This window comes from Equus quagga, chromosome 12 (assembly GCF_021613505.1).
Source record: "Equus quagga isolate Etosha38 chromosome 12, UCLA_HA_Equagga_1.0, whole genome shotgun sequence".
NCBI lineage: Eukaryota > Metazoa > Chordata > Mammalia > Perissodactyla > Equidae > Equus > Equus quagga.
This window is the reverse complement of record NC_060278.1, coordinates 21,377,465-21,449,304: the sequence shown is the minus strand read 5'-3', so window position 1 is coordinate 21,449,304 and position 71,840 is coordinate 21,377,465. Positions and strand designations below refer to the sequence as shown.

Sequence of the window (71,840 nt, the reverse complement as noted above, 5' to 3'; positions counted from 1 at the left end):
ATTGGCCCTGAGCTAACATCTGTTGCCAATCTTCCTCTTTTTTTTCCTCTCCCTAAAATCCTAGTACATAGTTGTATATCCCAGTTGTGAGTCATTGTAGTTCTTCCGTGTGTGATGCCATCACAGCATGGCTTGATGAGCGGTGTGTAGGTCCGTGACCAGGATCTGAACCAGCAAACCCAGGCTGCTGAAGTGGAGTGTGTGAACTTAACCACTGTGCTACCAGGCCAGCCCCGTGAATCTGTTTACAACAGCTCTTTTGAAGCCTTCATCTGCTGACTTCAACATCTGGACCCATTCAGAGTCAATTTCTATTTACTGCTTTTTTTTTCTGAGTATGGGTCACACTTTGCTATCTGTTTGCACGTCTTGTAATTTTTTTTTTTTAGTGACAACTGGATGTTTCAGATAATATTAATTTTAGGTCATATTTTAGTAACTTTGGATTCTGATTTCTTTTCCCGAGGGCTTTATTTTAAACTTGCCCGCACTTGAACTGCAGAATCTCTTCTCCCCACAGTGTGTAGCTACTGATGTCTCTGCTTGGGTTTTTTATTCCTATTGTTATTTTTCAGCCTGATTTCCTAGGGTTTGCCCCATGCCTGTGCAGCTTAATGGCCAGCCAATGAATTTGGGCAAAAGTTTTCTCAAATACCACAAGCCTGTAAAGCTTCCACTTCTGCACGTAGACATGTGTGAGGTTGGGGGAGGGCATCTGAAGTTCAGCCATTGTGAAGTTGGCCTGGGTTCTCACTTTCTAGTGGGCTCTCTTGGGTCTCCGCTGCACAGGTTCATAGTTTCCCAGTCAGTGGGGATGTGCGGAGAGCCCATCTCAGCCCTTCTATGGCTCTCCCATTCCAAGGTTTTCTCTTAAATTTATGGCTGGTTCGACCAGGAGCACAGTCTACAGAGTTGTGAGTTTTCCCCACGCGTTTCCTGCCAAGTTCTCTGTTGTTGTCAACGCTGTGGGTTTTTGCCCTCCGCCCAAAACTGACCTGCCCACTTTGGAAGCAAACTTGACATTTTTTCTGGGCAGGCCCTTGCTGATAAAACTGTGGACAGAACCGGGGAAGAGGGTGAGGACAGAAGCAGACGGGACGAAAAAGCCACAGACCCAACTCTTCTTGCCTGAAACTCTAACTGTTTTCCATGAGTTAACGCTTCTCAATTTGTTGTCTGCCTTTGGCCAATTTCCAGAGCCCAGAAATGGCTGCTTTTGACAATTTTGTCCAGTTTTATACTTGTCTTAGGGGAGAGAATTTACTGGACCTTTTCATGCTGCCATAGCTGCAAGTTTGGCCTCTGAAGTGCATTTTTTAAAACTGTAAATGTGATGGGGGCACGAATTGCCCAGTTGTCTACTGTCTCTACCACCCCTGTGGTCCCACACTTGTTTTGCTTCATTAACTTAAATTACCCACCTGACCCTGAAGCATTTGAGCTTATGAATTATGGTCCACAGGGGTGACACCTCGATAATGTCCTAAAAGTGTAACGGAATGTGCCAAATAGTGCTAATCCTTCCACAAACATCTGCCTTATTAAAAGGCCCGTGTGGGGCCAGCCCTGTGGGGTAGCAGTTAAGTTTGCACATTCTGCTTCGGGGGCCCAGGGTTCGCCAGTTTGGATCCCGAATGTAGACCTAGCATTGCTCATCAAGCCTCATTGTGGCAGGCGTCCCACATATAAAGTAGAGGAAGATAGGCATGGATGTTAGCTCAGGGCCAGTCTTCCTCAAAAAAAAAAAAAAAAATTTACAAGGTCTGTATGTCAGATCCTCTCAGATAGGAAAGCCTTCAAGAGAAGGTCTTTGCCTTCAAGGCCCCTAAAATCCCGGGGCAGACAAGGAGCATGGCTACAAATAACCCACAATGCAATGCCTGGAGTCTATGATACCACAAGAACATTCTCTGTAGACTGGGAAGGACAAGAAAAGATTTCTTAAGCTGATGACAAGCAGACCCTTTCCATGGTTTGGCAAGTTTCTCTTCAATGACTAAATATTACTTAGGTACTTTTACTTGGGTACTTGGAATGGAATTGCTTGAGCTGGAGAGAATAAACTGGTGCACCCTAACACAGAGAGAAGAATCTGAGGTGCTGAATATGATGGGGTGCTAGGTGCCATCTTGCTGCTGGTGGAATGTGGATAACGAGCAGAATACTGAATCAGGAACCAAAGACTCAGGTTCTAGCCCCAGCTCTGCAACTACCCAGCTGTGAGATTTGGGGCTGATCATCTACTATTTTGAGAAAACCGTTTCTGCCTCTGTAGAACGAGGAAGAGGTGGGGAAGGGGAAATCATTTTTAGTTCAAATGCTCTGTGGTTCTGAGGGAGAAGGAGGTAGCCTTTTTCCTACAGTCTCTAGAAGATACGATTATTTTTGTTCCCATGTATGATAAGGACTGGTCACCAGATTTGCCCAAAGCAATAATCCCCAGAGTGGTTAAGCAGGGTTCCTGAATATTTTTGAGTTTATTTTAGTAAAATGTTTTGAAAACCTGATGCAAGTGATGACATCTTTATCCGGGGAGTAAAAAGCACATACTCCTACACACAAAATGTTACATGTAATCTCAGGGAATTGACACAGCCCTGGAAGCCCAGGTTAAGGACTCCCAAGAGAAAACAATGAAAAAGAGACCGAGATGAGCTGCACATTCTTGAACTCAGCCCTGGCTGTTGTAGACCTCCCATTCTTTTTAAAAGTCAGAGGAAAACAAAAGTGAAGGTGTGAATTAAAAACTAACCTAGAAAAATCTATTATAGAAAACGGAAACTGTTCATTGCTGAGAAAGGCGGACACGAGAATAAGAAAACCTCACTCTTCACAGAATCCCATGCCCGAAGGAGGAATGGAAAATGAAAGGCATTAATATTTATCATAGCCAAAGAAGGCAAAACTGCAGGAAATGATTAGCAAGGCTGCAACAGCAATTAGAACCAAAGACAGGAAGCTGCAACGGGAGGCACATCTCATTAGTTAATTTGAATGCAAGACCGCGGGGGGCTATTTCCGCTGGATGGCTCAGGGGAACCTTTGATCCTTCCATAGAAAGAGCACTCGGAGATCATCTGGAGTTATTCTTCTCTCTCCTGCCCCTTCTTTTCGCCCTCTCCCTTTGGGAAAATGGAGAAGGAATTCAGCTAGGCTAAAGGAGCATTTTTTATCTGAACTCCTAGAACACTTCTGTTTGGTGTTCATTTTGAAATCAAGATTAGATCATTTTACGGAGAACCAGCCCAAAGACGAAGGTGTCAATGTGGCGGACAGACACCTACGCTGAGAAGAGGAACAGCAGAGCCCAGGGGCCAACATGGCCTTTGATTTCATGCTTAATGCTGCTCATCCTGCTCAGAGCTGGAGGACTGCCAGGTCAGAGGTTACCGAGCACCCTCGGCAGGGACTCCCGAATCCCACAGAATCACAAGCAACTCTGCCATTATCTGCTGCCAGTACTACTGCGGTGTTACGAGCTCCCAGGTCACTTAGGGAGAAGGGTATCAGGCACAGAAGGACGAGATCCACGGCGCAGGACTTGGGTTCGAAAGACAAAATGCAGCGCTCTGTTCCTTCTCCTCTGCACTTTTTCCTGTCTGGAAGTCAGCATCCACGTGCAGTTTGAATTGCCTTGTGGTGAGGACCATGCCACACAGGGAGAGCTCCTCAGGGGGTTTCCATGTCATTCGTGTTTTATTCTCCAAAGGCATGATTTTCTGACCAAACACAAAGGAATCAGTCAACTTTAGGCAGCTCCCTCTGAAGCGTTAGAACCACTGCGTTTTGGACATGGCAGCAAAGACCACTCATGTTCATCATTTCCTTCCACTTTCTTTGTCTGTGTTTTCTTTTCCACCAGTCACTCACAGGGTGATCAACGGTAAGGTGAAATAAAGATTCTCTCAACATTGCCCTGTGTTCCCCGAACTCCACATTTACCCATCCAGCTGCCCGAAGCTCCATGTGCATGTCTAACCAGGCATCATCAATTTGACTCGTCCAAAGCAGAACTCTCGATTCTCGCCCCCAAACCTGCTCCTGCACCAAGTGTTCCTAAGGGAAGAGCTTGGGAGTATCCTAATTCCTCTTATTGTCCCCCATGCCACATCCAATCCATGTCCCCCGACAAATTCTGGGCTCTAACTTCAGGATCTGACCACATTTCACTGTTCCTACTGCAACACTGGGGGCCAGGCCACCTGGAAAGATGAAAGGGCTTCCTTACTGTCCCCCTTACTCTCTACATGGCAACAGTGGTCCTTTGAATGCTGAGTCAGATCCTAATATCTCAGGTTCAAAATCCTCCGAATGCATTCCATCTGTCTCTGAATTTAATCAGTCCTTGCTGTAGCATGTGAGGCTGTGTTCCTGGCTGCCTTTCTGACGCCCTCTCCCTCACTCCCTGCTCTCCAGCCCTCCAGCCTCCATGCTGTTTCCAGAGCACTCCAAGCTCACTCCTACCTCAGGACATTTGCACACACTGTTCCCCCTGCCTGGAGAGCTCTCTCTGTATCCCTGATATCTGCAAGGCTCACCTCCTCACTTGCTTCTCTGCTCAGTTGTCAACTCATCAGAGAGGGCTTCCTGGCCACGCTGTCTAAAACAACAGCACATCTTTCTCTCTCCCTTAACCTTCTTTACTTTTCTTCATAGCACATATCATTACCTGACATCACTATATATCCTTTGTGTTTAAAAAAATTTATCTTTCTGAGTAGGAATTTTTGTCTTGTTCTCCCCTATTTCCCTAGGACCTAAATGTATCTGGCATATAAAAGACAGTAAATAAATATTTTTGAATGAATGTTATTGGTCATCCTGCCTAGATGGGTGTATAATGGTATTAACTATTTTCTTTTTTATAGTGAAATGTCACACACACAAAAGAGCATATGATGTATATGTACAACTTAAAGAATAAGAATAAGTAGATACCCACGTATTACCAGGAAGTGTGCTGACAAGATCTTCTGAGGTACCAAAATAGATTTTTATACCAAGTCCACGTACTAAATTCTTTCACATTATGTGTCACTTAGAACTCTCTTTGATGGAAGTACCAAAAAGCAAACTCAAACTGGCTTAAACAACAAGGAAATGTATTGTATAAAGTCGCGCACACACACAAAAAGCCAGAGGTAGGGGGAGCTTTAGGCAAACGTTGATCCAGTGGTTAGAGGATGTCACCAAAGTATCATTTCGATCCTTCTCTCCATCCTGCCTTCCTTGGTAGCAGCCTCACGCTCAGGCTGACTCATTAATGGTGGCAAGATGGCTTCTGATAGATCCAGGCTATATGCTACTTCTTCCATGACAAAGAGCTTCTAGACAAAGAGTGTGCACCTTTACCATAGCATCATGAGCTAGGGATGCTGGGAGAACTCTGACTGGACTTGCTTGGGTCCTCTACTCACCTCTGGACCCATCACATGCCCAGGGGAATGCAGCATGCTGATTGCCTTAGCTGAGCTCAATGGAGAGAGAAACACACAGATCCCCAAATAGAAAATAGGCACTGTGGCAAAGGCGGTAATACAAGCTGGGGTGGCATTCACAAACGTCCACTGTGCCCCTACTCGCCAAGGAGCTCCTGATACCTGTAGTTCAGAGCCGATTTTATCTAGTTGTAGATACAGTCTGACAAGTTTGGTGTCTGCTCTCCCAGCCCACAGCAAGTGGGAGAGCACTTGGAACAGACAGATTGACAAAAACAGGCAAAGGCACCAAGTAGACACAAGATTCCAAAGACAACCATTTAGCCACAAGGTCAAAAAGACCAACGCCGTGGCTCATTGATGATATCACTGAATTACACCTCAGTCTAACAGTAATATTACAATGACCCTAAGGAATAAAACAGTTAAGCTGTATCCACTGGAGAACATTTAGGAAGAAAAAAGGATACTTTGTGGATTTTGAAGAGATTCCACCAAACGTGAACCATTACAATGGTGACATTCAAAGAGATAAGTTTCAGTTCTCCCAAACGATACCAACCAAATGAGCCGCTGTTAGCTATAATTATAAAAATTATAGTGAGATGAAAAACCATCCTTTCCATGGTTTCAGGGAATTCCTACCTATTACAGACCTATTATTAAAAGAAAATTATAACAATTTAAGGCTTTTTCATAAAGAGCAATAAGTAGTCCCTTTCAACCTCAAAAGTTAAAAAGGGGAACTTAAGTCTGAGGTCGCTGGATTTCCTGCTTCTCGGAAGAAGTATGTTGGAGCTAGCTACATATTCAATACTTACTGAGAACGTGAACTTTTTTTCTTTTTTCTTTTTTTTTTTTAGCTTGAACGGTCCTGAGAACATTTTGAGCAAGAGGCAGAGGGTAGCACGACTCATGGTCTTGCACATGGAACAATCACGATACAAACTAGTGAAGTAACTCACTTCTGGGGAGCGCTGAGTCCACGCTGCAGTAGAACTTCTGATATTGGTCCATCTCTAAATTGTGTGGGGCTGTTGATTGTTTTAAGGGACTAAAGACAAAAAAGAGAGGAACCAAGGTCAGAGACTGAGTAAGAGATGAGATTCCATCTGGGGACTCCACATGGGGGATTTTGTTCAATTTTTAAAATCAGTTTTGCACCCCAGAGTCCATAATTTCTTTTTCAATCTTGTAAAGTAGAAACAGCAGACAGTCCACAAAGTGATATAATCTGAGGGCCACTTAGGAAAGGCCTATGCTCTAAATTCTTTCTCTACCACCATTGCGAAATTCCACCCACAGAGATTACTGGGGGAAGAACAGGTATTTCTCCATCTTCAGGGACCCCCTAAAAAATAGCATATATTCCTGAGAGACATAAGGCCCTGGGCGATGAGCAACAAGCTGGGCAGCTCTGAAAAGGAGAAGGTGTGTGGGATCGGGGAACTGAAATCGAGAGCCGAGTGTTACACTGGCTTATTTCTCTTACCTTAATCCAACCTCACTTGCAGTCGTCCTTCATGCTCGACCCTTCTGAGTCTTTTTCCCTGATCTGGAATAGCCCACTTAAGCTCTTGTCATCTCAGAGAAGCCCTTCGGTCTCCAATCCTGGCCTCCCCCTCCTGGGCCTTGTTCCAGCTCCCCTGACAGGTGCGCCTCAACACACCTGTGAGTCTGCTCGGGCTGCCATCCCACAGCACCACAGGCCGAGGGGCTTGAGCAACAGAAATGCATTTTCCTACCATTCTGGAGGCTGGAGGTCTGAGATCATGTGTGGGCAGGGCTGGTTTCTGGTGAGGCCTCGCTCCTTGGCTTGTAGACGGCGGTCTTCACGTGGTCTTCCACGTGTCTGTGTCCTAATATCCTCTTTGTATAATAACACCAGTCAGATTAGATCAGGGCCACCCTAATAACCTCATTTTAATTTATTTGCCTCTTTAAAGACCCTACCTCCAAATACAGTGGCATTCTCAAGTCCTGGGGGTTAGGGCGTCAATATATGAATTTGTGTGGGGACACCATTCAGCCATAACCATACCTGACTTTAAAGAGTCCCCTCTAGGCCCTTGGTTCCTTTCCTGAAACACTGCCCCTCGATCCATTTCAAATGCATCATAGCAGGTTCTCTGCGGCAGGATTTTCTAGTCTGAAGCCATCCTGGAAAACATTCGGCAGGACACGGTGCATTTAAATGTGGAGGTCAACCCCTCAGGCAACTCGTTGGGGGGCTGGTTGGTTTTGTCAGAATTACAATTGGGGTCCGTATGGGGTACCTCGAATTGCCCATGGGACCACTCAGTCTGGATTGGGCCTCTTTGGTGATGGGCACACTCTGATTTTCTGAGAAGCCTAGATCCAGGCGGAGAGTGGCCTCCCGCCAGCCACTGCCAGCCAGGGCTGCCAACTGGAAACTACAGCATTCCAGACCTAAAGGAAAAAATGGCACCGCCACCGAAATAAAACCCAAAGGCCTCATTTCCTCTCCTGGTTGAATCCCAGGGATTATGGAAATCCAGAAGCTGGCAGCATCGGCCCAGATCTGTGATCAAGGCAATCCCTCCGGCTCCGTTTCAGGTTTCATCACGCAAGCTGCATACCTGGCCGAAAGGAGGCCCCTTGGTCAGGGTTTGCCCTGAGTCATTTCGGGCTCCAGTCTCCACAGACTGTAGGTATTCTTGGAATGGGTCACTCTGAGGCCACTGTGAGGAGCCCCTCGGGGCTTCAGCCCTCCCTTTTTCACCCCGATCCTCCTCCCCTGACACCCCACCCCATCCCCCACCCCACCACCCTCACCACCGGGCTGGTTTCAGGGTCCAGAAAGAACAAGGTAAATTCTATGCATTATTCCCTTCACTCAGTGGCTACAGCCACTGTCCAACGCCCGGAGAATTCAGGACTGGACGGCGCTCCTACGCAGCGTCCTCGGACCAGGGCCTCATGGAACATTCTCCAGGCAGCCTCAAGTAGTTCACAGACATACCCTTAACTAGCCCAAGAAAGAAGTCTTCCCGTGCTCTTTCCCCTCCCCAAGAAAGAAAGGAACCAAACCCCTCTTCTGGAAATCCTTAAAAACAGGCAAAGGCTCATGTTTGTGCTGGAGGACGTGTGACCCCACAGTGCACCGTCTCCTGGGGCCCGGTGCTACCCTCTGATCTGGAATCCCGCCCAGTGGTTTGAACAGCACTGGCCGGCTCCACAGGGATCCCCAGGAACACAGGATGAACCGGATCCCCCAGTCACGATTACTGTGGACCTCATGACCTGTCCCCGCTTCAGCACCAGCGCTGTTCTGATTCAGCTGCTCCAGGAACACGGACCCCGTGTTGTCTGCAGTCACCTGTTTGTGATACTGCATTCTCTGAGGATGTTCTGCTCTGAGATGCTAACGCTCTGGCCATTCTCCGAGTCCCTATGGGCCCTTTTCATTTTTTTTTTTTTTTTTTTTGAGGAAGATTAGCCCTGAGCTAACATCTGCTGCCAATCCTCCTCTTTTTGCTGAGGAAGACTGGCCCTGAGCTAACATCCATGCCCATCTTCCTCTACTTTATATGTGGGATGCCTACCACAGCACGGCTTGCCAAACGGTGTCATGTCTGCACCTGGGATCCGAACCGGTGAACCCCAGGCTGCTGAAGTGGAATGTGCGCACTTAACTACTGTGCCACCAGGCTGGCCCCCCATGGTCCCTTTTAAAGAGCAACACGCATCAGTGACATGCATGTCTCTCTAGAATCTCCCATTGTGCCCTTTCCTTCTGGTTCCATCAAACTTGCTGGAAAACTGCCTGCATTCAACCCTCCTGTGCCTTTGAGCCATTCTCGGACTGCTCCCTTGCCTTCCTCCCCAACCTTCTGCCTCCCCCTCTCAACCCTCTAGTCCCTTCCTTACCCCCTTCAATTTGATTTCCATCTGCTCCAAATAAGCTTCATTTTTAAAACAGTGACTGCCTTCCATCTGCCAGGTGCTGAGGGAAACGACCACGGGACCCTGGCTGCAAAGAGATCAAAGATCTTCTGCTCCACCAGGGGTGCTCAGTAAGACAGGCGTGCCAGCAGACAGAACGTTTCAGCACCATACAAAGAGAAAGAGAGAGAAAGGAGGAGGTAGGGATGTGTCGGAGACACTCAGGGACTCTCCATGAAGGAGACAGTGTATAAGGTGAGCTTCAAGGACTAGTGAGGTGTTATTTTTTGTCGTTTTTTTTGGTGAGGAAGATTGGCCCTGAGCTAACATCTGTTACCAACCTTTTTTTGCTTGAGAAAGATTGTCGCTGAGCTAACATCTGTGCCAATCTTCCTCTATTTCTATGTAGGATGCCACCTCAGCATGGCTTAATGAGTATGCTAGGTTCCCACAGGGGATCCGAACCTGTGAACCTGGGCGGCGGAAGTGGAGGCCCTGAACTTAAGCACTACACCACCCACCAGGCCGGTCAACCTGCAAGAACTTTAACAGGGCAGGATGTGAGCAGGGACAGCACAGGAAGGCGGGGCGGGGGCATCTGAGTGAAGAGGTAATCTGGGGGCCAGACAGAGGAAGGTAGAGCTGAAGAGGCGAGGCTGGATTTGGTGAGCCCCTGAGTGCGGACTTGGCTGTGAGGAGCGTGTATCAGGTGACAGTAACACCTCACAAAGTGGGGCTTGATTCCAGCGTGTCTGCTTATTAGTAACGAGGGAATTGAGTCACGATTACGAATGCAATAGATCCCTAAATTCTTGTAGCCACGCCTCTTGGTCCTGTTCCACGCGTGAAACAGAGCAAGGAGAGAACTGTACGGCCTCATAATGAGTAAATGACTTCAGACTCTTAACACGAGCAGGGCCAAAAGTCTTCAGTCTTGAGTCTCCCCTGGAAAAAGTACAAGCGTGTGCCAAGTAAATCAACCTTGGGAAGAGGAAGGGGTCCTTGCCTGCCCCCTCCCACCTCTCTGAAACTTGTGTGTGGGTGGGAGGGGGGGTTCCAGCAGTGTGTGAGGAGCAGCGGGCCCTCCCACCTCACCCCTCCTCATTGGTTCCCTCCCAATTTGACTTCTGCGAGAACTGGGTCATCACTTCACAATCTTGAAACAGCTGCCAAGAAAGCTCTCTCCCCCGGGCTGCATTCGCTGCTCCTGGAAGGCAAGCCATGCGTGGTGAAAGGGGAGGCCTGGAGATAGCGAACAGCGCCGGCGGGGATAGTGATCGGGCGGGGAGGGTGGTCAGCCGCGGGCTGGTGCTGAAATGTCACGCTGCTTGGCATACGCGGATCCTCCTGTTTCGGTTACTAGATACTTTTTCACTTATTTAAAGATATCCGGTTAATGTCATCCTCCAGGGATGTGTTTGCTGGGCAAGACGATGAAGACTATGTGTGTGTGTATATATATATATATATATATATATATATTTTTTTTTTTTTTTTTTTAAAGATTGGCACCTGAGCTAACAACTGTTGCCAATCTTCGTTTTGTTGTTTTTTTTTAAGGATTGGCACCTGAGCTAACAACTGTTGCCAATCTTTTTTTTTTTTCTGCTTTTTTTCCCAACCCCCCCCCCCCCCCCATAGTTGTGTATCCCAGTTGCAGGTCCTTCTAGTTGTGGGATGTGGGACGCCGCCTCAACATGGCCTGACGAGCGGTGCCATGTCCGCGCCCAGGATCCGAACCCTGGGCCGCCGCAGCAGAGCGCACGAACTTAACCACTCGGCTACGGAGCCGGCCCCTATTTCTAAGATATATTTAAATATCCTTTTTCCCCCCAATCCAATATTTATGTTTTTTTCCAATTGTCTGAAAACTATTTTGCCCAAAATCCTAATGTGCTATTCTATCACTGCCTAGCTTTAATAATACACCACGGGGGAGTCGGGGTGGGTGAAATGGGTGAAGGGGGCCAAAGGTGCAAACTTCCAGTTATAGAACGAATAAGGCCTGGGGTTGTAAGGTACAGCGTACAGACTGTAGTTAATATACTGTCTTGCATATCTGAAAGGTGCTAAGAGAGTGGATCTTAAAAGTTCTCATCACAAGAAAAACAATTGGTGACTATGTGTGGTGATGGATGTTAACGAGACTTACTGTGGTGATCATTTCTCAATATATACCAATATTGAATCATTACGTTGTACCCCTGAAAGTAACATAATGTTATATGTCAATTATATCTAAAAAAAAAAAAAACCCAACAACCCAAAACACTGCGTTTATAGCAACTCTACCTGTCAGGCAGTGTTCCTGAATTTGTGAAGGTGTGATTGAAGAGAGCTAGCCTGTGGATCAGGAACTATGTCCTTCTGATTCCCTTGGAGCCTCTGTTTCTCCTTCTCAAAGTGGGATATTTGATGTTATTCAGTCGATGAATTAATGTCTGAAGAATATTTTGAGATCAAGGCTTGAATACTACTATTTGAGCTACAGATGTAGCTCATCTTAAGGAACAGAAGCGTTTTTGTGTCAGATCTACAGATGGCCACCAGGCACATGAAAAGACGTTCAACATCACTAATCACCAGGGAAATGCAAATCAAAACCACAACGAGATATCACCTCACGCCCATCAGAATGGCTATAGTTAAGAAGACAAGAAATAACAAGTGTTAGAGATGACGTGGAGAAAAGGGAACCCTCATACACTGCTGGTGGGAATGTAAACTGATGCAGCCACTACGGAAAACAGTATGGAGATTTCTCAAAAAATTAAGGATAGAACTTCCATATGATCCAGCTATTCCACTTCTGGGTATTTATCCAAAGAATGTGAAAACACTAATTTGAAAGGATATTTGCACCCCTATGTTCATAGCAGCATTATTCACAATAGCCAAGACTTGCAAACAACTTAAGTGCCTGTCAACAGATGAATGGATAAAGAAGATGTGAGATACACACACACACACACACACACACACATACACACATGCAATGGAATACTATGTAGCCATGAAAAAGATGAAATTTCGCCATCTGGAACAACATGGATGGACACTGAAGGCATTATGCCAACCGAAATGTCAGATGGAGAAAGACAAATACCATATGATTTCACCAATAAGTGGAAGATAGCAACAACAATAACAAAGAAACACACAGAGAATGGGTCGGTGGTTACCAGAGGGGAAGTGGGGAGGGGGGAGGACAAAAGGGGTACAAGGGTACATGTGTACAGTGACGGATAGTAATTAGTCTTTGGGTGGTGAACACGATGTAGTCCACACAGAAGTTGAAATATAATGATGTACACCTGAAATTTGTATAACGTTATAAACCAATGTTACCTCAATAAAAAAAATTTTAAAAAGAAGTATTCTTGTGTGTAACCTGAATATTCTTAATGCACCAAAGGAGGTCACTATTCAAATGTAACTTTTAGTGATTGCATTTATGAAATGAAAAATTATTTGGCCTTCTTAGAAATGTTTCGGAGGTTTGGAATTTCTTAACACAATTTTTTAACACAATGGAAATTAGAATGGCTTGTTCTTTATCATGTCATCCCACTTATTAAATTAGATGACTGCTTCTTACTGGTATATCGTATTTAGCTCTAAAGTCAGATGTTAATTGCTTCAACTATTCAATTTATGAATCTAACCAGGCCTGTTCCTCTTCAGAGCTCATAAGCACTTCTTCCCAGCAGAGGAAGGGGAAGGGAGAGTCAATGAAAATTACATGAGTTAATTTTGCTATTTTTAGGAAACTTGGGAAATGAGCTGATGAGAGACAAAGCTCAAACCTATTATGGAGTTGTTTGTGTATCAGTTACGCCTGCTATTTTCAAATAGTTGCTTGAAAATGGGCATATTTTAAAATCCCATTGAGAATACTTATTCTCCCACCATAAAACAGGTTTTACAAGGATGGTCCATCTGTGCTTCCTGGAAGATGCAGAGAGTGAAGCAAACTCTGTTCCCTGGCCCACGCCGCCCCTCACCTGTGTGGCACTGACTCTATTTCTGTCACTCCTGTCAGTCTGGATAAGGGCTTCCAAATAAACCTGAAGGAAGACGGGAAGATGCGCAAACCGATGAAGCCGTGTAGCACGAATTCTGCAGCATGATGTCTTTGTAGCTTCTGTGGTTTTGCTGGAATGCAAGGCTTCAGTCTGTCTTGGGGGAGAGGAGATTTTATGCATGTTAGCTTTTCTCCTGGAATGAGTCTGTTTTAGATTTATTTGCTGTATGGAAGCACAGAATCTTTTCCTAAGTAGATAACAGTACTTTGTATTTGGCGTTTAGTAATTCTTTGAGGACCACTTCAGGAAAATGTTTTGATGCTTTCCATCAAAATCTTAATGGATTTTCATGTAGTTCTCAACCGTTAGCTGGGAAAAGCAGCTCCTATTTTTTGCCATCCCGGAAGCCCTTCCTCTTAGTGTCCCTTTGGCGGACTCTACAGATGAATGTTTAATACAATGAGATTTCCACATTTCTAATGTTTATTATTACTCCTTAGGCTCTCATAAAGGTTGTACTTTTCCTCAGTACTAATTTAATAACCTTGAAAATAGTCAACAATATGAGCACAAATCCCTTAATTGGCTTTATAGAGAGAAAATGCACGAAAAGAATTGCTCTACCTGATAAACACAGACTCACGAAAGACAGCTGTGGTGAAAAGCAGAGAACAGGAGACAGAATTTTCCCCCTGCCACTTACTCCCTGAGTGAGTTTGAGCAAGTCACTGAGCCCTGTATCTGTCAAAGGAGAATGATGCCTTCCAAGACTCTTGTGAGAATTAGACATGTGTGAATGAGTTTTGTGAACGGTGAAACAGCATAAAGACATAAGGTGCTATTATTATTTATACCCCTGAAATGTGAGAAAGAGTGTCTCCAAGCCTTTTAAAGGGCTTAAGAAAGAAGGTCAGGGGTCTGAGAGAGATTAGGAGCCCAAAAGGAAGCCAAAAAGTGAAGGCCAAACACTTAGGGTGGTCCCACGAGGAGACTAACATGTAGGAAGGAGAGGCGCCTCATGCCATAGGTCGAAGTTTTGTGTGTAAATATTCCATAATCCAAGCATCTCCATGGCCTCCACCTTCTTGGGGTCACTGTCTTACCTAATATCAAAATGCAATGACTTAAGTAGCCATAATAGCAGAATCTAGAACACTCTCCCCTATTTCTCTAACATATTCAGGAGCACAGGGTGGCCTTCTTAGCCTCGCTGTACCCAATTTCTCCACTGCCCTCTGACTCCCAGCTCTACTGTAGCTCTCTTTCTTTCCTGGAAATCGTGGGATATGACCCTTTTCATTTCCCCAGAGAGCTGCTGGTATTCCACGGTTTGGGAGTAGCAGAGGGAATTACCATGCTATTTGCAAACACCAAATTTACTGTCATCATTGCTCCCTTAAATTCCCGGCATTTCCACATAGAGAACACTTTACATCCATGTAGTGTACATCCATCCATTTACGTCCATGCTGCCCCCCTGCTCCCCTAGATCCTTCCATTTCCTTCCTCAGGATCCCATTCTCCTCCTTGAGATGCCAGTGAACTCCTCCTGCTTCTGTACCACGTAGTGATTTAACTATTTTTTTGGTCTATATTTCTCCCATCTCGAACATTCTAAGGAGAGAGCCTCGTCTTTCAAAACCAAATAGGGGTGATGGATGGATGAGTGAATTTAACGAGTGAGATGCCCAGCGGACAGTTTAAAACAGGGTTCCCAACCAGAACCAGAGGAGGCATCAGCTTGTTAAAGGCAATGAATAATACCCAGAGGTGAAGAGTTTTCCGGTTTTCATCACAGAAGCAATGTTTGAGGCCAGGGTGATGAATGCTTTTGCCCAAGGAGAGCCGCGTGAGCTCTGTGCTGAGCACTCAACTTGGGAAGAATACTTACGGTTAACGGATGGTCCAAACTGCCCGATGTCTGAAAGCTAGGATGAGAACTAAGAGAAGACAGCTTCAGAATAGCTATGGGCCGAGAACCGAGACAGTAAGGGTTTAGGAAATGAGTGGGAGGTGAAAGAGGCAAGGCAATAAATATATTTAGCCTGCTACATTCTTATGTGAATCTTTTTCCAAGTTAGTAAGCATTTTAAGAAAAAGAACTTTAGTCCTGTAACTGGATTATTCTGGATTCTCGACGTTTTGGGGGCATAAGCATGAAATGGTTTTATTGCTGTCAGCGTCTGCCCACGGCTGTTTCTTTGAATTCCCATTTCCCACAGAGAAGCTGTGCGTTCGTGATCAGATGGCCTGACTTAATAATTTCCCTAGCACTTTTCATTATTAGACCAGTCTCATTTTTGTATTTAAGCTTCAATTCTAATTATTAAAAACCAATAAAAATAACAAAAAAGCAAATTACAAGTGGTGGTGAGGAGGTAGAGAAAGTGGACTCCTCATACATGCGTTGCTGGTGGGCACGTCCAATGGTGCAGCCACTGTGGAAAATAGTATGGTGGTTCCTCAAAAAATTAGACAAGGAATCTCCATATGATCCAGCAATTCTTCTTCTGGAGGTAAATACTCAAAATCATTGAAAGCAGGGACTTGAACAGCCATTTGTGTACCCGTGTTCACTGCAACACTATTCACAATAGCCTAAGTGTCCATTGATGGATGAATGGATAAACAAAATGTATTTATACATACAATGGAATACTATTCAGCCTTAAAAGGAAATTCTAATATGTGTTACAACATGGACGAACTTAAAAACATTATGCTAATTGAAAGAAGCCGGACACAAATGACAAATACCGTATGATTCCATTTATATGAGGTACCTAGAGGGACTTGGAGATCTGGGGTGGGTGGTGCTGTCCCAACTTCTTTTCTCCCTTGCTGTGCTGCCAGCCCTTCATACCCGGATGGGGTGGACCACTTCCGCGAAATCTGCAGCCTGGGAGGAGACACAAGTCTTTCAAGTCTGTCCCTAAACCTCGGTGGGAAGGAGATAGTGTGCCATGCTCCTGGGCTCCAAGAATGCTTGCTAGGACCCTCTTACCCTGCTCAGCTCCTTGTGGCCCGAGGGTAACTGTGGGGTCTGCACCTTAGCAAGAGCCCCATGTCCCCATCTTGCTGAACCCCGGTCTTCATGAGTGATTGTCTTAGGACTCTCCCCCGGACTTGGCTGCGGGGACAAAGGAACCCGTCTCCCTTGCAGTAGACAGAATTCTAAGATGGCCCCAAGGTTCCAGCTCCCTGGTGTCACAGCCTGTTATAATCCTCTCCCCTGGGGTATGAGTGGAACCTGTGAATATGATGGGATGTCACTTCTGTGACTATGTTACATTATACAGCAAAAGGGATTTTGGAAGATGTCCAGTCCCTAATCAGATGACTTGCAGGGAATTGGAAGGGAAATTATCCTGGGTGGGTACAAAAGAAATGCACCCCCTCCTTCACAGCGGGGGGGTGGGGGGAGTGGGAATAGCCCCCAACATGAATTCTAAGTGCGCCTCCACAAAGCTTAGGACCCTCAAGCCTCTTTTAGTTTGGAAATGGGGATGGAGGTGGCGGGAGGGCCAGTTCAGGCTTGTCGACTGTCAGTAAGTCCTGAGGAGAGAGTTCGTGGCGACTTTTCGAAGCTGGAATGTAAGAAATGGTAACTACCCTTGGTCCTTAGTTACCATTTTAGGACAAGAGGAAGCACATCCCACACCATTTTATTAGTCACGGTGAACGGCAGCATTTGGCGTGATTTCCCTTTTCCTTTGCTGTTGTCGTTCTCTGAAGGGAGAGTTTTAAAAGCCTATTAAACAGTTTAGAAACTGACATAAAATATTTTAAGCTTATCAAAGAAGTGCCCGTGAGGTTTCCCCCATCGTCCTCTCCACCAATACTGCAACTTGGAAATACACTGAGACTCAGTGCCTGCGAACCTGGGGACATCCAGGTGGCCCCAACAGGAATCCACTGATTGGGTGTGTAAAGCTGGGGGGTAGACCTGGACTTCCTGCCCTCCTCAGTGGTCAACTGTCCTGCTTGGTGATTCCTCTAGCCTCACTCTCTGATGTCAGCACTAGGTAAAGAGCTCACTCAAAATCCAGGAAATTACCATCCTCGAGTTCAGGGCCACATCGAAGAGGAAATGATGTCTTGGGTCACAACGGAATTGTATAGGAAAACATCAGCCCTCAAATTTAGAAATGTGGTATAAGGAAATCAGAAATGAAACTAAAATGGGTTCACAAGAATTCAGCTGAGCAGAGAGGTAACAAACGACAAATGTTCATCACTCCACTCGCTCTACTCATCTGCCTTCCAAATGTACCACCTGCTATGTCTGTCACACAGACGGGACTGGGTCTCATTGGGTTCCGGCTCTTCCCTAACACTCACCTGAGGCCACTTTCAGCCCAGATTCAAATCTCCCGAAAATAAAGTTCACTCCAAAAGCTCTTAGGAAGGATGGAGGTGAGAACAAAGGTTTGGTGGGAAGATGAGAAGGTTAAAGATGCTTGCGCAGGACGCTACCCAAGGCTCTCCTTGGAGTCTCTCTCCCCTCAGCAGCTGCCTGACCCCCTGTCTCCCCAAACACTGCAGTCCCCAAGCCATTCCCAGCACCCTGTGGGCTTTGCATACTCCATCGGTAAACCGAAAACTAGCCAAGATCAGCCGAAGCAACACCAGTTGTCCTCAGCCAAAGTTTAACCACCAATTACTCCTCAGGCTCATCTCTGGGGCAATGTGGTTCATCACACTGTTGTTTTTATTTGCAGAAGCACTTATATTCTCTCTGGGGATTAATGGTTGTTAGAGATTAACTAGGTTACCCTCTGAGTCTTGTCTGTATCCCCCACAAACCCCACTGGACTGTAAATTCCATGTGGACAGGGCCTTGTCTATGCTGTCCACTGTGGCATCGCCCAGAGCTTACCCACAGGAACACTGGGCAGGCACATGGGAGACCACAGATAACTCCAGGATGAAGAAGGGATGGGGCCATGCATTCTCTCTCCTGTGTGGGCCTCAGTCACTTGGCAGTCCCAAAGCTTGCAGGAGGAGCACCTGTCACCAGGGACCAGCTTCTCTTTCAGAACTCTTCTCATTAAATTTAGATATAACTTCTTTACCGCTTTCTTCCGTATTCATTTCTCCTTCAAAACACTGACCTGGAATATGGACACTTCATCTACTTGCTTTTGGGAAATACGGAACCATTTCATAACATCTTTTTAGAGTTTTTCTTTAAACTTGTCACCCCAAAATCTCCAGGTCTTAATTTCCTCATCTCTAGAAGTAGAATAATTATTTCTTTTTTTTAATCAAGAAATTTCACTAGCAAATCATCCTTGAAGAGCGTCAATCTCCTCTTCCTTCCTTCCATCATCCATCAGTTGTTTATTGAATGTTTGATATGTCAGACTCTATACTGTGCACACTGGCACTTATTGTCTCATATAAAAAGAATATTTAGAGGCCGGCCCCATGGCCGAGTGGTTAAGTTCGCGCGCTCCGCTTCAGCAGCCCAGGGTTTCATTGGTTCGGATCCTGGGTCATCAGGCCATGTTGAGGCGGCGTCCCACATGCTACAACTAGAAGGACTCACAACTAAAAATATACAACTATGTACTGGGGGGCTTTGGGGGAAAAATAAAATCTTTAAAAAAACGAATATTTATTAGTTTGCATTGATTTATAAAATAATGTAGAGTCATATCAGACAATTTGGAACATATACAATACTATAAATAAGAATCACATAATCAGAACCAGAAACATTAATTGCCATCCTTTTGATATATTTCCTTCTAGTTTTTCCCTATATACATGCAATTTCCATAGCTGAAATAATAATCTATAAACAATTTTGTAATGTTCTTTTCCTCCCTCTTATCCATATATTTGGGTATTTTCTTGTATTCATGAAAAATTCTTCATTTTTAATAGCTGCATAATACTTTATTTAAACTTGCCCCTAATTTTGGATCTTTTGGTGGTTTCTAACTTTCTGACATTATAAAAAAGGAGACAGTGTATATTTTTATGTACAAATCTTTGTGCTCATTTCTGAGTATTTCTGCAGAATCCCTAAATATGAAATTATAGGATAAAGGTGTATAAATATTTTAAGGCCCTTGAAATATTTCATAAAATTGCTTTCCAATAAAGTTATAGAAACTTATGTGCCACTAATAGTATATAAAATTGCCCATTTCATTGCACGCCTGCCAGTATTGAATATTAGAATTTAAGAAAATATTTTCTAAGTTAACAGGTGCAAAATTGTATATTATTTTAAATTTTTATCTTTCAAATTCCTAGGTAGTCGAAACACTTTAACATAAAATTACACACACACTGAGCTAATTACTATTTTTATTTTCTTTTTGAGGAAAACTTTCCCACTGAGTTATTAGAGTTTTCTTATCAATTTGAGTGTACTTTTGTACTGAGGATAAAATTAACTGTCAGATTTGTTATGCATAGTTCTGTAGAGTATTTTTTCTTTTCACATTTTGTTCACAATATTTTTAGTTGTGAGAATCTGAAAATATTTATGTAATCTAGTCTAATGCTCATCTTCTTTATGATTTTTTCATTTCTTTTCTTCCCCCATCTTGAAATCCCAGGAATATTTACTTAAATTTTCTCCCACTTTTAAACTTCTTTAGTGTAGCTGAACTTTCTTTTAGCATATAATGAAAGGTAAGGGCTTAACTTGATTATTTTTTCAAATCACTAGTTTTCTCAAGCCCCCTTCCTGAGAATCCATCTCCTTTTCATTTATTTTAGATGACTCTTTTATCACATATTAAAGTCTACGCTATATCAATACTATCTTTTTCTGGGTTCTCTATTCCATTCTATTAGCTGTATCATTCAATATCTATTATTGTTCTATGATACTTTTAATTATTATGACTCTATTCTATGTTCCAATAATAAATGGGCAATTTGCCATATTTTTCTTCATTTTCATAATTTTCTTAATGCTTCTCATCTGCTCGTTATTCACAGAAACGTTAAAATAATTTGGTTTTATCCTCTAAGGCTAAGTGTTAGTAGCCTCATTGTACAGATAAGGAAATGAGTCTCAAAAAGAATAAATTGCTCAAGGTTACACATCTCCTAAGCAGAAGAAGCATAAAGCAAAATCATTTCTTTTGACATCTCCCCTTTCAGCTCTAAAAAGCTATAATTTTTAGCTCTGAAAAGCTCTAAGTGAACATGGATTTACTTACTAACCATTCTTTCTCTCTCCTGTCTGCTCCCTCTAGGGGCCACCACAGATATTGCAGTTTCTCAAGTCGATTTCATACCCTAATCCTTTCTATAAAATAAAAACATACATTTAGCTTAATTTTTTTAGTTTACTTTAAAATTTTTAATTGACATAAAGTTCACAAGAATAATTGTCTCAATAATATTTGGGGGTCAAGTATTATCAGCATTTTCTTAGCAAAGACCAGCCTCGGAAGACATTTATTAAAAAGTCCAGGGAATATAAAGTAAAATTGTGTAAATTTCATGGATTTTTCAAGTAGCGACAATAGCACAGACAAAGACCCTTCAGATGCTTCTTCTCACTTTTTTGTCCCTTCGCATAAGTTCAGTTGGCACAAAGGTGCCCAGACAGGGGTGCCGTGAGGACTGGAGCTAGCCTATGCTGAGGGAGTCATACTGGGACCCTGGCTAGGTCTGCACCAGACCAGAGCAAGGGCCACCTTTGTAGTTCCCACAAAGATCTGGCGTGTGCCAGCAGGGGCTCATCTCGTCTCCCTGGCTACTTCTTGGTTGAAACCTCAAGTCTCATTTTCTCCCCTGTTCATTTCCTGCTCCTTTTCTTTTTTTTTTTTTTTTGCCTTTTCTTTCCACCTCCTTCCTTCCTAATCCCACCATCCTTCAATTTCTTCCTTCTCTCCTCTTCATCTGTAAGAAAAGATACTGTGTAAAATTAATTTTTCTTTTTTTTTTTGCTAAGGAAGATTCACCCTGAGCTAACATTTATGCCAATCTTCCTCTATTTTATACGTGGGTCGCCACCACAGCATGGCTGACGGTGGAGTAGGTCCGCACTGGGGATCCGAACCCTGGCTGCCAAAGCAGAGCAGATGAACTTAACCACTAGGCCACGGGGCCAGCCCCTAAAATTAAATTTTTACACAAAAGATAATGTGTATATTAAAATTTTTTAAGTAAACTAAAAAAAAACTAAGCTAAACACATGTTTATACATCATAAAGCTTACCCAAGCAAAAAGAACAATAACAAAAAGAAAAAAATTCTGGGAAGCATTTATTAAAATGTCTTTTTTTTTTCTTGATCTGAGTTCCTTAGCGGCAGGGTTTGCCTATATGACCTCTCACCCGTAGGTGCTTGATATTATTTAACTTTTATAAGCCATTCATGACAAACACATTTGTATTTAACACAATATGGAACAAAATTTAAGAGGAAAAAGAAAGAACCTGAGGCCCATTATTCATCAAGGATTAAGGACTGACAGAATTGATTCTCTCCCGGATTTGGTTCAGAAAGGGGATAATAATACTCGCCTAATTAACTAGCATGTTGGGTAGATTAAAGTGCTTTGTAAACATTAATTAAAGATGCAGGGAATTAGATGAGGCCAGTGTGTTATTAGGGGAAAAGTTTTCTCCCCTTTAATCAGAAATGATCTAAGGACCAAGGAATTGGGCCCAGCCCTTAGTGCTGCCAGTGACTCAGCCATTCTGTGCAACCAGCCACTTCCTTCCTCAGTTTTCTGTAAAATGGGGATAAACACACAGCGTTTTGGAACAGAGGTTGTCATAACGTCTGCCATTTGCGTATATAACAAGCCCTACAATTAATAAAACACCCTAACTTGCTTTCTCCCTCCTTAGAGTTGTTCCACCCCTTGGAAACACTGATAATATTAATTTCCACCAACTTACAAAAGCCCTCCACAGCCAGCTATTAACTTCAGTGGGTATTTCCACAGGGAGAAAGACGTCAATAGCACCAAGCGATGGGGTCCAAAACTCTTGGACCAGCTGCTTCTCCTCTCTGAGCCTCACTGTTCCTCCTCTGTGAAATGGGGATAAGAAATCAGAAGACTGTTGTAAGGATTAGATGAAATAATGTGCTCATGTGTGACGCCGTGTCCGAAGGTAACGCGTATCCGACACACAGTGGTTATTATTATCGTCATTAAACATAAAATAACCTCTCAAAGCAGACGAGAGGAGGGGGGGAAGTCCCATCTCATTCAGAGCTCCTAAGGCAAATCCCTGTTTTTTCTCCGCGTGTGTCCCTCGGAGGGGGCTGGGGTTTCACTCAGATGGTCCCCAATTCAAACCGCGCACTGAGACCGAGGACCCCGGGGAGCGGCGGCCGCGGGGCAGCTCCGGCGCGCGGGCCTGTCCCTTTAAGTGTCCCTGGCGCGCGCTGTGTGTGTCTGGGGGACCAAGACCCGGCGGGGGAGCGCGCCAAGGGGGGGGGCGGGGGGGGGGGGGATGTGGGGAGCGCGCGCCAAGGGGGTGGGGAGGAGAGGAGCGCGCGCCGCAGGGGCAGGGAGCGCGCGGCGGGAGCGCGCGGCCTGGGACAGTCTGCGAGGCGCGAGGCGCTGACGGGCTGGCAGGCGGCGCGAGGGCTCCAGGTCGCGGTCCGGGTGGGCGCCTGCGGTGCCCCGGGAGGGAACTCCTGCGGGGTGAGTGGGGACTTTGGGGCAGGCTTAGGGCGGCGGGAGGCGCCGTGGCACGGCGGGGAGCGCGGTGGCGTGTGGAGTCGGTGGGGAGGCTCGGGCTCGGGTGGGGCGAGCCCAAGGTGGAGCAGGGTCCCCCTCCCCTGGTGCCCGCTGTCCGCACGTCCCACGCCCCCTGCCCGCCGGTGGCCCCTGTGCGTGGATGTCTTCTTGGCGCGCTCCTTCTCCGACACATCGCTCGCCCCGGCTCCTGGAAGTTAGGAAAGATTCTGGGGCAATCCGACGGACCGTCGTCGACCCGGTGCCGCCTTTGATATTTCAGGGGGTCGCGTGCTCCCCGGGGCGGGGGCGGTGGGAGAAGGCGGCGTTTTCCGGTTCCGAGGTGGTCCTGTCCGGGTGCGCACGGTGGTCCGGGGAGCCTGTTGATCTTTGGGCGCGGAGCGGCCCGGGTTGTCCCTAACACCCCTTGCCCTGTCCCCGCCGCCCTTCCCCGATCCGTGCCAGGGACTCGTCGCCCCACTTGCCACCGCGGCCCCCGAATTCCCGGAGCTCTATCCCTCCCGCCGTGGAGAGGAGGGTGGGAGCCGAATATTGGCAAGAGGTGACCAAAGCCACCTGTTACCCTTGGGTCTTGCGAAAAGTGACCAGTAGATTTTTGTCCCCACCCCCGCTCCCCAACCCCAAACCCCAGCAGGTAACTGAACCACGAGGGAACGTGTGGATCTCCGGGGTGGCCGGGGCGGGAGGGATTAAAGAAAGAGCAGAAAATGTGGCCGATGTGATGCAATTTAACAAAAGGCAATAAAATAAACTTCAGTATTTCTCCAAGGCTTTGAAAGTTTCCCAGTATTGTTTTACCGAGTCTAAATTTAAGCATCTAGCTTTTTTTTTTTTTTTTTTTTTTTTTGTAAACCGCAGGAACTAACCTCAGAAAACTTTTAACTCTTTGCCAGGACCTAGTTGGTGCAGAGCAGAAAACTTCAAGCGAGTAAAGGAAAATGATTTTTTTGTGTGTCTTTTCCCTCCTAAACAGAGTAAAACGTTCAGGTCTGTTGCTGGAGACCGTAGAAGGAAGGTTCCTTCTGGCTCCAATTTTAATGGAGAACCATTTTTTTTAATCTGTATTTCTGAAAGTTAGAGAAACACCAAAGCAGGTATAAGTGTAAACTTGAGGAAAGTGTTCCCAGGAGAAGTGTTTATTAAAGATACTTTTCTCCTTAATTTTTTTTTAAGCACTCCCTTCTTAGTGTTCTCGGGTGCACTAAAAAGTTTGCCCTCCAAGTTCTGTGTCTGAATGTAGCAGATTGTTTTTCTAGGTGGAGGAGGTATTTTCGTTCCTGAGGCCAATGTGGAAATACAAACAAATGCCCTATTTACTTGGGATTGGGTGGGAAGGATGGACGTTGTCTGGAATCTCTCTTGCCAGCTTTGACAGTGTATGTATGGAATCTTGTGTATTTTCTTGCCCAGACCAGTACTAGCCATTTGAAAGTGAGTGGATAGATTCCTTGCACTTCGAATGAGCTTTTCTTTGAAAACTGTGGATGCTGAGACTGTAAAAGTAACCCATTTTCTCCATCACTAGAAATCAGAAGGGCACAATAAGAGGGATCGTTTAGAGAAGGTTGGAAAGAGGAGAAATGCTTTTAAGAAAATTTGAGTGTGTTTGACTCGGTGATGTCCCGAGTGAGTGAGTCCCCCTTTGTGGCAGGGGGATTTGCCTGTTTGGGTGCAGGTCCTGCGTGTTTATTAATTCATTCAGCAATATTTGCAGACTGACCACCTCCAGGGGGCTGAGCACGGAGCCAGTCATTGGGCACACAAACATATCTAGATAAGCGCCATGCTGCCCGAACTGATTAAAACCAGATCAAGTAAGCCTTCATAAGGAGACGAACGTACTCCTGGCCCTGGTTCCAAAGTTCTCAGACACCTGAGGAGCGCGTAGATGGCACCCTGTGTTGATTCTGAAGATCATCTCAGATAACAGCAAGAACTAGAGACCTGAAGGGAGAGCCGTGAAAGGCTTGGGTGGAGAAGAGCTCACAACAGGGGATCCTCTGGAACACAGAGTTCAGGCGCATCTTATCTGCATGGTTGTGGGACAGCCGCCAGTGGCATGGAGGCCATTCAGGGAGAGGTGCTGGGGAATCCTAGGAGCATCCTAGAACTTGAGCTTGTCGCTTGGCTGGTGAAGGGCAGCATCTCGTTTCCGTTTCCATTGGCCTGTCTGGTGGTGGTGGCGGCTGCCTAGCTGCCTGCCCGTGTGCTCTAAGGAGATGGGCTAGGCACCTGGACCTCTGAGAAACTGCAGCGTTCCCCTCGGGGATCTCTGAGCCAGTCTGCTGGTCATGGTTGAACGGTGTTCGAATTGACACGGTGGGGTCAAGATGGTGGAATCACAGGGACAGGCGCACCTGCCAGTGATGCCGTGGTTCCCCTTCTGGACTCACAGCATCAGTCGTGAAACCTGTTTTGAGAAAGTAGGTGCTGGGTTTATAATCCGTGCAGTCCGGATTGTGGTGAAGGAATGTGTGGGGCAGAACATCCCGCCTTATTGCAGAGGGCTGTGACAGCTCTTTGTGAATACACGTCTTCAAATTGGACATTTCCAAAGGCCCCAGCTCTGGGGACACGTAATTCTCTTTATTTTTTTATTGTAGTGAAATACATAGAACATTAAATTTATCATTTTAAAGTGTACAAATCAATGGCATTAAGTCCATTCACAATATATGTGATTGAGAAGAATGGTTCAGTTTTTTTTTCTGTAGAGGTCTACAGGTGTCCGTTAAATGAACCTTATTCATTGCATTATTCCTCACTGACTTTGTGTCTACTTAACATGTCAGTAATTGAGAGAGGTATATTGACAAATCCCACTATAATGAGGGATTTGTCAATATCTCCTTGTATTTTTGAGCTAAAAAATATTCTGCGACTATTTGTGCATACAACTTTCTATTTTTACATCTAACGGTATGCATTCGTAAGTTTATATTGTTAGAAATACAGCGTCTAATAGGAATTGAACTTTATCATTACATAGTTACCTTTATCACTAATGAGGATCTTTGTGTTAAAGTCTATTTTGCCTGATATAAGGTAGCCAGAAGTGATCTTTTCGGTGTTGCTGTTGTGAATATTTGCTTGATGTATCTTTTTCCATCCTTTTTATTTTCTTTTAAATATCTTTCTTGAGGTATAATTGACATTCAATAAACTGCACATATTTAAAGTGTAAGAAAAAGTACATTCACAGTGTGGTGTAGCCATCACCACTGTCTAGTTCCAGAACTTTTTCAACACCCGAAAAGGAAACTCTATCCTCATTAGCAGTCACTGCCCATTTCCTCCCACCCCAGCCCCTGGCAAGCACTAAGCTGTCTGCTTTCTTTCTTATGGATTTACCTGTTCTGGATAATTCATATAAATGGAATCATACAATATGTGGCCTTTTGTGTCTGGCTTCTTTCACTTAACAATGCTTTCAGGATTCTGCCATGTTCTCTAGCATGTATCAGTGCCTCATTCCTTTTTATGGCCGAATAATAGTCCATTGTAAGGATGTGCCACAGTGTATTTATCCATTCTTCAGTTCTTGCACATTTGGGTTGTTTCAACCTTTTGGCTCTTGTGAGTAGTGCTGCTATGAACATTTGTGTAAGGTTGTTGTCTGAATACTTGTTTTCAGTTCTTTTGGGTCTATACCTATGAGTGGAATTCCTGAGTAATTTACAATTCTGTTGAGTATTCACCAAACTGTCTTCCATGGTAGCTGTATCATTTTACATTCCAACCAGCAATGTATAGTTTCAGCGAGGTCCAGTTTCTCCACATCCTCACCAGTACTTGTTTTCCATGGTTTTTTTAAAAATTGCCATCCTTGTGGGCATGAAGTGGTATCTCATTGTGGTCTTGATTTGCCTTTCTTTAATGACTAACCTTGTTGAGCATCTTTTAATGTGCATATTGGCCACTTGTCGATCTTCTTTGGAGAAGTATCTGTTTGGGGACTTGATTCTCTTTCGTAGTAGCTTTTCTATCACCAAAATCTAGCATGCGACTAAGTGTAGTTATTATTATAGGGCTTGGTTTGTATATTATTTTCCTTCTCAAACCTTCATTGTGTTGTTTTGGGTTTGTTTTTTTTTCCCCTGGTTTCTCTTTCAGGTTTCTGCTGCCCCTCCCAGGAGACTAGTTGTCTGGCTAGTGCTTTGGAATATTTACTCTTCTGCCTGTTTTAGTTATTGATCCTGAGGCCCTGGATGTTCATCTGTTCGTTCCGTGGTGTCTGTGGACTGTCTGGCTCCCGCGGTGCCCTCAGCGCTGAGCTAGCACTGTGTTTGCAAACGTGTCAGTCCTCAGATCCTTCTCTCTTCGATGTTTGCACACTACATTTTGTTTCCTAAAATTAAAAGGTTAATAGAGCCTGGCAGAGGCAAAAAGCACAGCTCTCAACTCAGGTTTCATCACCCGAGAGCAGTGTAACCACAGAGTTCACCACTTGACCTTTCTGCAACCTGGTTTCCTGGTCCGTAATATGTGGGGCAGGATAAATGACTTCTCAGGCCCTCTCAGACCTTGAACCTGGAGATTATAAATTAATGACTCGCCATAGCTTTATTAACAAACCTAATTCTGAGTATATTTAAAATAGTTTATTTTGTACAACTTACTTAAAGGAAGTGTGTGTGAAAAAAAGATGTCTATGCTCTTGTCTACTGGACTAAACAGGTTGAGTTTGGTCGATTCCTGCCTTCCAAAATGGTTCATTGGGTGTTTTCTGTAAAGATTCAGAGGATTTGAAGAGCTTTAGTGAACATTTAAGTTCCTACTGTGCTAGGCACAGCTGGGAATATAGAGATGAACAAGGTGTTGTCCCTGCCCTGAGAAATTTCGGATCCAGCAAAGGAGACAGGATCAATGTGGAATATGAGTCAATCACAGAGGCCCACAAGCCTTTTGGGAGCAGAGGACAGACCTGTTCTTTCTTTCAGGCGTGTCGGAACATCTCTTGGAGAATGTGACATTAGAGCTGGGCCAAGAAGGAGAGGACAGGGAAAAATTAGGATGGTAGAATTGTGGCTTTGATGATCAGGCTGAGGGGGTTAGCCCTGAATCCGGGGGCATTAACCATTGAAGGTTCATGGGTTAGGGTTATGATAGCAGATCTTGTTTTCTGGCTTTTCTGCAGAGTAGACATTTGTACACGGGGGGAATAACTCAAAGTTGAATGGGATGTTCAGGGTTGGGGAAGGGAGGCTAGAAATAGGAAGATAGAGATAAGATGGTACAAACAAGGGGATGGTACCGAAAATGTTGACCGTCAAATAGAAATTTTTGGTGCAAAAAAAGTTTCAAAAAGCGTTCTTCTAGAGGGGAGAGCTAAGGGCCTAGATCAAGCTCTTTCTGACTTGCCAAATCGTTGGAGAGCCTTTGGACCTCAGTTTCTTCCTATGCCGAATTGTCCTTCCTCTGCTGTGTGTCCTCCACACACTAGATAAGCAGTGAACGTGTTGTCTGAGCTCCTACTCACGCAGGCAACTTCATTTTTTTGAATCAGTTATCTTTAAAGTGTATGTGAGGTGAATATGTTGTGTGTTAGACTTTTTTCCTGTTGATTCCTATTGTGATTTGATTTGATTTATTATTTTGTGTGTGTGTGAGGAAGATTAGCCCTCAGCTAACTCTGTTGCCCATCTTCCTCTATTTTATGTGGGATGCTGCCACAGTGTGGCGTGTGGCTTGACAAGCGGTGCTATGTCCACGCCTGGGATCCGAACCTGCAAACCCCGGGCCACCGAAGCAGAGCATGCAAACTTAACCATTCTGCCACTGGGCCAGCCCCTCTATTGTGATTTTAGAAGTATCATCTAAGGAAAATCATTTTAGCATCAACATGTAATAATACCATACTTAAACCAAAATTTCATTTCATGGAACCCTTCACGTTTTTACATTGTTAACTATCAATTCAATTCCAAAAACATTAGGTTAACTATATATAATTACTGATATTCAACTATTTTTTGACCTACACAAATGACATAGTATGATTCTATCTAATCCTTGGGCCAGCTGTGGGCCAGCTGTCAGACTCTTCCCTTTTCAACCATTGTAAGAATGTAGTCGGTGAACTTGAAAATTCATATAAAAATACTGTGTGTTTAACTATTGTATTTCTTAGCTGATTCCCGTGTCATCGGGATGGTAGTTGTTACAGAAGGTGTTCCCAGGAGGTATCTAGTAAGAGTCTGGGAGACAGGAGCCTCTGTATATATGTCCACTGGATAAACGGTCTTGTTCTTTTCCCCAAACAAGGCTGGCTAAGAGATTTGGAGAGATGGGGTTAAAAGTCGGATACAGTTCATTGACCCAGCAGGAGGCCTGGTGTGAGCTTTGCTGGTTTGGATGTAAATCTGTTCAACTTGAGATAAGATATGTAAACCAGAGCTGGCTCCCCGTCTAACCAGGTGTTAGAAATACCAGCGCTAAGGGGACAGGCTCAAAGGCAGCTTTGGTTTTGTTATGAGGATGAATGAAAAATTCAGCTAAGAATTTTGAGCTTCTCAGAAAAAAAAAAAAAGCATTGTAAAACAATAAGGTATAATTCTTACTTCCAGGCAAGGACTGCATTTTATCTCACCAGTGTAGCCATACTGGGTACTCTGGTACTAGCTGCTGAATAAATAAAGAGAAAGCACACAAACTTGTTTAACCAGAGAAGAACAACTTAAAATGGGATTTTCTTCTATTTTTTTAATTTGCTAAAGAATCCAGAAACATAATACAGAAATACAGAAACAGGCATATAGGATGTCAGTTTCTTAAAAATAAGCATAAAAATTTGAAGTGGCTGCCTTTGCAAACATTTCATCAGATAGAAGTTGATTTTACTCTTTTTGATGCTTTTCTGTTTCCTTTGTCCTGGGTCATTACTTTTTTTTTTTTTTCTGGGTCATTACTTTTTGTTACTGGGAACTGAACTGAAATCCCAGCCAAGCTGTTTGCAGGTGAGGTTTTAGTTGGGAAGATCTGATTTGCATATCTTCTGTGCAGGATCCATGGTAAAGGACCGAAGGACTGAAGGAGGTTCTTCCCTCAGGGCCTGCTCCCCAGCCTGGCTAGGGTGAGGCCTCACCAGTGAACTTGTTTGCTTGAGGGTGGGCGAATCAATTACTTTCATGTGGTGCATGGCCCTAAGTAAATTACCGCCTCCTGTTAATAGTTGAAACTATTCACAATTGAAACCGTCTGAAGTCAACCTTTTCTGCATTGTTCAGAAAGAGCTTTTCAAAAAAAAAATTTTAATTAAAGCACGGTAATTCTTCTGGAGAAGTAAAATTACTACCCTTTTTAATGTTTAATTGTATTTAATACCCTTGAGGGGCACAGTGTAAGGCCCTAAATTCTTACAGAAGGCATCTCAGAAGTAAGGAAAAATCCCAATTCAGAGAAAAAGCAAAATCATATGAAGAGGATGCTAAACCATTGACCCACAGCAGCCTTCTAAAACTCCGGAACGAAACGAACTCTCCCCTCCCAGCAGCAACCAGCTTCTTCTCCCTGGAGAAGAATGTTCCTTTGATCTTCAGTGCTGGGATCCAGGCCTAGTTTACTAAATGGCTTAGTGAATATTTTTGGAAGCTTTCTTTTCTTTCCAAGGTTTTTGTTTACTTTTCTTTTGGTTTTTGTTGTTGTTGTTGTTGTTGTTGTTGCTTTTCATTATTGTTTTATTTGTATTTTATAACAGTTGGAAAATTTATTTTCAAATATACATTGGAGAGTATTTTTTTTATTAAGGTTATGAAAGGTAACATCCTTGTGAAATTACAGTTGTACATCATTATTAGTCATGTTGTAGGTACACCACTTCACCTCTAGTGCCCTCCCCCCACGCACTTTTCCCCTGGCAACCACCGATCGGTTCTCTTTGTCCATATGTTAACTACCACCTATGAGTGGAGTCATACAGAGTTCGTCTTTCTCTCTCTGGCTTATTTCACTCAACATAATACCCTCAAGGTCTGTCCATGTTGTTGTGAATGGGACGACTTTGTCCTTTTTTATGGCTGAGAAGTATTCCATTGTCTATATATACCACATCTTCTTTATCCAATCATCAGTTGCTGGGCACTTAGGTTGGTTCCATGACTTGGCTATTGTGATGAATAATGCTGCGATGAACATAGGGGTGCATGGAACTTTTGGAATTGCTGATTTCAGGTTCTTAGGATAGATACCCAGTAGTGGGATGGCTGGGTCATAAGGTATTTCTATTCTTAACTTTTTGAGGAATCTCCATACTGTTTTCCATAGTGGCTGCACCAGTTTGCATTCCCACCAACAGTGTATGAGGGTTCCCTTTTCTCCACAGCCTCTCCAACATTTGTCACTCTTGGTTTTGGATATTTTTGCCATTCTAACAGGTGTAAGGTGATATCTTAGTGTAGTTTTGATTTGCATTTCCCTGATGATTAGTGATGATGAGCATCTTTTCATGTGTCTATTGGCCATCCGTATATCTTCTTTGGAGAAATGTCTGTTCATGTCCCCTGCCCATTTTGTAATTGGGTTGTTTGATTTTTTATTGTTGAGTTGTGTGAGTTCTTTGTATATTATGGAGATTAACCCTTTGTTGGATAAATAACTTGTGAATATTTTTTCCCAATTAGTGGGCTGTTTTTTTGTTTCAATCCTGTTTTCCCTTGCCTTGAAGAAGCTCTTTAGTCTGATGAAGTCCCATTTGTTTATTCTTTCTGTTGTTTCCCTCTTGTGAAGGGTTATGGTGTCCGAAAAGATTCTTTTGAAGCTGATGTCAAAGAGTGTACTGCTGATATTCTCTTCTAGAAGACTTATTGTTTCAGGCCTCATCTTTAGGTCTTTGATCCATTTTGAGTTTAGTTTAGTAAATGGTGAAAAAGAATGGTTGATTTTCATTCTTTTACATGTGGCTGTCCAGTTTTCCCAGCACCATTTGTTGAAGAGACTTTCTTTCCTCCATTGTAGGCCCTCAGCTCCTTTGTCAAAGATTAGCTGTCCATAGATGTGTGGTTTTATTTCTGGGCTTTCAATTCTGTTCCATTGACCTGTGCATCTGTTTTTGTACCAGGACCATGCTGTTTTGATTACTGTAGCTCTGTAGTATGTTTTAAAGTCAGGGATTGTGATGCCTCCACCTTTGTTCTTCTTTCTCAGGATTGCTTTAGCAATTCGGGGTCTTTTGTTGCCCCATATGAATTTTAGGATTCTTTGTTCAATTTCTGTAAAGAATGTCATTGGAATTCTGATTGGGATAGCGTTGAATCTGTAGATTGCTTTAGGTAGTATGGACATTTTAACTATGTTTATTCTTCCAATCCATGTGCATGGAATGTCTTTCCATCTCTTTATGTCGTCGTTGATTTCTTTCAAGAAAGTCTTGTAGTTTTCTTTGTATAGATCTTTCACTTCCTTGGTTAAATTTATCCCAAGGTATTTTATTCTTTTTGTTGCGATCGTGAATGGGATTGAGTTCTTGAGATCTTTTTCTGTTAGTTCATTGTTAGCATATAGAAATGCTACTGATTTATGTATGTTGATTTTATACCCTGCAACTTTGCTGTAGTTGTTGATTGTTTCTAATAGTTTTTCTATGGATTCTTTGGGGTTTTCTATATATAAGATCATGTCGTCTGCAAACAGCGAGAGTTTTACTTTTTCGTTGCCTATTTGGATTCCTTTTATTTCTTTTTCCTGCCGAATTGCTCTGGCCAAAACCTCCAGTACTATGTTGAATAAGAGTGGTGAAAGTGGGCATCTTTTCTTTTGTTTTTAAGGTATGCTTTTTGGTGAGGAAGATTGGCCCTGAGCTAACATCTGTTGCCAATCTTCCTCTTTTTTTCTTTTTCTCTCCAAAGCCCCAGTCCATAGTTGTTTATCCTAGCTGTAAGTCCTTCTAGTTCTTCTGTGTGGATGCTGACACAGCACAGCCTGATGAGCCGTGCGTAGGCCCACACCCAGTGTCTGAACCAGCGAACCCCGGGCCACCAAAGCGGAGCAAAGGAACCCAACCACTACACCACCACGCCAGCCTTGGTTTTGGTTTTCTTGATGTTGAGAAAGAGCCCAAACTAAAGAATAGTTCCTACATATTTATTTCACTTCAGCCTGTTCATTCGTGTAGAGGCCCATTTTTGAAGCTGGTTCTGGTTACAGATTGCTCCTGTAGACGCGCACACTCCTGCATTCACACTGACGTTCATCACGTGTGAAGATGGAGACGCGTTACTGGTTTAGTGTGTCTGATACGTTTACTGGGGCCAACTTGTTACATGTTGTTGTTTGTGAAGCTAAGGGGAGCATCTCCTCTGTGGCTGTGTTTAAGTTACTCCCCTAGGCGCCCCCATGTGCCCCTGATGAGTTGAATGAGAATCTTTGCTCTTAAATTTGAAGGATTTGGTCAATAAATACAATAGAGGGATAAAGGATGGTTACCACAATGAGGTTAACATGTTTGAAACGACTCCTAAGTGTTTAAGCTTTTCTTTTAGATCAAAGGTCTGTTTTAAGAATACTCTAATTTCTTTAAAAAAATAAGGTGGTTTTAGTGTTTCAAAATATAATTTTTTAAGTAGGGAATATTGTCTATATTTTGTGACAAATATTTTCTAAAACCCTCTGGCTATACTAAAAGAGAAAGAGCTTTGCCTATAAGGAGCTTATCCGTAATCTAATTAAGGAAGGAAGAGTTACATGCAGAATGAAAGCTGATGTGATCAGCTGTATCTGAGTGACAAGGATGGTGTTATGTAGTTACCAGATGGTGGAATGTGAACAGTCAGCGCTGAAGGAGCCAGGCAGAGAGGTCATGACGAAGAGCGTCATGAAGGAAGGTTCGACAAAGACTAGTTTAGCTTTTGAGCTGGGCTTTGAAGACTGGGAGGAGAGTGATGGGGAGGCAGTCAAATTGTGGCTCCCAGTTGAGCAGAACAGGAAGGAGATCCAATTGGATAAAAGAGTTGATATCATGGAAAATAAGGCTAAAGAGCTAAGGCCAGATTCTAGGGGACACTTTAAAGGCCTAGTTCTTACAGAGAGGTTCCTGGGCAGTATAGATTAGGAAAATGAAAACTGTGCCAACGTTGATGTGCTTGTGGTACCAAAAATAACCCAGGATTCCAGAAAAATTATTTAAGTACTTGCAATTCACTGGTGAATATTGCCCTGAGTATTTGCTTTATTTTTAACAAAGTTTTAGAGCGTAGAAAACTTTAGGACCAACAACTGCTTGTACCTCTCTGCTGGGTCATCTCTGTACTTTTGTGTCTCTCTGTGCATCCTTGGTCCAGCGAGGGATGGAAGATCGAGAGACTGTACTCTCTGTAACACTGGAACTGGAACTGAGACTTGGGCTCAGAATGACCAGATATGTTGTGATAACTATAGTAAAATCATTTTTATGGAGTTAGTCTAGAATTATTTTTAGAGGAGAAATGCACTGGTTGATTTAGTCTAGGAATTTTGTTAAAGCCCTAATTAAGTTGAATAATAGAAAAGAAAGAATATCAGTACTCAGTTTCCTTTTAACTCATGGGTGGGGTGAATAAAAATATAAAAGAGTTATGGCATCGTTCATAGCTTCATCTTCTAGTTAATTTCTTATTGTAAAATTCATGTTTGTTTGCACACGTTATTTACATGAAAATAGGATTTAACACAGAACCAGATGGAAAACCATAAAAGTGGACTCCCATCTTCTTTGTTCACGTGCATCGGCAGAGTGCCGATCACATCAGTCCCGCTTCAGATGAATGAATGTCGTCAAGAGCTACTAGCATGAAGGCCGACAATGGCTATTTTTTTTTTTTTTTTAAAGATTTTATTTTTTCCTTTTTCTCCCCAAAGCCCCCCGGTACATAGTTGTGTATTCTTCGTTGTGGGTTCTTCTAGTTGTGGCATGTGGGACGCTGCCTCAGCGTGGTCTGATGAGCAGTGCCATGTCCGCACCCAGAATTCGAACCAACGAAACACTGTGCCGCCTGCAGCGGAGAGCGCGAACTTAACCACTCGGCCACGGGGCCAGCCCCCCGACAATGGCTATTTTGTGTTTACTGATTGTCTCATCTGAGTATGTCCAGTTCATCAAAAATGGCGTTCTCTTTATTTTCACCCACTGTTACCCACATGAAAAAGCCCATTCATGATAATGAACTGTGGTGACTCAAAAACGGTTCCCACTGTGAATCTCTTTCATTTTTAATGTTCTTGAAGGTCAAGAGAGACGTATCTTTTTGAAAGTGGCTTGGCTGTTACATCATCATATTAGGATTTCTCAGGATGTAGCTTTAAAGATAGTTTCTTTCCTAAGATTGTTTTTCTCGGTTCAAAATTCCTGTGAGTGGAAGGCGGAGAGAATGAGCTGATCAAAGAGTAGGACTTGGGTGGCGCTGTGACTCTGTCCTGGTGTATTTACAGGTGCGCACATTGGCCCTGTCCTAGTGCACAGCCTGACGCGGGAAGGGGGATATTTTTAAGAAGCTTATTTCTACCCCTTTCTCGGCGAAGCGGTGCTTCTGCTGACTACCTTAGCATGGTTGGTTAATAGTGGGTGTCTGGACAGTGGACGAGGGTGTGTAAACCTGTATCATGGGTTCAGAATCCTAATACTCGACCTGGATCCTTCTTTTGTGGAGGTTTACCTTGGCAGTTGGTTGGAGCGGTTCTCGTTTTAAGGTGTAATGTAGACACGCTCAGCAACATTAGTTCCACATCACTGGGTTAAGGTGGAGAGTTGTTCCAGTTGTGTGCAGAACTGGCAGAGACAGTAATTGCCCTTGTGACCCTGTTTAGCCTGCCTGTAGGGACTCGAAGTCTTAGAAGATGTGACCCCCTTCCCCCGACCTGGTGGGTACAAAGCCTCATAGTTGAATGTGAGGGAACTTAATATGTTGGCTCCATCTTAGATTCTTCTGTAAATTGGATCAGGTCAACCTTTCCCTGGTTAATCTTGAGCTAAGTTGTGATCCTAGAAAAGTTTATCTTCAGGGTTTTTTCCTCCTTCCTGTTAAAGCCATGCCATCTTCAGTGCTCCCCTCCTCGTTTGCCTCAGGGTTTCTAGATTGCGTATGTCTTCTCTTCCCTCATTAAACCAGAAGTCATCTGTCCTATATGATCTCCTTAGATACGGGGCTTTCAAAGGTTCCCAGGTGATAAATAATCTGACAAATCGTTACTCTTCAAACCCCCAGGAAATCTTCCGTTTCTATTTTTCCAGCAGTGGGCGTTAGGGACCCAAAGAAACAGGTGGGTACCCTTCAGTGGATGAAGCAGACCAGGCATATACGTGCTACAGGACAATCAAATTGTGCCCCCACTCACCCACCCCTCCCATCATTGGTGTATGTTCCTGGATATGGATGTCATGTATGGATACAGTGCCATGTGCATTTTAAATGGATATAAATAGAATTGTGCTAAGAATCTAATTATAACTTTTACTCAATACATTTTAAGATCTAGCCATGCCATTGTCCCATTGATTGCTTCTGACTGGTGCACAGTATTCCCCAATAAAAGCATTTACCATGTTTTTACTTATTCTTGGAGTTCATAGTGGGTGGTGAGCCTAGATTGCCAGGAGCTCTACTCTACTGCAAGTGACACTATGATAACCATGCTTGTTTGTGTTCCCTTCTACACCTGGGAGAGAATTCCCTGGAGTAGATTGAGCGGTGAGCTTTTTGGCTCATAGGATACACCGAGTTTCTCTAAGTACTGCCAGATTGCTCTAGAGAACGGTTGAATTACTTTAACACTCCCAGCAGTGGTACATGAAGGTTCCTGTCTCCCCACATTTCTTGCTCATACTTGCTGCTTTTTAATTATCTAATTTTTGCCAATCCAGTACGTATAAAATAATGTCTTATGGTGGTTTTAACTTGTACTTTTTTGTTTGCTGGTAAGGTTGAACCTCTCTCCTATACTTCTTAGTCATTTGGGTTTTCTCTTTTGTGAAATGCCTTATCGTATTCCTTTGTTCATTTTTTTTCTGGTGGGTTTCCTGTCTTTCTGGTGGACTTAAAAGTTTTTCTTATATTCTAGGTGTCAATTTCTTTTATTAGACATAGTAAACGTCTTCTACCAGCTGCTTTTCTGTTAACGTTGTCTGTGGTGTCCTTAATTTTTATGTAGATAGATTCATTGAAATTTTCTCCTTGTGGTTTGTATGTTTTGAGTCCTAATGAATAGAAAGATCAATAGAGCAGAATAGGAAATTCAGAAATAGCACCTAAGACATAAACATTTAGTGTAAAATAATATTTAGTATTTCAAAATGTGGAAAAGAGGAATTTTTTCAATTCTTGGCATTAGAGCAGTTGGGTGGCCCTCTTGGCATGGGAGTGGGGAATTAGTTCTCTACTTCACACTATACACTAATATAAATTCAAGTTGGATCAGATGTTTAAGTAGGAAAAGTGAAACCATAAAAATGCTAAGTAGAAAATATGGGAGGTATTTTATGTGTATTCTTAGAATAGGAAAGGCCTTGCTAGGTTTGCAAAACCCATAAGGTATAGACAAAAAGAGTGATGAATTCAACCATATAAAAATAAAAAATTCTTCTGGTCAAGTTACAAATTAAGAAAAAGTGTTTGCAACTTACATCAAACAGTGTCTGGACTTTCTAGTCTGTTTCGTTGGTCTGTGTGTCCACCCTACTACCAGCACCGTGTGTCCTAATTACTGTTACTTTATAATCACTGTGGGAATCCGATAAGGCCGGTTCCCCCACCTTCTTAGGAGCCTCATTATTGTTCATAGCCCTTCATTCTTCCTAATCTTTTTTTCTCCTTTTTTTTTTTTGTCTCTAAAAAATTTAAAAATCAGCCTGTTGGATTTCTGCAAGAACAACTGTACGGTTGATTTTCATTGCTCTCTTAGCTGCACTGCCCAATAGAGCTTCCTAGGATGATGGAAGTTTTCCACTACTTAATTTACTAATACTTGAAATGTGGCTAGTACCGCGGAGGAACGGAATCTTTTATTTTAATTTAATTTAAATTTCAATAACCACATGTAGCTAGAGTCTGTAGGACAGCCCGCATCTATTGATTCTGTGCAATTCAATTTTAGGAGAATAGCTATCTTTATGATATTGAATCTCCCAGTCCTAAATATGGTATCTCTTTGTTAATTTCTGTATTGACTTTCAATAACATTGTATCTTTTTCCAAAAAAGTTTGTGCATCTTTTGTTAAATATATTTCTAAGTAAAATATTATATACATACATATATGCATATACTATGCTATTTTTAATGGTATCTTTTTTTAGTTATTTATGGCTAGCATATAGAAATTGATTTTTTTAAATTGATTTATATCTAGTGAGTTTGTTAAACTCTCCTTGATTCTAATAATTTATAAGATTCTTTGGAGTTTTCTACAAAGACTGTAATTATCTGTGAATAATGACATTTGTGTTTCTTACATTTCAGTCATAGATTTTTTTTCCTTGCCTTATATGTGGGTTAGGACTTAAAATACAGTGTAAAATAGGAGTGGCCATAATGGGAGTAGTTTTCATGTTTTACCTAATATTAAATATGATGTTTGCTATAATTTTTATGGATATCTTTTATTGGGTTAAGCATGTTCTCCCCTCATAATTTGTGACATTTAAAAAAATTATGCATAATGTTAAATTCATCAAATGCTTTTTTGTCATCTCTTGAGATGATTATATGATTTTTCTCCTTTAATCTGTTAATGTGCTACATTAGATTGGAAAATTAATGTTATGCCAACCTCACATTCTGGGGATTAACTCATCTTCATCATTATTTGTTTTCTAGACCAGCCTACTGATCATTTTGTTGTGGACTTTTTGCATCTGTGTTCGTGAATGAAACTGACCTGTAATTTTGTCTTTCTCGTACATTCTTTGGGTTTTGATATCAAGGCTTTAATGGCCTCAAAATGAGATGAGTTTGTTTCTTCTTGTTCTCTTCTCTGGAAAAGCTTGTTTCGGCTCGGAGTTGTTTGTTCCTTGAATTCTTGATAGAACTCTCCAGCAAAACTTTCTGGATCTCCTGTTTTCAGTGTTGTAAGATTTTTATCTACTGATCCATTTTCTTTAACAGTTATAGGAGTATTCAGATTTTTTGTTTTATCCTTGAATAAGCTTCAATGAGATATTCTTTTAGGAATTTGTCCATTTCATCTATGTTTTCAAATTTACTGGCATAAAATTATTCATAATATCCTCTTTTCAATGTCTGTGGTAACTGTCATTATGTTCCTCTTCATTCTGACATTGTTTATCTGACTTTTTTCTTGATTAGTTCTGCCAAAACTTTGTCAATTTTATTAGCATTTTCAAAACACTCAGTTGTGAAATTTAGTTCTCTATTGTATGAGAGAGTAGCTGTGTGAAGAGGGTTGCTTGACTGAGGCTCTGTTCCCAGGTAGAAGGACACACCGACCTTGAGGGGCCTGGCAGGAGGGAGCTGGCAGCCTGACTGTCCTGCCAGAGTCTCCCCTTCGCTGATCTCAGCCAGAAGCCAGAAGGCAAGGGTGGTCTATGATGTACTCCTGCATCCCGAGGCATGGGAGCAGGCTGGAAACGATGGAGAATGGATTTTCAGGAGGGGAGGTCTGTCACGCTCAGAATGTCCCATATATAGTATCTTTCATCGATTCTGGAAAATTATCAGCCGTTTTCTCTTTAAACATTGCTCTGCCTCACTCTCTCTCCTCCCTCTGGAACTCCAGTTAAACATGAACCACCAACATAAACATAAACCCTTTCACTGTGCTCTGTCCCTAACCCATCTTTCTGATTGTTTGCGTCTTTCTCTTTGCGACATTCTGGATAAATAACAGATCTCTTCAGATCTGTTTTCCTGCCTGCCTTCTCTCTTCAGCTGCATTTAATCTTCTGTTTATCCCATCCACTGAGTTTTTTAATTGTCATTAAATTCTTCTTTTGAAAAAGTTCGATTTGGTTCTTTTTCAAATTACCCTGGTCATTTTTTATGATAATATGATTTCCTTCTGCCAGTCCTTGGAAGAGAGAGGAGGCAACAGTGTTTTTCAGATTTTATCCAGCATCTAAAAAGATCCTATTATATCTGGGCAGACGGGCCAGCCAGGCTGTCTAGTCCCTAGACTGCTAGGAAGGAAGGTTTTTGCTTCTCTTTTCCCCAGCTCTTCTCCTTAGCTAATTAATAGGCTCAAGCTTTTCCTATTCTTAAAAACAAAACAAGCAAACTAAACCAAAAGATGACTCAAAAAACCTTTCGTCAGCCCTGTTGTCCTCTGTGGCTGCTGCCTTCTCTTTCTGTCTCCTGTCTCAACCCTTCTTCTCAACCCCTTGTGGTCCACCCTTCGCCTTCACTCCCAGCCCTCCGGGGCAGGATGCCCAGCCCGTCTCTCCACTGATGGTTCTCTGTAAGGTCAGTGATGTTGATGAATTCCACGGATGTTTTCAGTCCTTATTCTGTTTCACCTTTCCGTGGCCACGTTAACCTCTCTGTCATTCTTGAAATACTCTTCTGCCCTGACTATTACTCACTAAAATTTCATGGATTCTTTCTCCTTAATCTCTCACATTGTTCCTCTTCTAACCTTACAGCCACAGGGGTTTTCAAGTCTTTATCATCTCTTATGTGAACTGTTAAAATAACTTGGTATAACTGCTTTTATTACTCTTTAAATAAACTATTTGTTGAATAGTGGATATGTGTGGCTTTCAAAAGATAGAAAAGATCGTCCAGTAAAAGCGTGACCTCCCACCCTGGCCTCCTCCCCATCCACTTCTCCCTCCCCCGGGGCGGCCATTGTTAGCATTTTTCTTGTGTATCCTTCCAGAGAGATCCTCTGCACATAAAAGCATAAACATCTGTGTATCCTCACGTATTGTTTCGCTAGACAGGTGGAAGTGTACTAAACTCTGTCCTTTCCCCTGCTGTTTCCACACACCAAATGTGTCTTGGAGATCGCTGAGCTGCCGCATTCTTCCTTTGGACAGCGTGTGGTATTCAGCTATCCTGGTTGCTTCTCAGTTCTTCCCATGGTTCTCTCCACCTTCCAGCTGTTGGCAGAGTTATCTTTCTACACAATAAATGTGATCATGTCACCCCACCAGGTAGAAACCGTCCTTGGCTCGCAGTCGTCTGCGCGTGAGGCTCACAATTCAGAGCCTCTTGGTGCCCTGGGCCACCTCTCCATCTCCCTCTCTTGGCGCTTCTCTGTGCCCGTCTCCCACCAGTTTTGTGCTGTGCTCTGCTAAGTTCCCTGCTCGTCCCTGGCTACTCGCCACTTTCGAAGAGGCCATGTGTGTCCCTATCTTTGCTTATTCCTTTTCTCTGTTGGGAATGCCCATCACAGTTTGTTTAACTAGCGGTCTCCTTAAATCGTAAACATCAGCTAGGGCTTGGCTTAGCTGTCACCTTTCTGCAAAGTCTCTGAACCCTCCCGGGAAGTGAAGTATTGGCTGGCCTTCCTCTCTGCTCCCATCTTCCCTCTAACGGCAGGGAACACAGTCTACGCATCCGGGTTCCATGAGAGTTGGTGCTACATGGCAGAATTACTTGTGGAACTTTTAAAAAATACACATGCTCAGGCTTTTCCCCCATGGATGTACTCAGTAGGTCCGGCACTGGGTCCCAGAGAGTCTGAGACGTGGCCGGGTGAAGACCCACTGCCCAGATCAGCTTCCGCTGCGGAAGAGATGACTGGTATTCGTCTGTCTTTCTCTAGAACCTGGAATCTGCTCAGTGGGAAGTAGAACAATAAACGTGAAAAGAATATGCTTAGGCTGGAAGGGAATAGGGCTCAGGTTGAAGCTGGTGTCGATTGATAGGAGGAAACTTGGATTCTGAAGCCTCTGGGGAGTGGGTTAAAGTTGATTGCTTTGAGGAGAGTGGTGACATCTAAGTGGTGTTTCAGGATGACGCCAGCACAGAATCCAGCAGAAGCACAGAGAAGATGAGAAGAGTTAGGTGGCTACTGCAGTAATGCAGGCAGGTGGTAAGATGGTCCTGACCTCGGGAGTGGGACTAGAACGGAAGGGGACACAACTGACATTGTGCAGGAAGGTCAGCAAGGCTGCAGCTGGTTGATTGTGAGTGGCAGGAAGGGGGAGGAGTCAGAGACGTCTCCAAGGCTGTGTTTGTGTGACGAAGCTGAAAGCCACTGTGCCTGCGGATGGCTCTTTGACGAGCATAATCCAGCTTTGGGGTTTGGCAAGTGATGGAAAGATGGAGTTACTTGGGCTGCTCTGTAGACCTGACTGTGGTGATCTGGAACTTAGACGGTGTGAGGTGATGGTGGAAGGAGGGCTTTATGCATACCCTCTAGGTCCTTCTAGGTCTTTGTGGAATGTACAGGGGAAGATGAGGAAGAGGAGCTGCCTTCCTCTCTTGGCACCAGGGCGCTCAGTTCAGGGGGCTCACTTGCCTGACTGCCGCAGCCCCACCAGATCCACCAGGATCCTGACCTGCCCTCCCGGCCGATGGAGATTTGCTAAGACTGTAGATCAGCTGTGGCCTTCTCCTTGTTCTCTCTGCTCAACTGGTAAACTAGACATGACCAGAAAAGGCTGTTACTAGTAAATAATGAGAAATAAATGCAGGAAGTGTAAGAGAATAAACAGAAAATGAGCGCGAGGAGCTCCCGTTCCTGCTCCTGTGGCTGTGACTTCTTAGTCACACTTATTCTACTTTTTTGGTAGAAGTCAGGGTCTTCATCTGTGGGGCTATCTTCATCTGACCCTGGTGTCACTTTTTATAATGTGCACTGTTTGCAGACCCAAAAAGTCATCCCTCAATGAGACAAGGAGTCTGACTATTTTATAGTGGTCATGACCTTCCTAGACTCATAGCTGTGGTCCCCATTGTCAGACTTGTCTCTCCTGGTCTCATGCTCTTTATGTCATTCATTGTATTCCCTTTCCAGGGCAAACCAGAGAAGAAGGCTGCTTCCTTGCCCTTCCTCTTCGGAAAGCTTTGCTCCCTCCACAGTGGGCCTCCCATGGAAGTCTTCATTTCTAGTTCCTAGGAAGCCCCTAGTCCTCGATTCCTTAAGAGATCAAAGAAGATTAGCATCTAGAACCTGTGAAGGATATGGAAGCAGGCTTTTCACTTTCTCCCCCGCACACCTCTGCCTTCTGGAGAATTCTGATTAGCTTCCTCATATTCTTTCAAGAGAATAATGTATAAAAGTCTAAATGTTATAGTTTTACAGTGTCAAAATGGCTTTTAAAATTATAGTAGCACGAGAAAAAGGTGTGCTCTCGAATGATGTGGTCAATTGCCGCCCTCCATCCACACTGTGAGGGCCTCAGAGCGCTATCCCGACCGCGCAGACCTGGGGCAGGCTGCCAAGTCCTTTCCCGCCCACGAGGCGGTCCCACTGGGTCCCTGCGCTGTGTAGGGGAGAGTCAGGATTCACTGCCCCGTCTTTCATCTCACTCTTGTAGGGGGAAGACATGGCCCCCCATCCCTCCCTTCCCTTGGAACAGGGATTTACTGAGTGTGCTTTCTCCACAAATGGTCATGTTTCTATTTCAAATTATTACACACGCAATCATGCATACACACACACACCCCCAAATGGCCGCTATGGTTATTTTAGCTCCTGTGCCCCTCAGCATTCCTAAAGGGGCTCATTAGGCGACCTGGCTGCATTTTCAGTTTAGGAAGAACATGAGCATCCGTCCTTCACTCGCCATCGTCTCAGGTCACGTGTAATCAACAGGAGGCTCATTCCCCTATTCCCTATTAGTCTTCTTTGGTCTTCTAGAAAGTTTTGTTGAACTCAATTGCTTATTGTTCTGAGACAGAGCTGAATTTCCTGATAAAAGAGTCAGAGGACTCTATGAAACTAAGGGGCTAATGGGGACTGTCTCAATGTCTTTGCTCCTGAAGGAAAAACATGAACTTCTGGATAATACTGACTTCTGGCGCCTTAACATCTTCTGTAGAAATTGCAGTAGCATCACAGTTGCCAAAATTCTGGAATCTCGGAGATGTCAACCAAAGTTCCATTAGTAATTTGTTGGGTCTTGTCACTTCACCTCAACTCTGAGCTGTAATGACGCTGCAGAAGGAACCATAATTTTGTAGTGTCTGAGGCAGAAAAGACCAGGATTAATAAACAGCACAGGGAAAAGCCTGAGTCTGAGTTGAAAGAACATGAAAATACAGACCCTAAGAGCAAAGGAAGGTGTCAGAACATTATTCTGCCAAATTTTCAGCACTGAAGTAATTTTTAGTAAATCCATCTTTCCTTAAAAATAATTTGTACATCTTCATAATGGAGAAGGATATAAAAGAGAAATGGAAAGCATGTCACTAAACAGTTGACCAATTAGGGGTCAACCGGGGGTTCCTCATCATCATTGTCTTAGGGTGGAGACTGTGAATCCAGATGACTCTGACTCATGCTCAGCCTTTCGTTTTGGGGAGATAAGGCATTTGCTGGCTGGGCTCACTAACCCTTGTCACTGTGTACTTGATTTCTCTAGAGTAATCCACAACTTCGGAATGGGAGCCTGGCCCCTTCCCCACTTCCTGTGATCAACCGGGGCTGAGGTCTCTGTGGGGATGCCTATACACCACCAGAAATCAGACTCATTGGAGATGGACTCGGACTTGCCGCCCAGCTGCAGGCTCAGCGACCTGAGCAGAGGGGGCAGTTTAGAGAGTCGAAGCAGCAGTTGTCGCTCTAGAAGTTTCACTTCGGTGAGTGATGGTTTTCTCTAATGCTTTCGTGCGCTTCCATTGACCGATTTCACCCCAACTCCCTCTCCTTTAAGGAATATCTTATAAAACCTCTTGGGGTTAACTAGCTGGATGTTTTGGAATACTCACTTTGTGAGGTGGCATTTCGTTTTTAGTCATCTTAAACTGTGCACGAATACAGAGCGGTACCCACGGCAGTGAAGCGAGTCTCTCTCTGTAGCCAAGAAGTTGGCTGCTCAGACCCAGAGAGGACGGGGCCTGAAGGTAGCAGACCCAGGCAAGGATGCTGCTGCCTGTCAGTGCAAATGATTGAAAGAGAAGAAGCACCTCACAGGGTAGAAATGAATTCCGTTTAACACCGATTTTCAACTCCTTTACAGATATAAATGCTTTTGTATCCCTTTCTCTCAGAATCCAGACCCTTCCATAGCATCAATGAGCTTTGGGAACTTTTACAAAAAGTCTTCAGTTTTAGAGTTAAGAGATGACCTTTTTGCACTCTTTGCCTTTCGGGCTTCCTACAGGGAAGGACAGGAGAGAATTCACCTTGGACCTCACTAATACGGTCTGTTGTTTGTCTCCGTCCGTCTGCTCGTGGAAGCACCAATTTCCTTCAGATACACTGAGCCCTCAAATTAACCCCAATGATGCTGACTATGAGAAAGATATATTTGGTATAGAGGGCAGTTAATAGTAATGATAGAATTTTATAGACTCCTAGTACTTGCATATTTTCTTTTTTTAAACCACCATGGTAGGATATAATAAATATTACTTGATTGAGTCACCCAAAGAGAAATCTGTTACAGTTTACTCTCTGAATATCTGAAAACCTACAAATCCTTAACAGTGGAGAATTGGGGACTAATTTTTTAATTTAAAAATATATATAAAGAATACATTAAAAGACATGTTAAAAGAATATGTAGAAAAGACATACAGATGAATACTCCAGTAACTTGGTGCAGTGTATTCTCCAAAGCGTGGTTAGGAAGCAGTCCTGCTCTGATATAGAAGAATGTTTCTAAGCTTGCTGTGGCTAACGTAGATCCGGTAGGCCAGCAGACCAGCTTGTGCAGGTGGCGATGGAGTAAAATTGAGCTGTTCATCAGATGGCCTTGGCGTCCAAGGCAATGAGTGTAGTGCATTAGGAGTCAGGGTATTCGAATTATTTTCTTGCCTTTCACATTCATTTTCTTGTTGAACTTGAGGCAAATCTCTTAACATCTTTTTCACCGTGGCCTCTTTTGATAGAGAACAGAAATAATCCCTGTTCTCCATCTTGCCCTGGGAGAGACCATGATCCCAAGTAGGACAAGTGCTTTGAATTGGGGAAAGGAGAATTGCTACTTTTGTATCTCCACTCTGGTCATCGAGGGTCCGTATGAACCAGTCAATGCCTACTTTTACTAAATCCTCTATGGCAGCTTGGACTCATATGCTCCCAAGACAAACAGGACTTGCTTGGTCTCTGCAAACTTGTCCATCGAGGAGTGGCCTTAACTGACTGTTCCGTGCTCTTTTGCGTGTGCATGTGATTTATCCATTTACTCAGATCCTGAAGCACTGTCCCAGGAGATAAGGACACGGCAGTGGGCTGACATTCCAGGATTATGACTCCTGGTGACAGAAGAAGTTGTTGCAGATTTGGTTCCCCAGGCAGCAGACTCTGAGATGGAGATCAGGAGGTGAAAGGGCAGTGTTCCTGGGATCCATATCTGGAAGGAGGAGGAAGCAGGATTGGGCGGAGAGAGAAGTCAAGCTGTGATGGAGACCCAAGGACAGCCTTAGCTGCTCCCGAGGAAGCTCTGGAGCTGGGATAGCCCTTCAAGTGTCCTACATTGGGTTGAGAGTGGAGCCTTAGACACACTCAGTGGTCAGCCATTGGATGCAGGACACCCCCTGGGAGGAGGCGTGACCTTGACAAGACAGTTTCTTTCGGCTCAAGACAATCCCCAAAGAGGATGACTCTTCCTAAGCATTGAATTAGCAGCCAGGTCCCCTTGAACCAGTGAACTCTCTGCACTGTTACAAAACTGCTAAACTTTTCTTAAGTTCGTTATCCTCATACTCTACTTTTTGGGAGTTGTTTGGAGAGGAGCTGTATGTTTTTATCCTAAGTCCTCAGGTCTTTTTATGACTTATCTCTTTAGAGTGAGAATCAACCATAGTACCTTCTCCTCTCGCTGCCCTTTAATCCCTGACCTCACAAAAGATTAGTCAGTAATCTTTTTAGGCCTCCAAATGGTTTGGTATTAAATGCACCTCTTGGAGGACCCTTTAAGTAAAAGATAACCTAGTTCCTATTTATAGAAATATTTCTTTTAAGTAAAGGTTATTTTAAAAGGAAGATAAAACATTCACGTCTGATGTTAAATGAGAGGATCCTCAAGTCTTTAAACGCTAGTCAAAGGTTGCCTGGATCGTTGCTCTTGAGAAACTCTTCTCCTGAGCCAGTGCCAGTTAAAAATTAAAGTAGCTGCTTAAATAGGATTCTTACGCTACCCATATGGCCACCGTTACAACCAAGGCTGTTCTAAGAGACCGAAGTGTGTGCAGTCTCTGTCCCTCAAGAGGCTAGTTGTGGTTGTACATGTATTTTGTTTTTCTTGTAAGGAATTCTTCCTCTGAACATTTTCTAGCGAAAGGTACGGCTAGAACGAGAAGAAATTGGCCAAATCCTGAAATACTTGACTTAGAGGATATCTTCTGAATGTGTTTTCCCTTTGAAATTTCTGAAGGACAGCTTTAATAAAATACGAGGCAGCATGTCCTGACGAAGTTGGTAGTGTGGTTCTGGAACTTACAACCTTGAGAGGTGATGCGGATTCAAAGTAAGAGGCTCAAGAAGGATTTAGAGACATTCGTAAATGATAGCTCTTTAAGGCAACAAAGGAAGCTTTGGGTGTAAGGTCACCTATATTTTTAGCCTCTAAGGCTAGTATCCCAAACACGCATCACCTAAAGCCTGCTGGCTTCCCCTGCAGGATCTTGGGTCCTTGTTCTGAGTGTGGCCCTGAGGTCTGCTCTGCCCAGCAGGCATCCCGGAGCTCCCTCTAGAAAAGAATATGATTTGGCTCGTTGAAAAGAATGGCAAGCTCTTAATACTCATGGTTCTTAAGGAATTTGGTAATATATATGCTTCTCTGAAGGTGGATTAGAAACATCCCGGATCCCGAATAGGAAAAATGGACACTTCCTGTTCATTTGTATCTCTAACTTGGTCAGAGACAATGGTCCACATTGACTACTGAGTGTTTGGAGATTTACGATTCAGAGAACTGTCTTGAAACCTGTCTCCTTCAGCTGACAAGTGTTGTGGCCTTAAAGGCAGGTCATGAGTCTGTGATCAGACAGCGGTTGTCAGCTCCTGATGACCCCTTCATCCTCCCAAGCCTTCCGTGTCGTTGGGCCTCACCCATTCCTCATGGAACGAGGAGGTGAAGCAGGCAGTGGTGAGAGCGTCTTCGAGGCTGTGTTAGAGTGAAGTCTGAGATGCACACCGGAAGTCTGACACGCTGTTCCTGGAGGATTTCAAGGAGAGGAAAGAGCACAGAGGAGTGGATAGGAGACGCAGACCGATCAGCAGGAGCCCAGCCTCCTTTTACTTCCTGCTCTGTAACCAGATGGAACCAAAACCTTCCTGGTCAAAACAGCTATTTTAAGCCAAAGCTAAACAGCTTGTATAAAAGTTCACTCCAGCAAACATTTAGTAAATGCCTACTACATACAAGAACCAATAGATGATAGAATAGAAGGCGGTTTTAATCTTTTCAGGAACTCACAATTTTGTGGCAAGACAGCCTTGGGAAGCCCTAGGACATGTGACCCAGCTTATGAGGGGTCCAGGAGAGCACGGATGATGTCATGCACTTAAGGCGTTTCCATCTTAATCAAGATCTCTTTATAATAGTGCCAGCTAAAGGAATTTAAGGCAGCCACACTGTAATCCTTTGAAGCCATTATGCCTTAGATCTGTAATCAAAACTGTACACATCTCTCATCTCTCACTGGTCTGTTTGTATCTCTTTCCTGCCACAAGTACAGGCTTAAGTTCACCCTAGTGAAAAATTACAACAGTGACTAGTTAGAAATAACCATAATTAAACCCTCACACTGAAACTGTGGGAAACGCATGTGCACTTATGGTCTTTCTTAGGAGGTTGCCAAAGTAAGCTTGGCATTTAAAGCTGGGTAAGGAACTATGAAGAGGCTGATTTTTATTTTCTTCTCCCTTGCCCTATTCTGTTTCAGCTCCAGGGGCTTCTCTCATCAACTTAGGGTATTAAATCAAGAAAGCCTTGCTCAAGTGCCAGGAGATCATTTTGGTGTCTGTAAAAAGAAAATGTGGACATCAGATCACATTCTCCCAAAACAGATACCCTAGGCTGCTCCCTGGGAGCCTGATGGTTAAGAGATCTTGGCTCATCTCGAGACATTTTTTTAGCCATCATAATCTTTTTTATGATGTTTTTTGTGTTGTTTTTTTGTCTAGTGTAGAGATGAATTCTGCTGGTTCCGTTTTTCTCCCTCACAAAGAGTTGCTACCATTGTCTTAGGCTTCAGTTAAACCAAATTTCTTTGTTTACAATAAAAACAAAACCAAAGAAAAATGCCTAAGAATTAATTGTCATTTTTTTAGGTAGGAGTTATTTTAGTGTAAGGATTTTAAGCCTTCTCAACTTTTTTGTTCAACCAAACAAAGGTTTTTTCTACCATTTCCCCCAAGACAGAACTCCGGTCCCAGCTCTGTACTCCCATAGGGAGATCTCGGGCTGTTGACTTTTATAACTGTTGACGGCACTCCTTGTAAAGGTTTGTCATCCAGCTTGTCTGCATGCTCCTCTCGGCGCTCCAGTGGGACGAGACGGACATTTTTTCTGTCTTCTGTGTGCAGGAGTGGATAGATATCAGCAAGACCAGGATTTGTCCTCCTCCTCCTGGGAGACTGGTACAGGGTACATTGCGATTACTTTAGTAGATTTAGCATTTTTAATTTTCTGGTTTGAATACATTAGAAATTGTTTCTTCACAATCATAATACACACATTAGGGTAGAAATGTACGTACTTTCACATTCTTGAAGCAAAACGGTGTTTCCCTTGGAGACTTGTAAACGTTACCTGAAGTTAACATGGCGGGTGGAATGGGTGAGGGATGGTTTTCTAGATAGTTCTTTTAGCATCTGGAGATGTATGGACTTAAAGAGCTTCCTTTTACTTCATAGCCCCAATTGATGCATTAAAAACACCATTTATGGAAAGGGAATTTTTCAGAACTTGTCTGCTGTCAGCCTACTACCACCTTCCAAATCCTGGGGACAAACTTAGGTTGTCTTCAGTTCGCCCCTGCCCCAGAGAGCTGCTGCCTCTGTTTATCCTCATTCCCATCTTCTTAGTTCTTTGGGAACTAACTTAGCAAATATCTCTTCCAAAAGCACCACCAGTCAAGCAGGAACCACCACTGTGAGGGCTCCAGCTTCCTTCCCTCCTCCACATGGGCCACTAGACCCCAGATGACAGCTTCATTGAGATATAATTCACATGCCATACGGTTCTCCCATTTGAAGTATGCCATTCAGTGATTTTTAGCAGATTCAGAGTCGTGCAGCCATCATCACAGTCAAACTTAGAACATTTTCGTCACCCCAGAAGAAACCCCGTGCCCATCCGCAGTCACTCCCTGTTTCCTCCAGTCCCCTGCCCTGGCCATCCACCCATCTACTTCTGGGCTCCATACATTTGCTTGTTCTCACTGCCTTGCATTTCACTCTCTACCTCTTGCCAAGGCCCATGTCTTCCTCTTTAACATCCCTGTCTGGGAGACGCAATGTTGGCATCTCCTGGGAACGGAAGGAATAGACAGGGCCTCTCTTGGACAAGGGCCATGTGCCCCTTTTCTGGCCCTGAATGCCCTGCTCTCCTGCCCTGGCACCAGGCTTCTTCTCTGTTCCCGCCTTCTTTCCGCTCCCAGGTGCAAGCAGAGTCCAGGCTCGTTTGGAGGGCAGCTCATGATTGGAGATTTAGGCAACAGACTGAGCCCCAGCACTTTGACCCTGCCGCTTAGGTCAGGGCTCAAGGCTGGGCTGACCACAAAGAAGGCACTTGGCAAACCTTCCAGTCACTCAGCTCATACTCCAGCCTCTAACCCTAGAGAGAGCCCTCAGATACCAGGACCTGGGACTCTGACCACCAGCAGCCTGGTTAAAATGGACTTGGGTCTCATGTTAGACAGGAACACTGAGGGAAGCTGTACGCTTGAAGGCATTCATCCCGGATAAGATGGAAGAGGCCTGTGCAGGCCTCCACGCACAGATCTTGGATTAGATGAGAAAGGGAAGGAAGCAGAACAAAACAAAAACGCATAGAACGAGTTCTTGTCTTGGCCCCTCCACAGAATAGTTGTACGACCCTTGGAAAGTCATTTCGTTGCCTCCGAGCCCAGTTTTCACATCTTCACATGAGGGAGCTGGACCCATTGATCTGTGTTGCACCTTTCAGCCTGTGAGCTCTATCAGTTGTCAGAGAACATAAAATGGTTGTGTAGGAGCTTCCCTTACTAAGTTTAGTTTCCAAATGAAATCTTATGTTGGGACTTTGTGATTTGAGGTTGGATTAGCCATGTGGGTTTATATACTCCATTCTTCTTTTTTTTTTTTTTTAATTTAATTTTTATTTTTTATTTTTCCTTTTTCTCCCCAAAACCCCCCACTAGATAGCTCTATATTTTAGTTGTGGGTCTTTCTAGTTGTGGCATGTGGGAGGCCACCTCAGCATGGCCTGATGAGTGGTGCTAGGTCCACGCCCAGGATCCGAACCGGTGAAACCCTGGGCTGCCGAAGCGGAGCGTGCAAACTTAACCACTCGGCCGCAGGGCCGGCCCCTATACACCCCATTCTTATTTTTGTCCCTAACGTAATGTGGGAAGTTGACTGGTGTCTTCAGCTGAAGGTCTGCGATAGGTCATTTGTCCACTTAATTCTACTGTCTTTCCAACCAAAGAGACATTATTATACCTAACTAAAGCAGATTATCTAAAATACCTGTGAGTAATCCTGTGGAAACACTGAATTGGGAAGGTCACAGTAGGAGGAAGAAGGTGGACAGCGTTCATTTCTTTCCCTAGAGTTTTTCTTCAACAAATCGTTGTGGTTAAGACTTTTTTACTTATGATTGTTATCATTATCACAACATCCTAAAAACACCCGTGATGGTTATAATTGTTGACTACTGTGGATCTGTGTTGTGCCGAGAGCCAGAATGTTTTTAGACTTGAGAGGTTGTTTGTTGAGTCACTGAGCTAAACTACTGTGCATGGATAGAAGAAAAATTTGAAATGTCTTAGGGTGAACCTGAGAGAGCAGTGGAGTTAGGAAGCGGTGTGTGCTGAATGATGGGGGGCAGGATTCTAGCAAAAATAAGGTATATGGAGAACAGATGAGGCAGGCATGCTCTACGCCTCACATCGTGATCTCCCAGGTGATCCCACCAACCTTCAATAAAATCCAGAAAAATCACAAAATAAATAGTGTCACTGGATTTCTTGTGAAAATTTCAGGTTCTGGTCATCAGAGAGCCAAAACAGGCAGACATGGTGAGGAGGCAGCTGACATTTTGGTTACAGTGACTGTCTACTGGATACGAGACAACCTCTGAGTTTACAAATATAGTAAACAGTTTACAAATATGTCAGACATGAATTTTTCCTTTAAGTGTAAAGTCTAGTAGAGGTGAAAAGCAGGGGTGATGAGCAAATATAGTAAAAAGTTGAATTTTATATGAGGAGCTGATTCTCCTTTTTAAATCTCTCTCAAGCCCGTCTCCTTCTCTGTTCCCATCACCACGACTCTAGTTTAGGTGACTTTCAACTCTTGTCTAAACTGTTTCCCATATTCAGTATTTCCCACACTATAGCCAACATGATTTCTGCAAAATGCATATCTAACTATCCTTTGTCAATTTTTGTTTAATTCTCACCCATTTCTTTCAGATTATTGACTAATATATCATTTCCTCTGCAAAGTTTTTCCAGATCAGACCCCCTTACCTGAAAGTGAATTGCTACGCATGCTATGTTTCCATAAGACCCCAGAATCACCTTGTCATAGCCATTTCCATACTCTAAAGTAATTGCCCATTTTCTTGTCTGAAGCCCTCATTAGATGGTCAACTCGACAGCAAGGACATTATTTACACTGTTGTATTTACATTGCTCAATGCTTAGTAAATGCACAAATATTTGAATGTATGATTCAGTAGATGCTATGGGAGGAGGCTGGAGGTGTGGTGACATTTAAATTGGACCGTGAAGGATAGGTCAGATGTGTCTATGCAGAGATGGACACTGCTGACACAGAAACAGGTTTAGGAAATAGCAAGTGATTTGACTTGATTATAGAGCAAGAGTTGGCAAACTATAGCCTGTGTACCAAACTGGCCCCCAGCTTGTTTTTGTAAATAAAGTTTTATTGTAACAAAGCTAGGCTTTTCCATTTACATATTGTCTGTAACTTTCACACTACATTGACAGAATTGAGTAATTGCCACTGTAAAGCCTGCAAAAGCTCAAAATATTTATTCTCTGGCCCTTTACAGAAAAAATTTGCCATCGCTGCAATGGAGTATAAAGGGGAGGGTAGTAGGGGGTGAAATTTGAAAGGTAGGTAGGGCCATATCCTGGATTTCTCAGAATAAAGTGCAAATCCCGTAGTCGCATGTAGTGTACACATAGAGGACTACTAAGATTACAGTACTAGGGTTTGGGGTTTTTTTTAACCTATTGCTTTTTTCCTTGGTCCAGTGATCAATAAAAGGAATATTTTGTGCCTATTTTCCCTTATAGTATCTTGCCACTCTTCTAACGCCCCTTGTACCGATGCTGTTATTAAAGGGAGTATAGAACTGCTAGAGGTGTAAATTGATAAAATTACAGAGATCTAGTTAATATGAAACTGTTCTAATTTCAGCTGGAGAAAAAGTATCCTTAAAATCAGTCTGTTCCTCCTCTTCCCCCCCCCCCCAGACCCCAAATCTCAGAAAAAGTGGAACAAAAAGATGTGCCTTCAACTAAAATCTTAGGGCATATTATTTCAAAAGTTGGATTTTTTTTTTTAAGAAAAGGTATATAAAATCTGATGACAATGAAAGGAAAATTACAGGCCAATCTGCCTTGTGAATGTAGATGCAGAAATTCTAAACAAAATATCAGGAAATCAAATTCAGTGATGTATAAAAAGCATAATAACATCACAACCAAGTTGGACTTAGTCCAAGAATGCAAGGTTGGTTTAATATTTGACAAAGTCAGTGTAATTCAATTCATTAACAGATTAAAGGAGAAAAAGTGTATGATCATCTCTCAGCCTGGCCACCGTTGACACTTTGGGCCAGATAATTCTTTATGTGGGGAGTTGTCCTGTGCATTGTAGGATATATATATACACATATAGCACCACTCCTGGCCTCTGTCCACTAGATGCCAATGGCACCCACCTAGTTGTGACAACCAAAAATGTCTCCAGACATTGCCAAATGCCCCATGGAGGGTAAAATCACCCGCAGCTAAGAACCACTACAATAAATGAAGGAAAAGCATTTGACAAAATTCAAAACCCATTCATTATTTTAAAAACAAATACACTTAGCTAAACTAGGAACAGATGAAAACTCTCTTAATCTGATAAAGATCATTTTAAAAAAAAAAAAAAACCTGCAGCAAACTTTCTACTTAATGGTGAAATGTTGAAAGCTTTTTCCCTGATACTGGGAACAAGACAAAGATGCCCCTGCTATTCAGCGACAGGAGAACCAGCCAGTGTGATAAGGCAGAATGAAAAAAGGAAGGAAAGGCATAAGGAGTGGAAAGGAGGAAATAAGAATCCGTCATTTGCAGACACACTTGTATATGCAGAAGATTGAAAAGAATCTACAGATAAACTGTTAGAATTATGCAGCAAATTTGATAAATTTACTTATTATCAGGTCAGTATACTTTGTATTTCTATACACCAGCAATAATTAGAAAATTTAGAAAGTGCCACTATATAGGGGCCAGCCCCGTGGCCGAGTAATTAAGTTGTCGCCCTCTGCTTCGGCAGCCCAGGGTTTTGCTGGTTCAGATCCTGGGTGCGGACCTAGCACAGCTCATCAGGCCATGCTGAGGCGGTATGCCTCTGGCAACAACTAGAAGGACCCACAACTAGAATGTACAACTATGTACTGGGGGGCTTTGGGGAGGAGAAGAAGAAAAAAAGAAGATTGGCAACAGATGTTAGCTCGGGTGCCAATCTTTAAAAAAAAAAAAATGATGCTATTTATTATAGCCTTAAAAACCATCAAATACCTAAGAAGACATGTAACGAAAACTGTGTAAAATCTTACACTGGAAACTACAAGATATTATTAAGAGAAATTAGAGAAGCAAATCAATGCTTATCAAACTTCAGTGCATCAGTATTACCCAGAGGGTGTGTTAAGACACAGATTGAAGGGCCAGCCCCTTAAATTTCTGGTTCAGTAGATGTGAGGTGGAGCCCAAGAATTTGTATTTCTAACAAGTTCCCAGGGGCTGCTGCGGCTCATCAAGGCACCGCACTTTGAGAGCCACTGATCTGAATAAACGAAGCGTATCCAGATCTGTGGGTTGAAAAACTATTGTAAAACATCAGTTCTCCTCCATTTGGGGAACTTCTGTGCAGTCCAGGCAGAGTTCCAGCAGGTGTGTGTGTGTGTCTGTGTGTGTGGAAACTGAAAAGCTGATACTGAAATGTATATGGGAATAAAGAGGGCCAAGAAAAGCCAGAGCAGACTTAAAGGAGAACGGCAAAACTGGAGGGCTTTAAACAACCAGCTGTCCGGACTTATTATAAAGTTATAATAATTAAAACCGTGCTTTGTCAGTGTACACATAGACGAGTAGACAAACGAAGAGAAAAGAGGTTCTGGAAACAGGCCGACACAGGTACTGTCAGCTGATTTACAACCAAGGAGACCTGTGGTGGAGAAAGGATGGTCTTTTCAAGGAGTGGTGCCAGAACAGCTGGGTATCAGTTCAGAAAACAATGAATCTTGACCCCACACCATACGCGGAAGTGCATTCCAGATGAATCGTCGCACTAACTATGGAAGGTTAAAAACAGTAATGCTTCTAGAATAAAACATAGGTGAATCCCTTCATGACCACAGAGTAGGTAGTGATTTCTTAAATAGGACACAAAAAGCTCTAACCATGCACGAAAAGATTGACACATTGGACTACATTAAAATGAAGGACTAGTCATCAAAAGATCCCCACTGAGAGAGAGAAGAGGTAAGTCAATGAGTAGAAGATATTTGCAATAAATGTATCCAACAGAAGATTTGTATCTAGTATGTCTAATCCTACAAATCATTTTTTTAGACTACTTGCTAGAAAAATGGGCACAAGACTTGAGCAGGCACTTCCTAAGAAGACCTCCAAATGGCCGCTTAACTACTATGAAAAAAAAGATGCTGGACATCATTAGTTGTCTTGGGGATGGATTGAAAATGAGTGAGACACGAAACCATACCTATCCGACAGAACTGCAGTGCAAGCAGCCTGCCAGAGGGAGTGTAAATTGGTGCGGCCACTTCGGCTGTATCTGCCGAAGCAGAAATATCTTAATGACCCAGCAATAGTCTATAGGTTTATAGCCAATAGATTTGCATTGCGTCTTCTCCCTAGCAGTATTCGGTTCCATCTGCTTACCCAACGCATGCTGTGGGTATCTCCTTCCAGCCATATTCCATTCTATCTCTTTACTGAGCCTGTGCTGTAAATAAATCTCCTTTTCCTGAGTCATCATTCCTCAGGACTAAGCTAATACAGCCAGGCTAGTTGGAGCAATTTGCATGTATTCTTGTGTTAATCATACCGAAACGAAATGTATGCTATGCCTGAAACTAAAGGAAGGTCTCTAACATTGTACAGACTGCAGGTTCTGTGATGGACCCGGCAGTCAGATGCGTTGGGGTGGGTGGGCGTTTGAGTACCTCTCAGATCACAGCAGAAAAAGCATCACTCTGCACCATGTGGATGAGCTCTTAATCACCTTTGCTTCCGCCATTTTTCTTCTTGTTTTATCGAAGTTCATGCTCATAGTGGAGTCAAATGGTTTTATAAGGTTTATGAAAAGCATTAGTCTTCCATGTACCTCTCCCCCATTTCCTCACCAGAGGCAATGACTTTTAACTCCTTCCTGTTTCTTTGTTATTTAACTTCATTTTCCCCACCACTGACATTTTACTATATATCCTTTCAGCAGCTGTTATATGTGTGTATATAGTAAGAATGCATTTATTTAAATCCAATCGAGACAACTGTATTCTTCTGTCTCCCTTTCTTTCATTTGGCCTTAAATTCTTTGAAAACATCATTTGAAATGGCTGTATAATATTCCATCTGTGAACATTCATGATTTGTTTAACCATACCCTGATTGTTGGACATTTGAGGTTGTTTCTTGTTTTGCTTTTTTCTTGCTACTATAAATACCAATATAATTAATCTAACTCTATGTGTGTGTGTTGCTATAGATGAATTGACTCATATACTTTCTCTCCCAACTTTAGTTTTTTCCGTGGTCCATAATCGTTTGGGTCTTATTTGCTTGCTTCATGTTCTTTGTAGCCCTCTGGCTTGCTCTGAACTAGACGGGTTGTTCACTACACAGCTGACATCCTGGGGATGTCACCATGACCCTGGGATTCCCTCCAGCTCTCTCTCATTGACCCTCCTATTTCCTGGCTCCTGTATCTTTTCTTGGTTTACTCCCTTGTTGAGGGGAGCAGCCACTCGCCTGCAGTAGCTTCTTGAGAAAGGCATATGTGGCAGATCCATTGTTTAGACCCCACATGTCATCAAAACATCTTTATCCTATCCTGACCTAATCTCGTAAGGACCAGAACTCTAGTTCTGAATTCATTCAGAATTTTGAAGGAATCATAGCACTGTCTTCTGGCTTCCAGTGTTGCTGCTGAGAAGTCTGTTGCTGTTCTGATCCCTGCTCTTTTGTCATGTGACCTGCCTGTTCACTCTGGGAGCTTACAGGATCTTGGTCTTCGGTGTCCTGAACCTTCGGGCTGTTTTATTCTCGTTCATTAGGTTCTTCTAGCGGCCCCTTTCTATGTGGAAACTCGTGTCCGTCTGCTTAAGGACATTCCTTGAATTATTTTACTTATTCATTGTGATCATTTCTTCCCCTCTGATTTATCTTTCTGAAACACTCCTTATTCAGACATTGACCCTCCCACACTGATCCTCTAATTTTATCTTTTCTATTTAAAAAAAAAATTGTTTTGACTTTTTGTTTTACTTTTCTGGTTTCTCAACATCGTCTTCTAGGCTTGTCTTTAGTTTTTCATTTCTGCTGTCAGTTTTCATGTCTAGAGCTCTTTTTGTTTTCTAGGGTTTTTTTAATAACATTTTTATTATTATCTTGATTATGGATTCAGTATCTTCTCTTATCTCTCTGAGGATATTATTGATAATATTTATGAAATTTTCATCATTCTGCCTAGTTTGTTTCTTCTAAGTTGCATTTTTTTTCCTTTTCTTTGTTTTGATATGTCTTTCATGTTAAAGGTTTTTCACAGCTGCTTGTTATCATTAGTTATATGCACAGATTTAAAAGTAGGACATTGGGGCACGCCCTGTGGCCGAGTGGTTAAGTTCACGCGCTCTGCTTTGGCGGCCCACGGTTTTGCCAGTTCACATCCTGAGCGTGGACATGGCACCGCTCATCCGGCCATGCTGCGGCAGCATCCCACATGCCACAGCTACAAGGACCCACAACTGAAATATACAACTCTGTAATAGGGGGATTTGGGGGGAAAAAAGCAAAAAAAAGAAAAGAAAAAAGATTGGCAACAGTTGTTAGTTCAGATGCCAATCTTTAAAAAATAAACAAATAAAAATAGGACATTAAGCAACTGATTAAAAGTTCTGTGCTGGGTGTGTTGACTCTGATCTTCACTCGTGGGGTGCTCTTGCTGAGCTATTTCCTTGAGGAATCCTTCGTCTCGGCCTCTCTTGGCTCATGGGCCATGCAGATTCCCCAGAGGAGACTCTTCTAGTCTTCTGTCTAGAGGGTGAATTTGGCCTCATTTACTCCCTGTTTTCAATACGGTCCTTCACCGTCAACTCTGCTTGATGTCCCCCCACTTCAAATCTCTCTTTTACTTTCTTTTTTGGGTTTTTTTTTTTTTTTTTGAGGAAGACTAGCCCTGAGCTAACATCTGCCAATCCCCCTCTTTTTTGCTGAGGAAGACTGGCCCTGAGCTAACATCTGTGCCCATCTTCCTCCACTTTATATGTGGGACACCTACCACAGCATGGCTTGCCAAGTGGTGCCGTGTCCGCACCAGGGATCTGAACCAGTGAACCCTGGGCCGCCAAAGCGGAACGTGCGCACTTAACCACTGCACCACCAGGCCGGCCCCTCTTTTACTTTCTTTAAGAAAAAACATCTAGTTTTCTGCCGAGGTGACCTAATTGCTTCTGAAAGAGACTTTCAACCAGTTCTGCTCTTTTCAACGTCGTCCTTGCCACACTTCCAGAACCGCCCAGCACCCCCAGTGCCTGAGCTCGGGGGAGCTCTCCAGTACTCAGCTGGTTGATTATTGGCCTCTCCCAGCTGCTGACCAAAATTCAACTTTCTGGGTTCTTCTGAATCAGTTACCACCTGTCCTTCTGCTGTCTAACTTCCCAGATTTTGCTATGTCATCTCTTTTCCTATTATTTTTGTTTTTGTGATTTGTGCCCTTTAAAAAAATAATAAATCCCTTTATTGTTTTAGTGGGGTATCTGGAGGAAGAGGCGGTAAGTATGTGAGTTCACTCCACTGTCTTTAGCCAGAGATTTTCCCCCAGTGCCACTACGGGGGAACCAAGTGTGTTTGACAGCAGTAGGTAGACAGTAAGCTGTCCCAAGGAGGAGCCGGAGAAGCATTGCGTTGTCGTCATTGAGTCGCTAGGAAGCACAAGGCGAGAGCCGATAAGAAGTTCTAAGATCCCTGATTTGCTGCGCCCTGTAGTCAGCCTTCTTTTTGATGCAGGTAAAATGGTGAAGGACATGGGGCACAGGTCTGTCAGCCGGGTGACCTGAATGGCAGACATTTTAGAGTGCTGTGAAGTCTTCCCTGGGCTCTGAATCGACCCTGACTGTGTCATGGTTTTTTCTCTTCGGTGAAGCCACCGTTTGTTTTCTCTCTTCCATTCCTAACCCCCACACCTCTCGTGCAGGATGACGAGATCCTGAAGTACCTCACCCACGAGGAAAAGGATGTCATCCTGTTTTTTGAGGAGACTATTGATTCCCTGGAGGACGACTTTGAGGAGCTGGACCTGTGTGACAGCGGCGTACACTGCCACTCTCTGCGGTCTCTGGAAGAGGGCGCTTCCAGTCACTCGGAGCCGGAAGATGTCATCGATTTAGTGCAGCCAGGACCTGCAGCTGGGGAACACGAGAGCCGCCCGGAGGGGACCGAGGCAGCGGGTGAGCAGGAAGCACACAAGCCCCGGGGGCACTTCCTTCCATCGCGTTCTCCTGGGCTTGCCGCTATGGAAGCTAGGGGGTGGGCGTACCCGAGATTCCTAGGGTCGAAGCATCCTCTTGGCGGTTTGATTGTCCAACGAGTAGATGCTTCCATAGCATATTAGGGTGACAACACAGGAAGGGAAACTCCAAAAGGGCTAGAATAAAAATGAGACCAACTGGGCCTACAAATAGATGGCATATATATATTTTCATAAAGAAACAAAATCGGAAATGACTTCCAGGTAACAATTCATTCTACAAAGAAAACATGCAGGTACTTGTATTTTAGCCCTTGAGGTTTAATGTCAACTTTTGTTCAAGATTGTGCCCCTGTTTCTGTAGCGTGACTTTCCAAGGTGTTCTGGCTGGTTCAGAACAACAGGAAAAGATCAGAACAGAAATTCCTCTCAGCACCTGCTTCGTACATTGGCTTGACTTAGGGCGGCATCGGAGGACAGGGGTACCTTTGTCCCTTGAGTCCTAGAGGCAGATGGACAAGGAGAAAATTTTCTTCCAGTTTTTTTCCTGATTGGAAAAGATTTTGGAAATAAATGTGGGCAAGGAATAAGGTTGTAAAGGAAAAAATAGAAGGGAAAATATTTTTGCTCTGCTAACTACAGAACGCTGCCATTTGTCATGAGCCTTTAGAAATAGATATTTTTTCCTTTTTTTTTTTTTGTAAGCAAGGCTATGTATTACACAGAATTTCACAAACTGTTATAGCTTCTGAACCTGGAGCTTAGTTTGCAACCATCTCTTCAAAGAAGACACTTAATATGAATTTCTCTCTTTTTTTTGCTTGAGGAAGATTGGCCCTGAGCTAACATCTATACATCTATGCCAGTCTTCTTCTACTTTATATGTGGGTCGCTGCCACAGCATGGCTGACAAGGGGTGTAGGTCTGCATCCAGGATCCAAACCCGCAAACCCGGGCCACCAAAGCAGAACGTGCCAGACTTGACCCCTACGCCACAGGGCTGGCCCCTCAACTTCCCATGTTTATCACTCTTCTTCTTTGAAGTATAGTTCCTAAAATTAATTTGAACCAGTTGACCCTTTAAAAATGTCAGATCAAGAGGAAGATGGGCACGGATGTTAGCTCAGGGCTGGTCTTCCTCAGCAAAAAGAGGAGGGTTGGCAGCAGTTAGCTCAGGGCTAATCTTCCTTAAAAAAAAAAAAAAAGATCATTTCATTGTGCCAAGGAAAACACTTTTGGAAAGTGAGCCACCTCGCCCATCAGTTCTCTAACATGACATTTTCGTAAGAGCTCTAAGTGCCTCCTCTGTGGCTGGCATCCTGGAGATTCTGAGGATGCAAAGATGAGTAAGACACGGCTTACACTCGTGCAGCAGGAGGAAGCGTATAAACATAAGTGCAGAAAAGTGTTAGGGGATCCGCGATCAGTCTATGTTGTGGATACAGTAAAGGCTCAGAGGCTGGCGTATGACATTCTACCTGGGCCATCAGGAAACATTTCTGTTTCAAATCTGACTGTCCTGCATCTAGAAGGACCTGATGGAGTTGTTGGCGTGTGCCACACCACCTTCCAGGCTCGTTTCTCCCTGTAGAACCCCCTGCTATGTTATTGTTTCTTCCTCCTACTTGCCCCGGGATGATGGGTCTTCAGAAGCTCACTTCTACAGTGTGCTTTCCACGTGCTGACCTTTCTGACTTGCAAGTCTTTCTCCATCACTCATGCTTTCCTTTCCATTACATGGTTATGAGAATCACGTGCTGCATTCTCTTTGTCTAGTCCAGGGAACAAGGATAAAGGGAGTTTAGCTGACGGGAGGAACTGCTGACATTGGTATTACGTCCCTTTGAGACCCTTTTCAATTCAGTGAAAAGGAAATGTAATGCGTTTATTTTTACATAAAGTGGTAGCTTATGAGGGTTCTCCCTCACTTTTCAGGGGCTGGACCTGGTGGAAAGGAAGACATTCCTGACCTTGAATGCAGGAAGCAGGATGCTGAGAATTCGCCCCCTCCAGACTCCACGGTTCCAGAGGCCCCTCCTCTGTCGCCTTCCCTGCCTGTCACCGCAGCTCCAGCCCACCCCAGGAAAGAGCTGCTCACTCCTTCTCCCCCAGCAGAGCACCCAAAACTACCCCGCTCGGTCCCTACTCCTCTTGTTATCGCCCAGAAAATTTCCGAGAAGCTGGCAGGAAATGAAGCACTTTCGCCCACATCTCCCTCGAAGGAGGGCAGGCCTGGAGAATGGAGGACACTGGCTTCTGGGGCCCCTCGAAATGGGGACCACCTGCCATGGCACAGACCCACGACACAGCCTGCACCCAAGATCCACCGCTTCCCCAGCAACATCAGCGTGACCAACAGCTCGGGGAAGGAGTTCAACAAGACCATCTCGAAAGCAGCCGTCAATGTGCAGGAGCGGAAGGCCCAGGTCTTGGCCAACATTAATGGTATCTCTTTCCTCACCGTGGGAGAAATGGAAGATCAGGCCCCGAAGGGCCATCTCACTGAGCAGAGGAGAAGCATCTCTCCAGAGCAGGGCACTCGGGACCAGAGCAAGCCAGGCCCCGGCCAGGAAGCTGTATCCTCGCGGGCGGGAAGGCAGACCAGCGGTCAGCAGTCCAGAGGCGTGCAGACAGAACAGTCCCCGCCGTTGGCCAATGGCTTCCAGAGCATCCACGATGTCCTAAAGAGGGAGCCTAGTGCCTTTGTCTCTACTGGAAAAACTGTCACCATCCGTCCAGACCCGGCTCTTACTAGTAAACTTGCACGCCAGAACGCCAGCAAGAGCTTGTATGAGCACCGGCAGCCGGACTGCAGCCAGGATGCGAGGAGGCGGTCGGGTTCGCTCCCCAGGGCCGTGGGGTTCAGGCCGCAGGGCATCACTGTCCAGTTCTCCGGCCGAGGCTCCACCGAGGAAGCCCGGAGGGAGGCCCTGCGGAAGCTCGGCCTCCTGAAGGAGAACTTGTGATGGAGGCTGAGCAGGGAGCTGGAGGAGGCACGATGCCTGGTCTGTCTGGCAGGAGAGCAGGAGCAGCAGTCCCAGCTGCTGTGCCCGGCTGAGGGCTAGAGATGAGAGGCGCCAGGACTCAGTGGTCCCGACTGAGTGAAGGACAGAAAGTGCGGCCCCACTCTGATGCTACAGCCGAGCAGAGGGGATCCTTCTGTGAAAGAGGGTCCAGCCCCATCTCTTGTCTTCCTTTTTCCAGGAACTCAGAGAATAATTTTAAAAACCTATTTGTTCCTATAATTTGTAAATGCCATATACTTTTTGGGTTTAAGAGGAGGGGGATTGGGTCCAATGTGTTATTCTTGTCTCTAATTGAGCCTTTTATCCCAAGGACATGACATGAAGTCAGTTTAGATCTCTTATACTCAGTTCTCTAAGAAAGTGAGTTTCTAAGAAAAATAAAAAAGAAATGCTTGTTAAATTTTCATAGTGTCTTAAAATACTTTTCTGGTTTTTTGTTTGTTTTTGAAGGGTAAATAACAATGCGCTTGCCCTAGATATGCCTTTGTTGCTTGATATAACTTGGTTTGCCCAGTTTTTTGTTTTTGTTTTGCTGAGGAAGATTGGCCCTGAGCTAACATCTGTGCCAATCTTCCTCTATTTTGTATGTGAGACGCCGCCTCAGCATGGCCACCAACAAGTGGTGTAGGTCTGCACCCGGGATCTGAACCCCAGGCCACCGACTGAAGCAGAGCCCACAGAACTTAACCATCAGGCCACCCGGGCTGGCCCTGCTCAATTCTTTTTTTAATTGAAAATTAAAATGAAACCTTTAGAGTATGATTTACTGTAATTTTGAGGTATGGGAGTGGAATAGAAAGGTTGAGTTTGGAAAAGGTGGTAATCTTAAGAAAGTGAGTCTCATGAGACTAGAAGGTCTGTGTTCCTGGGAGATATGTGTATGAACGTGTATTGTGTATATACATGTACATAATATATGTTAACATATACACATGTAGGTATTGTGTGTGTGCACACGCATTCATATGACATACATATAAAGTTAAAACCCCGTTGAGTAAGACAGGATGCAGGAGCTTCCTATCCTCCTGATGGACACAGCCATCTCAGCATTGTGATGGGTGACACAGAAATGTTTACTTCCTAATAAGGAAATCTTTTAAGGACCTATCTCCATAATATTTCGGTGAACCAAAGTGCTTTTTCCTCAACAGTGTGTTGTTCTGTTCCCAATTAAAGTAATATTCCAAAGAAGCAAGATAGTTCCTTTTTTAGTAAAGAACGTTTTTAAAGATTTAATTTATCACCTAATTTTAATTTATCGCCTAATTTTAGTTTTGCATGTTCCGAGGTAGCCAGTAAACAGAGGAAAACAGAAGATTCTTAAGATCCCCTGTCTTCCATGGGCAAGATCTCAGGATTAATTTAAAAGGGAAAAAAACAGCGAACCAAGTTATGCAGTATGAAAAGAACTGGTTTTCTCCCCAGCTGTGACTTGCATGCTGAGCTGTGGCCACAGCATTATTATCAAACCTCTCCGAGGCTTGGGTCTTAAACCTCTAAAAATAGACCAGGAGGGGCCACACTTGAAGTTACGCCCTTTTGTTATTGTGTCTCAGAATCTGTTTCTTTCCTGTTGAGTATTATTTAAATTCAGACTTTTAAATGTGCTGTGAAGGACGTTTTTCATAGTATTCAATTTGCCTTGTAAGTTACATAAAATGATTGCAATTTTTTCCTTAGAACTACAGTATTTAGCGTCTCGTCCAGCCCTGTCCTCTTGAAATAATCTCATAGGTTCTTGACGGTCTTTGTTTCAATAGGTGCTTTGATTTTAGAGGTTTGTAAAATAGCTTTTATTTTACTCCTGTTCATGTTGGGTTTGTTTAAAGGATTCTCGAGGGCTGTATTCCCTTTTTATAAAGTGAGATGCCATACAGTGTTTAAAAATGGAGGGTCTTGATATGGCTAACATTTTAAATGTCCTTTATATATGAGGCTTCTTTCTTTTTATCTTATCCTATGACTTCATTGTGATTAAGGTGAACTTGACTATATATTAGCTTATTTGTTCTCATAATGACATTTTTGAAAAATAAATGTAGAGATTTACCTTAAGTATAAACAACATTGTGCATTTTATACTTATCTCAATTATTTTCTTTTAAATGGTTATATCCTATCCTTCTGTTTATTCATAATTTCTTCTACCAATTATACTGACTGTTACTCTGGTCATTTCCTGTGCCCAAACCTTAGTGATTAAAGCCATATGTTTTTACAAGGTTGAAATTATAGCCCCTACTGAACTAACCTGGATGTGTATGTGTCACATTAACACAAACACCCAGTTTGCTGAGGGGGTTAGTTTCTTTGCTGTAACTATTGTTCTCGGACGTTCTTAAAGGCTCATCTTCAAGGGAATTTAAGGACCGTATTTCAAAGCAGAATTATAATGAAAAGTGCCCTTTTTTTCTTTCAAGTGATACTTGTAAATCAGTCTCCATTTTTATGAAACTCTTTATCTGAATACTTAAAATCGTTGGGGGTGGGGGGGGGGGGGATTTTCCTCTGCTTTTAGGAAGGTGTGTACAAATGGCCAAACCAGAGTTGCGTCTGCACATGGTGACTCTCACCTGTCACCAGGGTAACGGCTCGGTTCTCTCCCCCGCCCTCTCCGATATTTGGTTCCCAGCGTGCACACTTATCTTCACAACACCGGGAGAAATTCTGATCTGTGCTTCTCTCTCCCCAGCTCACGTTCTCATCTGATAAGGCTTGTCAAGGAGGAAAGGCACAGGCAGGGTGGCCCTCGAATGGCCAGGTGTCCGAGACTCAAGATGCACACGGCAGAGGGCTCCACCTGAGCTGCCTTCTTCCTCTTTTTCCTCCTCTGGCTGCACAAGATGAGCTGACAGTGTAGGACTGTGCACTCAGAGTTCCCCATGGGGAGCTCCCAGTGTCGGCTCCCCCTTTGAAACGAGCTTTTGCAAAGAGATCAGGGGAGTCAAGAAGTGAGGCCTTAAGGAACCCTTAGGACTGAACTTTCCATTTGTAAGAAGTCAGAAATGTATCTCTTTTTAAAATTCCCACAGTGTTGGCTACGTGGAATTTGACCCTTTGGAGGATGGGTGGTGATGTTTTTTATACGGGTGATCTAAGAAATCAGTTCTTTATGTTCACTCAAGAGGAATGAAGAGAGAATCAAGGTAAGTATGGAACAATGTACTCTGTTTTCCTCGTGGAGGTGCAGAAGGAGGCATTGCCCCTCTCTCAGTGTATTTCATCACCCTGACAAGTTTAATAAACTTTTTTCCCTAAACTGCCCCCTTGGGTTTTTAAACGTTTGTCATCAGGTCCCCGTGATCTCTGTGGCCTGTGTTTTGCTCCCCGGCCCCGCCTGCCAGCCCGTGATCCCGGTGGCGGGAGGGAGGGGGGTGTGGGGAAATGCTCACCTGTGAAAGGTTCATGTTTTCACTGAAATGACAAGTCACCAAACAGGTTTTGTTTCTTCTCTTCACAACAAGGCATTTTCCCCTGCTTTAAAGTATGGGGACAAGTTCCCATATCCTTTCCTAATCTGCTCGCTGGACAAGCCTTTCTTTCAGATATCTGAGAAAAGAGAAGGCAGGGCTGGCAGCTGCCGCGTCCTGGGAACTCTGGAACTGAGTCTGAGATAGCCGACCACCCACTGCCTCGTGGCCCACAGCCCCCTTCCAGCTCCCACTCCCCTCCCCCGCCACAGTCGCACTCTTCTCCATGGCGGGGGAGCACTGCTGGGGGACAAAAATCCATTTGTCCCCATGCACGAGAAAAGCAGAGGGAGCCACAGGCTGTGACCTGAGGGCACATCCCGTCCCACACTTTTTAGCATAAAAATGGTCAGCCTTTCTGTGTATTGGTTGCCGTCCTTCTAAAATGTCTCTTTATTCCAAACAGAACAAAACCCTTTCCTACCGAACCCAAACTGAGAAGAGAAGACTTAAGAAATGCAATCACTGTCCCCAGCAGGCTCACTCTCCCTCCCGGTTACTGTCCTTGTAGGGGGCCCCGCCCCCATGACCCCAGGGCCAGGGGGAGCCTGCCCCACATGATCCCATCCCTCACTGCACCTCAAACTGCCCCTCCGCCCCCACTCCCCCAACCCCCCCGCACCTGGCTCCACGAAGGTGTGCTTCAGCCTCAGCCTCGCTTCTTGTCTTCTCAGCTGCATGAACTTCCTACTCAACAATGAGCTAAAAAGGAGGATGACCTGCAAAGAGCAGCACCGCCCCCCCACCAGCTCCGAGGGAATTGTGCAATCCTGGGACGCCCCCCCAGTGTTGCTTCTTGCCTCCCCAGTCCTTGGCAATCCCCTAGATCTGTCTGCCACAACCCCCCCACTCCCACAGGCCCTTCTGCTCTGGGGGCACTATGATCTGTAGCAGAGCTGAGTCAGGTGGGCTCCCCCCACCCGACCCCCGCCTCACTGGTCGAGTTCAACGTAGGTTTTCCTGATTCCACACCTTCTTCGAGATCCTAGAAGCCAGCTCTTTCCCCAGCTGAACTGACTTCTGCGCGTCGGGGAACATTTCGAAGGAGAAAAACACCCTAGTTTTGTGGAGGGCCTTGGGGTCTGCTTTCTGGGGCTGGAGCTCCTAGCTGGTGGCTTAGGTTCAGGATTCCGTGATCACCCCACGTCCCCCTGCCCACAGTAAAGTCGGCCCCTGTGCCGGTCCGAGCAGGACTGGAGTTAGGAATCAACATTTGGAAGCTGAGGTTAAAGGAACTTAGTCATTGATAAACAGGTCACACTTCATAAACTTCAACCTCCAAGTATTTGCGCGTGAAGCAGAGCTGCCAAGGGTAGTAACCTAAGTTCTGGAAATACTTTTAAGGGGTGGGGCTGAATGAACAAGAAATCCATGTGTCAGGCATAAAAGGCTCCAGAAAACAAGCAGCTCTGTGCACTTGCGCATGCGTGTGCTTACACATGCGTACTCTTCTCTAGGTGACTGGCTGTTTTCCATCCGTGGCATTCTCTGACCCTTTCTGTGGGGGATACTCCCCTAGAGCATTGGGACAGGCAGCAAGAGGCTGGCCCTTGTTACCAAAGATGCGTTCAGGTCTTTGTAGCCTTTGTAAAACCACATAATTCCTCACAGAACCCACATCCCTGACGAGTTATTGAGATGGTAGTGCTATGAGGGTCTCTTCCACTTCTGGCAAGTTCTAACTTCTGTGGCAGAGAATAGGAGTTTGCTGGTCCATGAAATAGGATAGAATTTATCCTTTTACTTGACTATTGTTTGATGTCTAAGCATTTTGAATTTGAGGTAAATAACCTCTGCCTTGTGAAGATGATTTCAAAGAGTTGGAAGGTTCCAGAAGGGCCTTCTCGTGCAGGGCCCACTGTGACAGCTGAGGTGCCCCATCTTCCTGGAGCTTGCTCTCCAAGGCTCGGAGCTCAGGCCACACTCGACCATGCTCTTCCAAATTCACAATCTCTGTGTTTGTGAAACTGCTCGTAAGGCCCTTTATCAGTCCCATCTTAAAGGCCAAATGAACTGAATTATGATTTTATAATGTAAAACAGCCGTCTGAAACTTAATTTGTGAAGCTTCGGAGGTGAACCAAGTGCTGCTGAATATGACAATGTTCATTCATCCATTCATTCAGCAAATCTCTGTGTCCTTCCTGTCTGCCAGACACTGTGCGTGGTGCCAAATATTATCACTTCTTCCTCACCAGGTGGGGGTATAATAACCACTGATGGAGGAGAAAACGCAGACTTCCCTCCTCTTTCTTCATGGGCCTCTTGGAGCCACTGGCTCCATGCCCGGGCTGCAAACTCATGCTCCCCGCACTTGCAAAGCTGCCTGCACTGTGCCAGGCCGACGCCTTCCAGCCGTCCCTGCAGAGCACACAGAGGGCTAACCCTCCCCAGTGCCATCCAGCCTGCATCTTGTTTCTCGTCTCCCAAGCTTTCCTTGCCTCCCATGGGGTCGCGTCCAATACTGTTCGCACACTCTGCCCCGACTCGCTATGGCGGATCCCTGATTTGTAGGTAGGTATCAACTGATAGGGAACAGGGGCTTGTCACAAGGGAGAAAAAGGAAAGACAGGTGAAGACTGTGTCACTTTGAAGTCAGGTTTGGCGGAAAGAGCATTCCCGGGGGCTGCACAGACCTTGAAAGAGGAAAGGGAAGCAGCTGGTGTCCCCAGGCCTGAGAAGGGCCCTTCGGCCAGCCTGGATTGCTTGAATCCGCTGCATGTGACCTCTGCCTTGGGGGAATCCAGTTCAAAGCAGGCCTCTGGCTCCAGCCCTCCCCACCCCTCCCCTCCCTCAAGACTTGGTTCTGGAACCCGGAATTGCCAGTCATGATTTCCAACGTGCCTGGGTGCAGGACTCCCACGCACACACGGCTAAATGAGTTCACCGGGGAAATTGCCCAATCTGCTGCTTGGCAGGCCTTTGAAGTCGTGGTTGTTACTGGAAAGGCAACCCGGCTTCAGTGGAAAGTCCAGGAGTGGCTCCAGTGAGCAGCCGTGCTCGGAGCGCGCCAAGGCAGAGCGGCTGCCCACACCCGGCCTCAGCCTCGCCCTCCGCAGAGGCCACCCAGCTCCCGGTGGGGACACCTCTGCAGGGTGCTGGGGCTCCACCTGGTTTCACCATGGGAAATCTCCAGCCACATTTCAGTGATGACACAACTGCAGCACAAACTGGTGGTCCTTCCTCAGCCACGTCGTAAATGATGACAAGTCTGCCCATATTTCAGTGATGACACAACTGCAGCACAAACTGGTGGTCCTTCCTCAGCCACGTCGTAAATGATGACAAGTCTGCCCATATTTGTAGGTGGCATTGTTGAAGTTACTGTCTACATTTTCTCGGGATGTGCCCACTCTTGGAGAACTGGGCATCTCGCCTTGGGAGCCTCTACATTTCCTCTAATAATGTAATGTAACTTATGGTTTTGTATATTTCTTCAAGGAATAAGTATTTTCAGTGGCAGTTTGGGCCACATTTAAAAAATCACTCCATTTTATCTTTTAAACCAAATTTTTTTCTCAGCTCAATCATCCACCTCATACCGTCTTGATGCCAAACGACCACTTGCTGTTTGCAGAACAGATGCACCTTCAGAGGTGTATTTTTCTCCAAATGCACTCTGGGAAAGGAAAGTGATAGGAATTGTATTCAGTGTCACCTCTTCCAATTTGGAGACTGTGACGGTTTCACATAGAGCAGGTTTTGTCGTTATCCTGACCAGAGTTGGAATCCCAGCCCTACGATTGTTTGCTGTGTGTCTTAACCTCTCTGAGCCTCACTTTCTTTATCTGAATAAATGGGGGTAAACCATACTTGCCTCATAGGGTTGTTGTAAGGACTGAATGAGACCACGTATGTCAAGTGTATGCCTGGCACACAGCTTCACCATCATCACCATCATCATCATCGCCATCATCATCACCATCATCATCACCATTATCTTCTTCACCATCAGCAGCAGTATCACCATCATCACTGTCACCATCACCATCATCAATGCCATCATCACCATTATCTTCATCACCATCATCACCGTTGCCACTGTGAAGGCTGCACTGGAATTCCTATAGAGCCTTCCGGAATGGCCCTGAGCAAGCCCAGCAGTGAGGGGGCAGAGCAGGCACCAGCCTAACAGCCTCATTCAGACACCACTGCTCCCCGTGGTCCGATTCCTGCATGGAGTCCAGTGGTTACTTCAGCAAAGGAGCAAGTTTGAGATTTAAATTCCACTCCCTGCTGAGAAACAGGGTTTTGCCGCTTTCTAAAAATAGGCCTGCAGAGTTTATTTTCCTTCCCCAGGGCTGGGTAGGTCTGGCTTCCTGCTTAGATACACAACGTTGGAGGACTCCTTCATCCAAGTTCACGCTTTTCCAAGCCTCCTTTCCTTCCCCCTCTCAGAGCGCACCTCAGAACTGGGCTCTCCCACCACCTCCGAGGGCCTCCTCCCAGATGAGGAAGTGCCCAGCCCAGCCCAGCGCCCGAAAGGCTCCAGGGAACACTGGGGGATTGTCCAGCCAGAGCCCCTTGGCTGCCTCGCTGCCGAGAAGGAAGTGCTTATTTTGAGTTGCTGGGCCGGCCAGGCTGTGGCCTTCAGACTTTCCATCCTACAGGGCACACTCCCAGCCAGTCCTGACGGAAGGAGGGCTGGGGCAGAAGCTCAAGGGGGCACGTGGCGTCTTCAGTCGGAGCTTCCAGAGTGGCCTCCATGAAGCAGGTGGGATGACCCAGACCCCAGTGAAACCCGTCTCGGGTCAGGAGGCCCCCCAGGATGACCCCTCCTTCCTTTGCAGCATTACCCGCCCCTCCTTCCGCATTGTAGGTGGAAGAGCCCGGCAGCTCTTCCTCCAACTTGCTGTTTCTCAGCCCCTATTGACCCAAGCCAGTCCTCCTTCCAGAATGGAATGGTAACCTTGCCCCCTCCCTCCAAGAAATGTCCTCCTGGAGCCTCCCTCTGCAGCTTGACCCCCGCTTCCTCCCACAGCCCGTCACAGCTCTCAGCACTCCCATGGCAGTGGGGATCTTCAGGTGCCACCTGGAACCACTACAGAAGGCAGCATCCTGGAAGACCTGGGCTGAAGTC

General features: G+C 44.3%; 1 protein-coding gene across 1 annotated transcript; it reads left to right on the top strand.

The window, feature by feature from the left end:
• Window positions 1–22,844: 22,844 nt before the first annotated feature.
• Window positions 22,845–65,367, top strand: PROSER2 (proline and serine rich 2). The gene is made up of 4 exons (XM_046679479.1): window positions 22,845–23,006; window positions 44,514–44,730; window positions 59,990–60,242; window positions 62,198–65,367. Exons 2-4 carry the CDS (start codon window positions 44,593–44,595, stop codon window positions 63,226–63,228), a joined length of 1,422 nt encoding a protein of 473 aa, XP_046535435.1. The 5' UTR covers window positions 22,845–23,006; window positions 44,514–44,592; the 3' UTR covers window positions 63,229–65,367.
• The last annotated feature ends 6,473 nt before the right edge of the window (window positions 65,368–71,840 follow it).

Bases quoted from the DNA above. Each gene is read 5' to 3' on its own strand.
- PROSER2 (XM_046679479.1), top strand. From the start codon at position 44,593: ATGCCTATACACCACCAGAAATCAGACTCATTGGAGATGGACTCGGAC. The intron at 44,731-59,989 runs GTGAGTGATGGT...CCTCTCGTGCAG, and splicing joins GCTCTAGAAGTTTCACTTCG to GATGACGAGATCCTGAAGTA. The intron at 60,243-62,197 runs GTGAGCAGGAAG...CTCACTTTTCAG, and splicing joins GGAGGGGACCGAGGCAGCGG to GGGCTGGACCTGGTGGAAAG.